At 41.7% G+C, this 72,089-nt stretch overlaps 1 protein-coding gene across 1 annotated transcript; it reads right to left on the reverse strand.

The window, feature by feature from the left end:
* Positions 1–5,297: 5,297 nt before the first annotated feature.
* Positions 5,298–56,710, reverse strand: DNAJC10 (DnaJ heat shock protein family (Hsp40) member C10). The gene is made up of 23 exons (XM_075608895.1): positions 56,541–56,710; positions 51,613–51,960; positions 40,949–41,114; positions 38,691–38,741; positions 36,934–37,016; positions 35,230–35,361; positions 33,819–33,912; positions 32,350–32,427; positions 31,865–31,908; positions 28,721–28,858; positions 27,534–27,623; positions 26,506–26,619; positions 25,215–25,329; positions 24,008–24,135; positions 21,575–21,691; positions 19,772–19,873; positions 18,334–18,489; positions 16,452–16,585; positions 15,572–15,625; positions 13,162–13,309; positions 10,445–10,567; positions 8,701–8,811; positions 5,298–7,987 (listed from the first exon to the last, which is right to left on the reverse strand). Exons 2-23 carry the CDS (start codon positions 51,814–51,816, stop codon positions 7,976–7,978), a joined length of 2,394 nt encoding a protein of 797 aa, XP_075465010.1. The 5' UTR covers positions 51,817–51,960; positions 56,541–56,710; the 3' UTR covers positions 5,298–7,975.
* Positions 56,711–72,089: the final 15,379 nt, after the last annotated feature.

Consider the following 72,089-nt stretch of genomic DNA (forward strand, 5'->3'; position numbering starts at 1 on the left):
TGGATGGGGTCCATGACATGCGGATAGACAAAACAGAGAAAATCATAGTGTATACTGGATAATGACACAAAGCTACAAAAATACAAAACATGAAACACAGAAGCTGATAATATTAAACTAATTTAATGTAAAACACAGAGGAGCCTGTTGCAGCGGATCGTCAAGGGGTTAAAACCCAAAACCCTACTTACAACAGGACCGGATATAAACCACGTTGAACACCAGACAGTGGCAGATGACTTTGAAGAGGGCGAGTCCTCCGTGGGCACTTGAATAGGCTGAAAAGGACCACAAGCTCGCTCCGATGTCCGGGGAGGCCCCAAGGTAGATGCGGGGATAAACAGATGCCACTCTCACACAGTCAGCTCGTCAGATGGGGGTGTACCAGAACGCCGCACAGATCCAACATCCTCCAAAGGCGTCGTGACTCCGACCCTACGCGTTTCGTGATACGTCACTTCACAGGGATGTATCACTAAAAATGTATGCAGCTAAATGACATATGTAAATGATAATTTATCCAGATCACAACAGATGTAGCTTTTTTTTTTGCAACCGCTGGTGCACTGTAGTGGGTCCGACACAATGCACCAGTGGGAGAAGCGGCAATTGTATTGAATCAGCCGGCATTAAAAAGAGGCTTCACTTTTTCACCAGCGCGCACAATAACGTTGGCTTCATCTATGTCTGACAAACGTATTATTTTACAATGGTCAGCTTAAATGTACTTAGACAGGGACCTTGGCAGAACTCAAGAACAAAAAAAAAAATAAATCACAATGATATTTTGACGTGAGCAACTTTCACTAACTCCCGCTGCTTCCCTGTGTAATCAAGTGCCAACTTCAAACGAAATTCTATTTTCCAGAACACTGTAGAACCCATGACGTGAATGGGCTGTAAGGTGTCTTCCATCATTGTCAGTTTATATACCTTACAATGGTAAGACAAGTGTCAACTATGTACATCTGTGACAAGTATTATAACAAAAGACAAAAAGCATCAGTGCAACATCCAATATGACACATTATATAGTTATATACATAGTTACATAGCAGATGAGGTTGAAAAATACATATCCATCAAGTTCAACCTATGCTAAATGTATCTGTTTTTCTTTTGGTTAGTGAGGGTAATTTAGTTAAATTCTATGGCCAAAGCATGTTAAGCTTGCAAACCACGCCACAGTATACCCTCTTTTGCAAGTCCTAACACTATTGCACCCACAGAATAACCTCTCTAAAAGGAGAGAAAACGGTTTTAATAGACCTGCCATTTAAAAGGTGGGATAAGTGAGCTTAATTTGTCATAATGGATGCAGCACTTAGGCAGTTTGTCTTTAGTTATTTACATGAGGTCAGTCTCAGTAGACACACACACACACACACGTTTGTGTGAGGAGTACACCACAGAGGGCTATTTATCAAAGGATGTAATTTATTTAGCTGGCGTTGGTATAGAATGGTTATGAATTCACGTTTATAACATTGTTTCACACACATTCTTTTTTTTGTCTTTATTCAGGTTTCTGTTCTATTACCAATTCTTTAATATTTTGAATGACTTGTTATACAGTTGTTGGTGCGCTGATGCTTTTAATTCCTAAAAGGTGAACAGTCTAAAATAGCTTTGGATACTTTTGATTGACATTTATCTAAATTTTCATTGATTATGCAAATGCAGTTACTTTAATGCTGTGGGCTTCTGGGCAGAAAATGTGCAGCAATAGCGCTGAATATTGGACCAGGGTTTTTATATTTATATTCCAAAAGCACTGTTGTACATTTACATCAATTGTAGTCCCTTTAGCTCTTTAAAATTCCCTCCAGCAGCTCATTCCTGCACTCCACTGGCTTTTCTATCACCAAAAGCATATAAATGTTTGATACACATTTTTAGCATTAGATCGAATATTTAAAACATCATACATATTTTATACTGTACATATATTTAAACATACTGTATTAATGAATGAAAATATCAAGCTATTATCAGTGGCTCCCTGCACATTATTTTTAACACTGAAGTGGTCTACAATAAAATGTTTAAGAACCCCTGATCTAAATCATGTTTTTTCACTTTAAAGAATACTTTATCTTCAGATGCAATAGCACTCCCTAGTGGTGTATGTGTATGTGTATGTTATGGTGGGTAAAAAAAGTGACAAAAACCCTCCACAGTAAAGCATAAAGCAACTGTAAATATTCCTGTATATTCATTTGCAAATCTTAGACAGGTCTGCAACCCAGTCTTTCACCATTATCACCCAGCACTTCCACTGCAGCAAGGGATTCTGGGAAATGACATGCAAATGAGCACACACTAACACACTAGGGGGGGGGCGCATGCGGATGTCCCGCGCAGGCCCCCACATAGCCCCGATGTCCCGCGCAGGCCCCCACATACCCCCCCAGGCTCCCACATACCCCCAATGTCCCCCCTAGGCCCCCACATACACCCGATGTCCCCCCCAGGCCCCCACATACCCCCACAGTCCCCCACAAACCAACGATATCTCGCACAAGCACGCGCAGGCCCACACATAGCCCCGATGTCCCGCACATGCCCGCACATAGCCCCGATGTCCCCCGCAGGCCCCCACATACCCTCGATGTCCCCCGCTGGCCCCCACATACCCCCGCTGGCCCCCACATACCCCCGATGTCCCCCGCATAGCCCCGATGTTCCCCGCAGGCCCACACATAGCCCCGATGTCCCCCGCAGGCCCACACATAGCCCCGATGTCCCGCGCAGGCCCACACATAGCCCTGATGTCCTCCGCAGGCCCCCAAATACCCCCGATGTCCCCCACATACCCCCGATGTCCCCCGCAGGCCCCCACATGGCCCCGATGTCCCCCACATACCCCCGATGTCCCCTGCAGGCCCACACATAGCCCCGATGTCCCCCGCAGGCCCCCACATACCCTCGATGTCCCCCGCTGGCCCCCACATACCCTCGATGTCCCCCGCTGGCCCCCACATACCCTCGATGTCCCCCGCTGGCCCCCACATACCCCCGATGTCCCCCGCAGGCCCCCACATACCCCCGATGTCCCCCGCAGGCCCCCACATACCCCCAATGTCCCGCACATGCCCGTGCAGGCCCCCACATAGCCCCGATGTCCCCCGCAGGCCCCCACATAGCCCCGATGTCCCCCGCAGGCCCCCACATAGCCCCGATGTCCTCCGCAGGCCCCCAGATACCAACATACCTCTGGTGAGTGGGACTCCCGGTTCCGTTTCTTGTAGTGTGTGTGAGAGGGTGTGTGTGAGTGAGAGGGTGTGTGTGTGAGTGGGTGTGTGAGTGAGAGGGTGTGTGTGTGAGTGAGAGGGTGTGTGTGAGTGAGGGTGTGTGTGAGTGAGAGGGTGTGAGTGTGTGCGCGAGAGTGAGTGTGAGTCTGTGTGTGTCTCCCTCACCCCGTGTCACCCTCTCCCTCACCCCGTGTCACCCTCTCCGTGTCGCACTCTCTCTCATTCTCTGTGTGACTCTCTCTTTCTCTGTGTGTCTCTCTCTTTCTCTGTGTCTCTCTCTTTCTCTGTGTGTCTCTTTTTCTCTGTGTGTGTCTCTTTCTTTCTCTGTGTGTCTCTCTCTCTTTCTCTTTGTCTCTCTCTTTCTCTGTGTGTCCCTCTGTGTGTGTGTGTTTCTGTCTCTCTCACACTCTGGATCTCTTATTTACCCTATATATCTTAACTGCCCTATACTACACCGAAATAATCTATACTGCTTTATTCCAAATCTGACTTATCCTTCAAAAAGCATATAATACACAGATGATTTGTTGATTTAGACTGCCATCCATGGCCTCAACTAGAACATCCTTCTTAAGGTCACTCAGACATGATCCTTGATGCCAGGCATAATGCATCGAAGAATGATTCTACCATGTAGTCTGTGGCTATTTCTAACTATTTTGGCTAATGCTTTTAAAAACGCTGTTCTTTTCACCCATTTTTGCAGCAGATCTTCAATATTCTTTGCATTGCTCTTGACTTGGCGCCGTGGCAACCGTCAGCTTGCACGCCACCACAAATTATTTCTTCGGGACATTTTCTAGTCTTCTCTCCATCGCATCTTTGAACGTGATTGCGTTATCTACTGGGATTGTTGTTCTCCTTGCTCTCCACTTATTTGCTGCATCTTCCTTGGGTGGTACCTCCCACGTCTTTACTTCATCAGAAAAAGGTACATCTTACAGAATTTCCAAGAAAACACCATTCCAACTATCATGCGCCCTTTAACACCGTGTGGAGGAGAAACACTTGTTTTCTTTTGTGACCCTTTGAAGAGTGTACGTATCTTGCCTCTGATTTCCTTCCACCAGATCCTCCATTTTCAAAGCCTCTCAAACCGCTTTGATTAGTGACGCTGCCTCTAGGTGTTTTAAATCACCCCATTAATTTTATTATGCATCAATAAATAGTTTTAAAAATCATAATTTCTCTGCCAAGTTCATTTGGGGTATCTAGTTACAATAGTTAACATTTTTGGCTCCTAATTATCACACCATCTGCAATTGTGCAGCTACACCTACTGCAGCGTGTGTGCGTGTTCAAGAGTGCATGCAATCTGGGGACTTGACTGAGCCACTGCTTCCAGGTGGAGGCAGTGGCCATCAGTTCTTCTGTTCCTACATTTAACCCCCTTCCCCTAATGCGCCAACCACACTTCATGTATCTAGGTGTGTTGGTATCCCCTTTGGTTTTGGTCATGTTACATAATAGGGCTGTTCACGATGGTGATTCTAAATAATGTCACATTATACATGTACTTTGCACAGGTCTTTCATGCACACGTGTGGTTTGCAGAGTATTTTTTGTTTCCTGCACTTTATTGTTCTGTATTTTTGAAAAAGGTCCAAGTGAGGGACTGAAATGTTGATCCTTTTAATGAAACCTGGGTGTAAAGGGACCGTGGCACCAGCCCAGCGCAGTCATGTGACCGCAGCAGCCCTTAAAGACGGAAAAGGAAGAGAGTCCTCTTCTATCTCCCTACACTTCAGATTTTTTTTAAAGACACTCCTTGGGCATGACTTAGCCACTAAGACATAGGGCCCCTGAAGTGCTAGACCCCATGACGTAGGTGACTATGTCGTGGGGCAATAAGAAGGTCAAATAATTATTAACTTGAAGTCAATGAGTTGCCTTTTTTGCTCCTCAACCCCTACTCTCCCCACAGTCTAGTGCACCAGTGTATGTTAATGTTAACTTTGCCATTCAGAATTGGGTAAATGTGCCACATGGATTTAATTGGGATAGAGTTTACTCTGAAGATAACGATGCATAAACTGAAACAAATTAGTTTTAATATTTTATTAAAAACTCAGAACAGATTTCCTTAAAATAGGAGAGAATGTAACACGGTTGATTTGTTGGTTTTCCTGCTATACAAAGTTTAACAATATTCAGTTTAAAGTTATTTGACAAGCAGGTAAAATGACAAGATAACAGTTTCTTTCCAGTTTTGTATCATGTTTTTGGGGAAACATTCCACTACAAGCAAAGGAATCTATGTTCCCTGGTACAAACAGGGAGAAAAACTTGGATAGATCATAGAACGTGAATGATTTGTTGAAAATGTCAGAGACGGAGTAGCGCTTCAGTAACATCTATTCAATAAGTGACAAACCATTGCTTCTTTTGGGGGTGGGGGGGGGGGGGGCAAAGTATTCAAATACCGTAAACACTAAATCGTCCAGAATCTGGACCAACAACTGAAAAGCCACCCAGATATTGCCAAAAGGGTCTTCAACAGCAAATTGCAATAGTTGGCCCATTGCATGGAAAGCCACTTGTACTGCTTGAGGTGTAAACCCAGTAACTGCAACTCCTATGGGTTTGGAAGTACGTCACAAATGTATACGTCTACTGCATTCTGAAACATTATTAATAGTGAGTACATTGCTATAACCGAGCTCTTGTTCTATTACATGTACCTCCTTTGTTTGTTCCCAGTTATGCATGTCTGATAAGAGCCTCTTTTGTTACCATGTTGAGATTCAGTTTTTCACATTTCTACCGTTAGTTTCTCCAAGCATGTTGTCTAGACCTTTAAAAAGGTTAGTTACTAATAACAAGTTTAGCAGGGGGTGATGTCTGTAGAAAAATAAGCAGAGAAACTGTAACTGAATATTTTATGCTATACTTAAGCAAACCAATGGTCTGAAGAAGTGAACAGATCACATGGTGGGGGGGAGGAGATGGGTGGGGGGAGGAGATGGGTGGGGGGTGGGGGGTGGGGGGTAGGAGGTGAGGGTGCCTGAACAATTTAAACAATACTTTTTAATGTACTGTTCTAAATGCAATACATTGTTAAAAAAATATAAAAAAATTGAAATGGAACATAAAACATTTTGACTAAAACTTATTGTAACACCCTAAAAAGCAAAAAAAAACACAAAACAATAAAACAGACAAACCAGAGTTCTGTATTAATCGAATGTTATCAGCAAATCAGTAGCAATAACACTTCATTATGACTGGTTGTTAAATTAAAGGTCATTAAAAAGATACCTGCTCTGCTTTGAAAATGTTTGCAAGTAAAACATTGTTTAGATCTCGCACTTTCTCCTCCTTCATGTGCATACATGTAACACCTACTACTTCATTTTGGCTAGTTAGACACCTGTAACAGTAAACAAAAGTAGAGAAAGGGCTGATATTTTACATTATATACACACCGATATGGAAATATCGCAAATTTAAGTGGGTCCACAGAGAAATAAACAATTGATATATACTCCGTACATCGGAAGAAACTCGGAACAACAGACTTGCTAAAAGTGCTTCTGCTTTGAATGATATTCAGACCAAGATATTTGACCTTAGCTATATCAACCGAAATTATTAAGCTCTAGTTATCAGACCAACATGTGCATTTGATAACGTTATCATTTTGCAGGTCAGACACCCATTTCTGTGATGACAGGTAATTGTGGATTCTGAATCGAACACACTGTTGGCGTTTTGCTAGCACCCTATTACTACTTTACTGGACATCACAAAGTAATCAAATTCCAGTATAAAAACATTTGAGCAAGTATGCAATGCCTTATGCTCCAACTCACTGTTTATATAATTATAGAATGTATAGTTACAGCAATGTAAAAAGGAGACTGTCAATGAGAATGCATCAAGCTGTAAAAAAACAACAAACAACTTTAAAGTACAGTTACTTTGGTTGTGAAAGATGTTCAATTTGCAAGCATGTCCAGAAAGTTCATTGCTGTGTATTCTTCCCAAAAAATTGAACTATTCAGCAGTCATTTCTGACAAGTGTCCCACTTACAAAAATGTGCTGGCATTTCTGAAATTCAGTAGGCACTTTTATTAAGGATATCAATGAGATACCAGAACTCGTGAGCAGTGAAAGTTGTGTTACATGACATGGTAGTAGTAAGAGGCAGTTCACTGTTTTTATATGCACTTGGTACGGACATTGTTGTTTACACCATAGTATATCCAACAGTCCCACTATGTGAATGGTCCACTTATATCAGCATACAGTGGTAAAACAGTCCGCCACCATCATATATTTATAGTAGTATTGGCTAGGATCACAACGCAAACAAATATAGTCAACAATCCATAACTTATTTAACAGTGTCATCTTGGGTGATCAACAGCTACAGTTTCCTATTCGGTTTTAAAATTCTGCCTTTATCAAATATATTGGAACTACTTGAACTGTTTTTTGGAAGGGAAACAATGATGTAATTTTAGGATTATTAAACATGTGTAAAATCTGAATCTGATGTGAAACACCACTAACAAGCATTGTCCATTCTGAGAAGTTTGATATCCACCAAGAGAAGCAATAAAGTCTTCAGATTAGGGCTGCTCCTTGGCGTTGTTATTGTCCATCATAGCCATATTAAAGTCCAGGGTTTTTTCCCCTCTCTCATATATGATCCAACAGAAATTCATGTTGATATGTCATTTATAGTTGCTTCTCAATTTGCTCTATTAATTTGTTATCACAGCTCATCCTACAAAAACAAACAAAAACAATTATGTCAGATATTGTGAAGGACCAAAATGCAGAAAAAACACGTTCTTCATTTAAAGGTGCATTGGGTTCTGACACACAAAATACCCTTTTTGCATCACAACCGGAGTACTGTGGAGATCCTTTTTTTATAGAGATCTATACACAATTTATCAGTTAAAGAAAGGGCCTTAGACTCCAAACTTAATTTGTGCCAATTTTGTTATGGTGCGTTAATAAAAGACCTTTTGTATAACAATCCTATGGAACGCGGTGGGGTTACTTCGGGGAAAAAAAGAAAACCCACCTCTTCCTGCTTAGCCATATGCTTGATATACAAATCTTAAGTATAGGATTTGCATTCCCTTTAAATTGAGAGTTCAACCACTTCAGTAATGGAGTAATCTACTCTAGTTTAAAATTGCTAATGAAAGAATTGCAAATTAAAAGTATAGAAGGGTTCAAATACACACTCACAAATCGTCCTTTCCACATTATCTCTTAGCATACAGTTCTACCACTGCAGCCAGAGATTCTGGGAAATGACATGCAATGGGGTTTTGTCACTTTTTTTACTCACCACGCGCAGACACAGGAATGCCGCAGAAAAGCAACAACGGCATTCCCTGGCATTGAGTATTAACACTGCATGGGGGTGTCAAAAACAATAATCACACACACACACACACACACGTTAAGATATTTCATGCTCACCTTCGATTTCTTTTTCTTGGGCTGCTTCTTGATCGTTTCTAGCCTCTCTGATAATAGGTCAGATATTTCTTTTGCATCTCTGGTGTCTATATGTTCACCATGAGCATTTTTCTGTACAGAAGGGAAAGAAATACAAGGACAGTAAAAAAAAAAAGGATGCACTGTCAAAAGTATCCACTTGAAAGTCTGAGTAGAAACGGCGACACTGGAAATGAAATCTCTCAATTGAAATATTTTAATGGTCCGTGCCACAGTGTGACGCACATATTGTTTATTTATTTATCCTCAGATTATCACTCCACCCAAACTATTCTTTGTCTCCTTTTTTTATCCCTTAAGGCGCGTTCTGTAGTAGGTGTGGGCGCCTGTGCATGTGACGCACACTGTGTGTGTATGGTGGTCCGTGCTGCCGGGAGCGACAGATTGTGTATGTATGTGTATATGTGAATGTGTATGTGTATATGTGTGTATGTGTATATGTGTGTATGTGTATATGTGTGTATGTGTGTGTCGTGTAATTATATATTTTTAAAATGTAAAAAAAAAAAAAAAAAGACGTTGGTAAAAGAATAAATATTTATTAACTGTGCACACACCGGCGGTAGCGGTGCGAAAACGTACTTTTTGAGTATTCCCAGCTACCGCCCGGCTCCACGTTCACTGCCATGCGCGCCCCTAGCATACAATGGCTGGCTAACCACAGCCAATTATAACTGCCGTGCAAGCAGCGCAGAAAGAGCGCCCACTATATTATGGGCCTTAGTTGAGGTCTATTTGGGGAAAGCCCTGTAAGGGTACTTGCAGTAATTGAGCCCGTACTATATATTTAAAAAAAAAAAAAATACCCAAAAGTTTTAAACTCCATCAATGAAGATAATACTGATTTTTATTGTATGCTTGACTATGCAATAATTCACATGCCTGAATACAACTGTGGGGTGTTCGAAAAGTTGTATTTTCTGTTGTGTTTTGAATACATTCTGTCCTATAGTCCCTGAACAGTGTAAATTAAGCAGCAGTCATTTTGTTGTGCATTTCATTTTACTGTAACCATCCGTTACTTCTCCCCCACCCACATCTTTCCAATGCAGTTTTTCATTTTGAAATCTAATGCTTTGTTCAGGAAATTAGCACCTGAGGTTTAACATTTCAAATGCTTGACATAAAAAAAAATTAAAAATCATGATTTTTAAAAATTAATAAAATACCCATGGGACAAGATACTAACATTATAGGAGTTAAACTCAGAGACTTCTTGGGGGGATTGCGACTTTAAGGAGTCGCCAAGCAGAGTTAATTGCCTTTTGTAGGGGTGAAGCAGACGACTAGGGACAGCAGAGGCTATGTAGGAGCTGCAAGCTGCTGAGCTCAGTTAGTCTGCTCATAGGTTGTGAGCTAGGCAAAGTTACACTGGCTGTTAGAATTGCAGAGCTGTAATTCCAGGTTACTTCTCATTAAGCCAGTGTCGTAAAACATTCATAGCCTGACTGGTCTTATGTCAAATACGGGTAGCTGTTCTTAATGGAAACCATGTCTGGTTGCCAGTGACTTGTGAGCCCCGAAAGATAAGAGTTTTTTCTCCCTTTGTTGTACAAAACGAGTGTGTACTCCTATTTCACTAAAATCACCCCAAAACCTGCAGTTTCATGTCAAGGATAGCCTGCTTTCTGACACAGTTTGTACAGTAAACTAGAGTTAAGGAAGCACAGAATCAGATAACTTACTCAGAGACAGAAAGAATTACCTTTTTTAATCCCTGGTATGGGTAGAATTTAACAGTAGGATAAGCTCTGATAGCTGCAGTTTGGCAGAGATGTCCATAAGCCTGACAGTCCACTTTTCCAGCCTTGATTTTACCTTTAACCATCTAAAAAACAAAAGCACAACAAAAAGTTACTCACAAACCAAAAATAGTACCAGCACTCTGTCTCTTAGCTAATGATACTGAAAAAACCCAATAGAGTGAATATGAATAATTTTAATAAACTGAAATTCTAACAGTAGCCAACGTGTCAATGAAAAAAATCAATATCACCATGGCAATAGTCAATATGTATGGGGTAAAGGGGAAAGAAGGAGAAGGGGAAAAAACCACATGAAGCAAAAGGAAAAAAACACAAAAATTGGAAAATAGGAAAGCAAAATCCTGTTTTGTAAACCAATGTCCAATTTAGAGAATCCTGTTTGTTTTAGCCGTACATGTCTTTACGATGCGGTTTCTATCCTGATCACAAACGTCATTGTGAAAGCACTCAGTTTTCAGTTTGAGAAATAATGCTTAAACATTTGGGTCCTCCCAAATTGTGATTTTCTATAAACAGTTTTAGAACAAAGTTGTTTATTTCAGTTGGCAATTGGCCCTCACCTTTACAGGGGAAGTCCAATTTAGCAGAACAATTCATTAGCAATTGGTTTACTGCAATTTAAATCGCTTTTTAATCAACATTCTTACTTATTTGCATGTTGTGAAAAATGTATACATATTACTTTCCTTCAGAACAAAAATGTAACGGTGGCTTTGATAGGCAAGAGACATTAAATATATTCTAAAAACCCGCCAAGCCAGCTGTTTATTATAGATCCGGTAAAAGTTGAGAATATTTTAAAATATCTCTACTTTATAGATATACTTTTTATTTTATTTAACCCACTGCCCCTTTAACCTCTCTATCATCATGTTAGTAGCCCTACACATTTCAACTCCGGGTGCGTGTTCGACCCTCAATTTCAGGAACGAAAGAGGCAGTCCTCTTTTCCTGTTACAATTGAGGCCGTGTCCCTCACACAGCTGCAGTCGTGATCATCTCTACACATGAGCAAGAGATGTATGACATTCACTGAATGTCGTCCGTGACCCCTGTGTGCAGCACACTATAGGGTAATAAACACAATTGATACTTGATATTCTGAGATTTGCATTATTACTTTTACAGTTACAAGCTTTGAACATTTAACACCCAAAACAAATAAAAGTTAAATAATGACCATAAAAAACATCAATAAACCGCTTTACTACCAAAATAGCATATTCTCGCCACTAGTAATAAACATGCAGCAATACAAAGTATTAAGGGTATAAGTTAACACAGCGCTGCGCAAACTTTCAGCTGCGGCCCATCTTCCTGGGAGCCGCAGCGTTTGCGCCCCCTTCCCCGAAGGCACGGCTTCAAATGACGTTGCGGGTCACGGCACGTGACCCCACCGTGTCATTTGGCACGTGTTACCATGGCGACGCGTGACGGCATTTGACACCGCGTTGCCATGGCGACGCATCGCCGAAGACCGGCTGCCAGTAGGTAAGTGAGGTTAGAGGCCTCACGCCTCCCCCGGCATTAAATTAAATGCCTGGGGGAAGAGCGCGGGGCCTCTAACAGCCCGCGCCCCCCCCCCCTTTGCGCACCGCTGAGCTAACACATTGTACAGTATGCAACAAACCTTAGATGATTCAATCAAGACTCAAAACAAAAATGTTACCAGACACACATTAAACTGATCACCCACACATGCCCTGCAAATGCTCTCCAACCCATTGACAAATTCAATGACAAAAATATATAACAAGGAAACTGTAGTATAGTTGCTTACACAAACACATTGAGGCTAAGACAATCTGACAAGTCAAAGCATACGGTGTCACACACACACACACACACACACACTGCACAAACAATAGAACCTGCACAAGCAAAGGAGACCATTGAGATTTTAGAGGAAGATAAGCAGCAGAGCGTGAGCTGGCTCTTTACTATTGTTAAACTCTGTAATGCATGTAACTGTTGGGAGCCAAGATGAACAGTCCTCCCTTTGTGGCCTAAAGTTGTTATACACCCATTATTCTTATCCATAAGAAATTTGCTAACAAAATAAATGAAACTGAAATGTGATGGGCATAGGGAACACAAAAGTATAAGAAGCTTAGATCAAATATGGTGTACACACACTTAAAATAATTTTCACTTTTATTACGTCTTCTGTATTTCCATTGAATTGAGATATAATCTTATTTCTTTTCCATGTTTACCAATTCATTGATAATTCCTAGTGTCTAATGTAGCTGAAAGGTTACAATAAAAATCAGCACATTTGGTAGAGCAAGTTTTTACAAATTTACTACTAATCTATAGTTACTTTTATTAGTGTGACAGAGGGGGCTTCCCAGAAAACCCTCCATGCCATCCAGAGCCTTTCCTCTATCCCCATTCTCCTTACTTGCTCTCCCCTCTGCTCTCCAGGCAGAGCTGGGGTAGGCATCTGGCCTCCCCTCGACATGCAGCGAGGAGACGGAATGGTGCACGCACAGAGGAAAGGAACAGGCCATGCAAGATGGCCAGAGAATTTTCCCGCAACCATCTGACAAAGTCCCCGCCAGCTATTTCACTCCCCTGTCGTCCTTCTACACTGTTCCACAAGGGGGATGGAGGGGCAGGGATCAATGTGTAAATGGAGTGTTCCAATACTTACCCTAGCTAGAAGTTCAAAATCTGGAGCAAAAGTTTTACATGGACCACACCATGGAGCATAGAAATCTAGGACCCAATGGTCTTTTCCATTGAGTACTTTTTCACTGAAACTTTCAGGTGTCAGGTCAACCGATACTTTAGGTAAATACCTGTGGGGGAAAATAAGTTCGGAGTAAATCTTTGAGTCAAATGAAAGTAAGGAAAGACAGATGACAGTGTGTTAAAGGACCTGTTATATACATTGCTGGTATAGGAAAGGTTAACCCCTTTGTGCCCTTTGAATGTCATTAGGTCTGGCATACTAGTGGCCCTGGACTATGCTAGTTTTTAGCGGTAGATCATGATCAGCACTCAGTTGGGGTACTACCGTTCTGTCGATGTAACCGCACAGGAGAGATCACACGATAAGGAAGCTCTGGAAGGATGGGGGGGGGGGGGGGGGGGGAGGCAGGCAGTGGCCACGGAGGTGGCAGGACACGGCGGCACTGAAGGGGTTAAAATATCACACTACAAACAAATGGACTTGGTATTAGACTATTGGGATTGCTTTCCTTCATCTATTTTTTTCTTCATTTCCCAAATTCTAAACACTAATTCTGCAGTTCTGGTGATCATTTATATTATTTTTATGCACAGTGGTAACATCATTTCTTATTTATTACTTTCTTACTTTTATGTTTTTACCCACATTTTATTATATTTAGAACAGTATCACTTATTGCATGTGTTCAAGGGTATAGCATGTATACATGATACAGTCACAATAATGACTGTTCGGTACAAAGTGATTTCATTGATTGACCACAGCCATAGTGATTGATGCATCTTTAAGCAAACAGAAGAATGCTGCCCAAATAAGTGTCATGTTCATTTCTATGTCTATGTATCTATTGAGTAACAATAACTGCAAGTGTCAAACAAGTGGGAAGACTACTATATACTAATCACGAATGATACATACAATAGTTTCGATACATCTACAAATACTCGGTATACATTTTATACAACTCCTAATTTTTGGATAACGCTAGGTCTATGAGATATAATACCTATATTTTAGGACAGACAGCATCATTATATCCTTACTGTAAGATATATATTTTATACCTTATTAAAAGTTATGCTTTAAATGTCTTTAGATTTGTAGTATTGAGTGCTGAAGATATAGATAGAGCTTTTCTTTGTCATTATCGGTTAAAATATCACCAGAGATAATGGGCTTTGTTCCAAAGACACTATGAATAGGTCCTAATGACCAATATTAAGGTTCTCCCAACATCCTTGGTTGCAAACACATACTCTTCAAAAAGCCATACATCGCCTACACCTTTACCAAGCACAGGCAGTCTGATTTACTGAAGGGAGAAGGATTAGGGAGTGAGGTGGGAATCATCTGAAACACCTGGCTATGTAGCAAGTGCAACGGCTCTGAGCCCTCAAACTGGAAACTAGATTCTCTGCCCATACAATGTTTTTCTGTCATTCTCAGCTCAGAGCTCCTAACAGAACTGCACTGTTAATGTGCAAGTAAGAGGATGTAGACAAATGATGTGACTGCCCCATGTCATGAAGTCACTTTTTTATTCCTTAGAAGATAATAAGGTTCTTAAATTACAGTAGCTATCAGACCTTGTCACATTCAACACCTTGTGCATTGGAGATGGGAGCTGCTAGTAGCAGCATGTACTGTAAGGGCAAAAGGTACATAGAGCATATAACCGGTTTCATTTTACTGCTGGTGGTGAAATAAAGACAAGCAGTTACTCTCAGTCCATAGACCAGGTATACTTACAGGTGCAGTTCCCCTAAAAAATGACCTGTCCTGCAAGTGAGCTCAATGTGATGCCCTTAAAAGCAGATCGGCAACTTTTCTGCCAACTTATTGTTTTTTTTTAAAATGGTGTAAAAAACAAAACGCGTGTTCACATGGCAAGTTGTGCGGTTTAAGCTCACCACCCCACCAGGAAACAGAGCTGGTTTCAATGTAGACTTCAAACAGTTGTCAAACAGATATATACCAATAGTCTCAGATAAGTTCAGCAAAGTCACAAAGTGAGAGGCCTTGCTGTATATTTCCTTTAGATTTACTTGAAAAGAACAAGTCTGCCCTTTCAGGGGATGCTTCGTTCAAAAGATATGAGCAGCTTTAATATTAATTGCGCAGGACCCCTATTGTATAGTATGGTAAGAAAAGACGAGGGGAACTTGCCTATTAACTAAACTGCCTTGGCTATGGCATTAAAGCCACAATGCACGCAAGAGATTTATAGAGCAGTTTACATTTGTAATACAAATAAAATGTAGTGATTGGGTCTAAAATAGTGTCTGTAAAGGCACTTCAAATACAAGAATAAAAGTACTATTAAGCCCACGCATATAAGCGAATTCAAATATCATATACAATAACTCACGTAAGTGCCCAGCTCCGAAGTGAATGAGAATCCCGGTGCCAGCCATTATACGGACTAAAAGACAAAAAAGCAAAGTAATTAGAAGAGAACAAGAAATACAGATAACTATTTATAAAAAGGTCCAGCTGCTGCAGCAGTTACAGTATTTAATTTATATGTGCACACATTATTTCCAATACTATTCTTTACTTTGCCAACATTTCCACCTGTTACTTAAGGATATGTTTCCTTACTGAAGCAGCAGAGACCAAAAGCTCACGGAGATCATCTTCCAAATGAGTTGCCTTGCGTACGAGACTGACTGCTGTACTATAAATAAGCGGCTGCTTTGGAGGAAAGGACTGTTCAAAGGATGCTTTGTGCCGTCAAGACCAAACATGTCAACTGAATAGAACCTCATAAAACAGTAAAACAGATTTGCCACAGAAAAAAGTGGTGACTGCTGGATATTAGCAGAGGTTGGGTCTTGGAAACACAATTATGCCAGGGAAATACAGTATTTAACCCCATGTGCTAGATCAGGGGAGTGCAAACTTCCTGTGCTGCGCTCCCCTGCCTGCTCTCCCTGTGTCGCGCCCCCTTACCTTTAATGTGGCGTCAAATGACCTTGCGGCGCCATTTGTCTCCACGTTCCCATGGCGACGGGCGTCAAATAATGCCGCGTGGTCATGTTACATGGCGCCGCGTTGCCATGGCGACGTGTGGCCTGAAGCCGGCTCAATTCAGGTGAGTTACAGAGGCCACGCGCTGAAAAGCACGGAGCCTCTGTAAACGTTGTGCCCCCCCGCCCCCCCTCAAAAAAATCTTGCGCATCCCTGTGCTAGATGACCGGAACTGTTGTAAATGTACATAAATATGCGTATAAAACCATCACACTCACAAGTAATGATTGGGAGAGTCCACATTTCCAGGGTAAAGTCGAATTTCTGGATATCCTTGTACATGTTCTTGGCTACACAATGAACTATACTTCTGACAGTCAACACTTCCAACATTAATTAATCCATTCAGAAGCTGGAAGAAAAAAAAAGTATAAACCATTATAAAAGAGGTGAAGTAGAAGTAGAAGATGCTTCATACATGTCTAAAGGGATAGACAAAAAAAAAAACACCAACAGATTACGTAAACAACTTAATTGAATATGCTTCTCAAAGAAATGTAATCATGATGAAAGAAACCCAAGTACATAGTTGTAAGGGATGCCTACATAATTCCCCCAAGAGCTCTATGCCAAATGTCGCTGCAACAGAAGCTGTGGTACCTGTGATCATAGCACGTTACTGAAGTGCAGCAGGAACCAGGAGGCTGCAGAGGAGAAGCCTCCCCATCCACTTAAAGTGCACACACATTTTACAAATTGGCTGTGCCAAATCATCAGCGGCTGCAGCAGTTATCAGTGGAGGGGCACATTGACTGTACAGAAGAGGGCAAAGTCACAGGAAAGAAAAGGAGTGGCACAGTAACAAGATGAGTGTCAAGGACAACAGAAATATAGAAGAGACAAGTGCACAGGGGTCACAGGGTGAAGAGATAGAATGGTGGTAAACTGGGCAAACAGGTAGAAGAGCGCATGGGGCAGACAGAAGAGGAAGGGCAATGAGTGCCAGAGAGATGAAGAAAAATACTCTGTATTGAAAGGACTTAAATCCTATTTGCAAGGCACAGGGAAACATTGCATTGCAAAATAATGCAAATGTAAAAAAAACCAAGCTATTTAGCACAAATAGTCACACGTGTATTTAAAATAAATTATTCTAATACTGCTATACAAGGCAAGTGGCAATCTAAATATCTACTGATGTGTAATTCTATCCCTATGCTATTTTGAACTGCTGCTGGTGAAGAAACGTTCAACAGTCCCACACAGAAATGTTCCATCTCACGGAAAATTTTCATCCGAACCTGTATCTGTTCTGCCAGCAAGCACATACAAATAGAAAAGACACGATAGTCTACTCAGATTTTAGTCATCACGAGGGCTCGAAAAACCTCCTCAACTGGGATGAGGGGAAAATTAGGGTGGCATGTTGTGCTGAAAGACTGCAGATGTTGCAGAACCTCTCCGGAAGCAGGGCTGTGAATCACCACTGTGCTTCCCAAAGTCACGACCAACAATGTCTTGCATAGCACTCTACAAGGCATTAAGAGTTGCGACTTTGGGAAGCAGAGCGGTGATGGACAGATCTGCTTCGCAAGACGTACTGCAGCAGCCGCAGTGTCTGCATAAGCAATATTTTTGGTTTATCTGCTACCCAAAGTACCAATTAAATTTTTTTTTTTAAATAAATAAAAATCACCCCCTCAAAAAGCAAATATTTTATTTTAGCTTGTATGAACTAGGGGGTCCTTCAGAGTTGTACCGCATAAGTCAAAGCTACAGAGACCCCCCCACCCTATTGCTGAGATTTGAAATGTTTAACTTTTGCCAGTACTTGAAAGGAAAAACCAAGATGGCTGCAGGGTCAACCAGTTGGAAACTGCAGTATCACGGCTTTCTATGGACTGCCAGAGGTGCTGATCCGAGCGGCCATATTGTCGGTCCTGGACAAAATTTCTTGCAAGGGAAATTCAAAATGAAATATACCAGGAACTGGGAGGGCTCTTTAACCAGTACCATGGATTGCGGCCTTAACTGGCTGATGCTTCTTTTATCGTCCCACTCTGATACCATTATGTTTTACGCCTGCCAATTGTAACCCAACCTTTTAACTTCAACGATAACACACAGATTATAAAAGGGCAAGAACAAGGATTTCTGTACCCTTGCCATACGTTTCCACTCAGGAACCAGAGATTGGCACGGTCCACACCAAGGAGCGTAATAATCAACCATCCAGTTTTCATCCCGTGTCCGTCGTTTAACTAGTTCATTGAAAGTCTCTGGTGTGAGTGTAATAACGGAGGGATTTCGGAGATCCTAAAGTGCAAACATTACGTCAAAAATATTAGTATTTAAACGAGCACGGTTCTTAGATTCATTAATAATTTTACAAACGTACAACATTTAAGATTAGCACTTGATTAATGGGGCAGTCCCACATAACAGATATATATATATATATATATATATATATATATATATATATAAAAAAAAAAAAAAAAATAGATCAGTGTCATTGGCTTCCTTAAAGCTACAGTTCAGTCAATATCCTGCATGTGTGTTTTTTTTAATAAATCAGTTCTGTAGTAAGAAAAAATACTTTTAGCATTTTCTGTTTTTAAAAAAACAACTTTGAAAGACCAATTTTCTTGTATTCTATTTTAACAGCCATTTGCTAAGGCACTGCCCCTTCATGTCCTGTCACAAGCCCTGGCACACCCCTTTGTCAGCCCTGCCCTGCCCTCCCTCTAGCACATGTCAGTGCAGGAGTGCTCATGAATATTCATGAGCTTCCACTGACTGACAGAAGCAAATAAAAACATATGCCAGCTCTAATTATGTCACCAAATTTCGCCTATCAATACATGGAGAACGAATTGAGCTGCAGCTATACAGTTCTTTAGGTAATTAGAGATTGCACACATGAAACTATTGAAGTAAAAAAATAAATTAAAAAAAAAAAAAAAAAGACTGAACTGCAGCTTTTAAGATTCAAATCCCCTTAAACAAATTACCTTTTCTTATGTGTCTTGTAAAAAAAATTAATAAAAATAATAATAAAAATAAATAAATATATATTTATATGCATATCAGTTACTTCGGTTTAATCACATACTTTGCAGAAAACAAATTAAAAACAACAAACTTACAGTACCTATGGCTTTGAGGAAAAGGTCTCATTACATAATGATTGCAAGAATTGTCCAAAGCATGGAAATAAAAAAAATAAAAAGTAATCATTTGTATACACTTCTATTTCTCCGTGTGTTTTTTTTTTTTTTTTTTTTTAAAGTGGTCAATCAGCTACATCTAGTTAAACATGATACTATATTTAGTACCTGTCCCATGGGGTGAGCACAAGGCGAGGTAGGTTAAGTACTATAGACCTCTGAAACAGACCTAGGAAGGAGAATCAACCCATATTAAATGTATGTCAACATCCATCAAAATGAATGTCCTTTGGCACCCATGCATTCTTTGTCATCATGGAAAGTTTGAAGAGTAAAACCACAACAGATGAAGCTGTAATTAGTGAAGGGATAAACAACCCAGGCATCAGTAGGATTAGCAGCACTGGTGAACACTTAAAAAAACTTACCTCTATGAACTCCAAAATCTCTTCAGCATTGTGGTGTCCTTCGTATTCATGAATATTAGACTGGTTGAATACTACGGTCGTTGGATAAGCTCTAATGTTATGCTGTAAACAAACATTCGACACATAACTAAAGGGGAAAACATGCAATTAAAAACGAATAATTAAAAACTTAATTTTAATGAAATCCAAATGTCTCAGTCATGGATCAATGCATCATCCCATTAAAATCACAATTTTAAACAATCATTTCATTTAAATACACAACTCTTTTCGTGTCTGAATGCCTGATTTTGGAGGCCATGTGATCACTAGTGTAACAATCACATGGTCCAGATCTACCCCGATTTTGGCAACGGAAGAAAGCTGTGGTTGCGATTACACCTAGAATCGAGCAAAAAGGTCATGATGCTAGGGCAACGTCACAAGGTCCCAGTAGTCCCAATGTCATGAGGCAATGAAATGGAAAACTACACGAAATCAACAAAAAACAGGCAACGTCCATGTTTTGCATATACAGGCATACCCCGCATTAACGTACGCAATGGGACCGGAGCATGTATGTAAAGCGAAAATGTACTTAAAGTGAAGCACTACCTTTTTTCCACTTATCGATGCACGTACTGTACTGCAATCGTCATATACGTGCATAACTGATGTAAATAACGCATGTGTAACAGGCTCTATAGTCTCCCCGCTTGCGCACAGCTTCGGTACAGGTAGGGAGACGGTATTGCTGTTCAGGACGTGCTGACTGGCGCATGCGTGAACTGCCGTTTGCCTATTGGGCGACATGTACTTACTCGCGAGTGTACTTAAAGTGAGTGTACTTAAACCGGGGTATGCCTGTATGATGTCTCCTCTTTCTGCTGCACTTAAGGGAGCAGGCTCTACAGATTTAGGCCTGGGACATAGTGCTTTGATCCGGGCTGAGGCGCGCTGAGGCTCAGGGAAAGCGATGCTTTCCCTGGCCTTACACAGCCTGCCGTCCGTGGGCGTGTCGGGGGCGGGTCTGGGGGCGGGCCAGTGACGTCACGGAGTTGGTTCGCCCTCATTGGGCGAACCACTCACGTGACCGGCCCTGCGCTCCGGCGAGCGCCAAATTTCAAACCTCCGTCAGACACACGCTTCCCCAAGCGTGCGGACGCGTGCGCGAGCCCCTGCTAAAGCCGCTCTCATTGCGGCTGCAGGGGCTCAGTGCCGAGCAGCAGCACGCCTCAGCACGGGTCAGCGCATAAGCGCTGACCATGCCCGAGGCCTAAGGCTATTATGGCTTCATTTTCAGGGACCTCTTTGTAACTGCAGAAAGAAAGGGGAAACAGTTTTTTTTTTTACTGCGGTTTCAGGAGCACTCAGATGTATCAATGAAACGGAAGTGCAAATAGAAGTTTGTTTTGCCGCATTGCTCCATTTTATGTTTGTGTCAAATGTAAGAAATCTTCATATTTGAAGCAAATTGGTAGCAAGAAAAGTTTATGCCACCTCAGACCTGGCCAATTTATTTGATGCAGATAAAATATAGTGACAGGGTCTGAGGCATCTAATCTGTGCGTCATGTTGCCCCTTCTCAACTTCTTCGCTTGACACTCCCCAAATCGCAAGCCAACACACCCAGCACAAAACGTGAAGTAATGACCAGGATACATGGACACAGAGAGATACAATACGTCAAGGTCGCAATTAGCATCAATTTTGCTCAAAATGTCCTTGATACATCACGCACTGTGTCTCTCTACATCTGTACTACAAGGGGAGCAATTTAATACAATGGGATTACCCTTGGAACAATTTTCTTATTCTACTTACCATATTGCAGAGTCCTTCATGGATTGTGCAATCTAATGTACCAAATTTGACCTGACCATTCAGATGTTTTGATGCTTTCCTTAGCTCAGGCAGTAAGGCGCGACATGGAGGACACCACTAAGAGAAATACATGGATATACCGGTTTACCTTTCGTTATCAGGAACAGATTGCAACACATTTTGTTCTGTGCTTAACGCATTGTTCCCCCAACCTAATGGGCCAAACACCCAGAGAAGTCAATGGACTTAGAAAGGGGGGCTCAGAATGATAGGAGGGACAGCGATACACAGAACATGGCAAAGAAAACAAAATGAGACCGACAGTGAGAGAGAGAAAAGGCAGTTTTCCTTGCATTAATAACCTATTTATTATATTCTACCAGTAAAAAAAAAAAAGTCAAGATGTGATTGTTTGCAGGGCTCATCCCCCAACGTTCAGAAGAGGGGGGATACGCAAAGAAAAATTGCATTTTGAAACAGGGTAGAAAGATTGGGGCAATACTGGCTTAACCCAACAAAATAGATGCTAAAAGATCACATATTCTCTAGGATTGTGTATTTAAATTTTAAAACATTATTTGAAAATGCAGCCATTTCAAGTCTCTGCAATATATACTATAAGTAGATATTTCAAGTAAAAATATTAATCATAAAAATTACTTTTAAAGTTGACTCACAACGACTGAGCTAAGGATTTGAGGTATGCTTAAATTGTGTATTTGTCCATTTAATGTTGTGTGGGATATTTTCACACTTGATATTTGATATGCAACTTAGAAATCATGTGAATGGATAGAAGTGTAGTCTAATAGTATTTGATTTAGCTTAAGTGGATGAATCCCTTTAAGGGCAATGTACTCTTTTGCTTGGCCACAGTCGATCGGTGCCTCAGACATTAGATTCTAATTCTTGCCTATAAAATGATATATTACAACACATCACTTTATCAAAAATATATTTCTGATATTCGGGTAATACAAAAAGCAGTGTGTAATGGAAGTCTATATAAATGATTAACGTACGCATGGTTTCATTTAAAGACCTATGCTCCTCTAATTACGTATTCACATTTTCCCAAAAATCAGAATGAAACCGCTTTGAAATCAGTAAAAAAAAATAAAATGAAAAAAATAAATAAATAAAAGACCGTTAAGAGATTACACTAACTAACGTAGTTTGTAATGTAACTAGGATGTACTGTAGTATATTCAGGGAACTGATCGATTTGTAAAGCATGAAAACATTGTTCTGGCTTTTGCACAAACCACTTCACAGGGTCTAAACCAGACCAGTGTTTCATCTCAACCAAGCAGTATCTATTCCAATGCGTATTAGGTGCATTCACCAGAATGCAAAATGAATTATTCATAGAACCACCAAGGTCTGCCTATTTTCACATCAGTTGTAAAACCTCACACTATTAGATCCATGACTTTCTTTCATATTTAACATAGCCTTGTGTCTATACCAATATTTTTTTAATTGCAAGGCCTTACCCATAATGCAAGATACGGGGCGAGCTACGTAGCTCACGCTACAAACAAACGTGTGTATTCCAATGTGCATGGCCATAGTGAGCGCAAGCTTGCACATGCACGTGAGATACAAGGATACCAAAAGTAGAGGAGACAAACATGTTTGCTTTTGTAGAGAGACAGTCGGATCATGTGAGCGGCTAACAGCCAATGAAAATGTAGTATGCTATTCTGTCTGGATACTGTACAAATTACTTTTTGTCAGTTGAGTTGTGCTTGCTGTGAGAATATGGACAACTCAACTATTGAAAATTTGATTTCCAAGGTTGAACCTTTAATTCATACCATGACAGAAATATCAATGATAAATTATAGAGATACATTTCAGATGTATTGTCCATTAAATGGACAATATAGCAAGTATAATTGTTAATTTTTTTTTTAGTGTACAATGCATCACGTTGTGTGTTTTTTTTTTTTTTTTTTTTTAACAAGGCATGTTTTTGTGAGTGTGTGAGTATATATATATATATATAATTTTTTTTTCTTTTTTTGCAGAATACTTCTGTAAGTTGCATGGCATTAAGCATTTTATTATTTGCTAAAGGCGTATTCTCATGCATGATACTTCCTTAACACACCCCCCTGCGTCATGACCTCGCCCACCCCCTCGCTCGCTTCCCAAAAACTTACAGTCCACACATCGCTGGAGAGGAAAGCTGTCGCGAGGCAAGTAGCGCTGTAGCACTCTTGCTAGCTTTCACTATGGACACTGCCCGACTATATTAGCTACTACGACCTCTGTAGGGAGGTTATTCCACATACCAACCACCTCATATTTCCCTTGCGCAGCCACCGCCCAACTTCAGAGCATGACCTCTTGTTCTAACATATTGATGTATGAGCACTGCATAAGCATTTGAAGTTCCTGAACTTTATCCCATTGCGATATACTCACAGGTGCAAAAAAGTCGATAAGCCATGGCTCCCGCTCAGTGCCAGGAAAGTTCTGAGGTCCGAGTGTAATGACATGAGAATTAACACTTTCCTTTGTGAAGGCAACCAAATCATAAAGGTTCATTTTTCCTTTTTAAAATGAAAGAAAATAGGCACATAAGAACTTAACAAGACAAAAACCTTTCCCCAACTGTACTGTAACACAACAGATAAACATCATTAACGCAGCAGTCGCCGCCAGAAGTGTAACTCATTCTTGGCATTTTGCCCCCTGACCATGTACTGCTTTTTAAAAGTTTTTGTTTTTAGTGTTAAAAACCTCAGGATTTTCTTTATATCTAGTATTTGAGGTTCTGGGGAGAGCTCTATTTTAAGGTCTCAGAAAGTCAACCTGTAAGAAGCTTGTATCTTCTGAACGGAGCATCAGATTTTAAAAAGAAAAACGGCGTTGGACTGGGGGGGGGGGGGGGGGGGGGAGGGGGGGAGGGAGTGCCAATCATCCCGTACTGCTACTTTAAATATTTATTTTATTATTAGGGACGGTGGCATTGCGCTGAATTAAATTGCGTCATACAAATTGTGCGTTGAAGTGAAAGAACTTTTCAAAGCCTATAAAATATGTTGGGAGATTTTGATACCAAACGATCCAAAAAATGCAAAAGAATGCACAAAGCAGCGCACTGTCCAGGGACACAGGTGTTTCAAAAATAAAAATGAATTTATTGTCAGACATAACAAACAAGGAGGTAAATACCCTCCAACGCGTTTCACACAACAAGGTACATATATTTTGGTTGGCAAAAATACGGCAGAGTGATACATTTAGTAGTCACCAAAAAGGGAGGGGGGGCTCTTGTTCAATATGATCCTGAGTCAACTGATATTTCACCCATTATTTGCGGAAACTTAGTGAAATCAAAACACCTTCTAAAAACAGAATTCCAAGTAAATAATCCGCAATGAATACACCTGGATCCCCAGTTTTCACGATGAGAAGTAATACTACGCCTGGAAGTTCACGTAACATTCATTATAGAAAGGTTGGGCAAAGGATTGTGCCTTTCATGCCTTTACTGGCAGAGGGTGAATACAGTGATGGTGGGAACAAGGAACCATATACATTTTGATGACCTCTTTTTTTCTTGAGTTCAGAGACTTTAGCATCACAATCTGAAATATACGTGAATTCTGTTTTCCCCATTGCTCACCATGATGAATTTCATAATCGCTGATGCCTTTCCCTTTAAATGCTGCCACACACGGCTTGTAAATATAAAGTTCAGTGCAGACTATAGGACTCGAATGACAGTCAAACCTTCCACCCTTAAAAAGGAAGGCAAGAACACATTTCAGAAGTTTTTTTTTTTCACGTGAACGTACATTCTTTAATTTAAATCTTTTTTTCTAGACTTGTAGAATTTGCACACTAATTTAGCAGTCGTTTAAAAAAATAAAAATCCCCAGTAATTTTAATTGTAAGAAAAGTAGCATTTTGTATTTCCTCCTGCTTCCCACACCACCAATTTTGTAATACATTGATTTTTACATTTGCCCTTAAGAGTTATACTGTACAAAGCCACAGTAAAAACACAGGACAAACTTTCAATGGCAGTTTAAAGAGGCAATACATGCCGGATTTATTTTTTCCTGCAGTATTTTTTTTTATAGGATTGAAGCAAGGGGTCTCCGGAGCTAAACACCATTCATTTAATCTCTGGGCACCCCCTGCTTCCGGATATGCCTCTGTAAGTAGGTGCCGCTTGTCACTCCAGGTTTCACATTATGGCAGACTTTCAATGCTCCAATGCCCTAAGGACCAATAGAAAGTCGTGACGTCACGTGGTGTGGCTTCCTATTGGCCCATGTGCCGCATGAGCATTAAACTGCAAAGAGAATCCAGCAATCCCTTTGGAGGCATCTCTGGAAGCAGGGGTTCCCCGGAGCTGAAAATCAATAGGGTTCAGCTCCAGAGACCCCCTGCTTCAAACCTGCATAAGAAAAAAAAAATGCACGATTGCTCCTTTAGTTGCAGACAAACTAAATTATCTAACCAGGGGAGAGAAAATAAAAATAAAAAAGGGACTGTGGGATTCGAACCAGATTCAAATGCTTCTGCAACATTACCACTCGGCCACTCGTGAAAAGTCAATGTTGGATATCTTTTGTAAAAGAAACGTTTACAGAGATATACCAAATAAACATGGAAAGAATGTTGATCCGGCGAGAAATCGGATTGCTATTGTCAGGAAGGAATTAATTTTTCCCCTTCTGAGACATCATTGGATGTTTCACTGGGGATTTTTTTGTTCGCCTTCTCCTGAATCAATATACTGTAAATACAAATATAGGATAAGTATGTCGTCAAAATTTAGCATAGGTTGTACGCGGTAGACATGTCTTTGTTCAACCTCATCAACTATATACAGTACCTATGGGTATGTTATAGATTACTGTAACTACTTAGATACTGTAAATCTATTTGGCAATAACGTTACTTACCTGAACATGTTCACCACGCAGTAAAACTTTTAGTTTCTTAAACTCCGGAAGATAGGATTGTTCATCCTTGCCAAACGTGAAGAAAATAAGCCAACGGTGATGTGCTAATCTGCCCTTAAAAGATAGACAATTTCCTGTCAAATTTTAAGGTACACAAAAGCCGATACACATTATGCAGAATTAAAATATATGTTCCTTATCCAGCTATCAGTGTAAGACTGTCTTTTGCCCAATAGTTCTATAAGACAAGTCATTATCTAGAATATTGAAGGCGACGTTTATAATTGCTTGTTGCCCAACAAGCATTCGCAAACATTTTATTTTCTTATTTAATTTGTATTATTTCTGTAATACTCCGGAGACATACTGTAGTACTTAGATTGTTTTGTATTTATGGGTAGTGTGGGGGGTGTATATGTGGAAACTGCTACAATTTCTTTCCACCAAAACCATTGTTTGTTTATTGCTGCTCTAGTGCATGTCTCTCTCTGCAAAGACACACTCTCCCCAAAGGGGCAAATTTTAAAGATCCGTATACACACAAGTGCAAAATAAAAGGTGGCTACTTTACAAGGTCTATCTTGGTGCATGATGCACAAATGCCAATTTCCAAGCAGCAATGACATTTCAGGGCCCCAAAAAATAATTTTGGAAATAAAACAGTGAAGTCCGAGACCATGAGTGCGACTGACTAAATGAATAACAATTGATATTGCTGCTACATTTTGTAGAACAATAATTTGCATTTCTTATAAAAAACAAAATAACAGATCAATACAGAGATCTAAACCAGACAATTAAGATACTGTTCATGGATTGTGCCTGAGCAAAAACACAGCGTTACACATTATGGTGTATGACTAAAAAATTGAATCATATAACGGGTTCAGTTTCATTTTTAAGATAATATAAACGTTAATGTAATAATGTGGTTATCCCAATTAATATCCACCGTGTTGTGTCTGTGTGCTAGGGAAACATACTAAACATTTTCTAAATGAGCCAATTAGCACATACACTTTTCTTACCTGTAAAGATTCTGGAGGAAGGTTTTCCAATTCAGGAAGAATCTGGATTATTTCTTTGTAGATTTCTTTGGCTTCCAATGTGTCAATAAACTACAAAAAAAAATAAAAAAAATTATACACTTTTACAACGTACAAATATAAATCATAAACCAAGCCCCAAAAATTTGAGAGTAGGCTAATAGTCTATGACAGGGGTGGCAACCCCCATCAAGGGCCACCAACAGGCCAGGTATTAGGGATATCCCTGTTTCAGCACAGTTGGCTCAATCAGTGGCTCAGTCATTCTGACTAAACCACCTGTGCTGAAGCAGGGATATCTTTAAAATCTGACCTGTTAGTGGCTCCCGAGGACTGGAGTTGGCCACCCCTGGTCTATGATTTCTATTAATATTCGCTGATTTATATATTTAATACTACAACTTATTTTTCATTTTTACGTGAAACAAAAATAAAGACTATGGCTTTCATTTATGTTTTGTACATAAAGAAAACGTTGCAAAATGCTGCACCATTCCCAGTGCAAATTCAATGCACACATTCGGTGTTGGAGTACTTTCGAGAATGCTCCCATCGTCTATACTGCAAAAAGAACTCTTTGGGTACCTTATATGTAATGGTTAACCCGTTGAGTGCCAGAGGGGCTACGGCACCAGAGTGCCAGAGCCACTCCAGTACTCGCGATCATGTGACCGCTCCAACACTGATGCCTCCTGCCGCTCCACTTTATTTTAAATCTCCCTTAGAAAAACCAGTAGAGACTTGAGGACGCAGCCACATTGGAGTGCCAGATCCCATGTCGTAGTAGCTACGTCTCACTGGGCACCCAAAGGGTTAAAGCTGCAGTCCACAGCAATTACCATTTTTGTTGCATTTTATTTGCTTATTTGAGATCGGCTTTTTAACACCACAAAAATTTTTTTTTTTTTTTTAAATGAAAGAGCAGGACATGCTCAAGGAGCAAAATAATAACATAGAATTTATTCATAGGCGAAGGCGATTTTTGGTTAAAAGATTTCCAATTATTCAAGTCTCAATGTCTGAGCAACAGAAAATGTGAAAACTCTCCCATAGGGTAAAATAGAAAGATGCAGTAATGTCTTCCCTACTGTTGTGTCTGGCTTTACAAAAGCTCACCGCCTTATACAACATCAGAGAATATAGATATAGCTAAAATGTACATGTATTACCAAAACACCTCCTTTTTCTTTGTTGGTTAACGTGGCTCCGGGTGGGAAGTAAGCTGTGGTGCTAGTTGTGATGTCCAAATTGTCACAAAGATCAGCTTGGGTAGAGCAATCCATCCATCCTACATTAACAAGCCCTTCCTACGGGAAGAAAACAGATTTTAAATCCGCAACCTATCCAGTAGTAACACAGCATTTGACGTCCGATAAAGAATCACTTTGCGCACCTGGTCTTTCCATTTTCCGCCCTATTATATTTATTATAAACCTTAGACCTATTTGATCCATAGCATTCTTTCATATTTAGAACAGTCTTGTATGTCTCCCAAGCATTTTTTTTAATTTCTTTTCTCAACCACTAGTCCCTCACCCATTCTGTGAAGCACTTCCTCACATTTTCCCTGAGCCTGCCACACTTCAGCTTCATGGCCTCTTTTTCTAGCATGCGCATGTCTCTCTAAGTTTTAGCCTATAGACCAGTCACTATTTTACTAGCCCTTCTTTGTACACACTCCAATGTATGTGTCTTTCTGCGGATATGGTCTACGGAATGGAACACTAGTGAGAGCTTAGAAATTGTCGATAAAGTGGCATCATTACCCCTCTATGCTTCAAACACCTCTCCCTACATAACATAAAATTCTACTGGCTCAGTTGCTTTGGTACATTTTGTTGTTGTTTTGTTTTAAGGCAAGACTTCGATGTCCCTTTCCTCTACAGTGGTTTATATTAGTTTCGCATGAATCCTGTATTTTGCGTTCTGATTTTTGTGCCCAAATGCATGCTATTGTGGTTGCCACACTCTTGACCATACCTGAGATCTTGTAAATTGCTTGACTTAAGATAGTCAGCAATTTCTCAAGTGTGATCAATTTTGCCACTACCGACGTAGGCTGACTGGGCCTATAGTAACCTGCCTTTACCCTACTCGCTTTTAATTGTGACTACGTTTGCACTTCTACAGTATTTTGGAACTACACCGGTCAATAGTAATGGGTAAATAGTTCTGTTAACTGTGTTCCCAACACATGCCCAAGCTCTTAATATCCTTGGATGTAGCCCATCTGGACCCATTCACTGGTCCACTTTCAGTGTTTAAAGTTGCAATTGGACCTTCCCCTCTGTAAAGGAATTGGCATCCACCTCCTTTCCAGTTATATTCTAGCTCCCCAACTGTGGTTTCTCCCCTTCATCTTTAGCTGTGAAGACTGAGCAACAATAATTAAGGCCGTCTCCCTCAACCTGGTCATATCCTCTCCTGCCCATAATCTTACTATTCCGTCTTATGTTTTTCTCTTAACTTCTATACATAAAAAAAAGTTGTCCCCCATCCTTACACATTTGGGCTATTTCCCTCTGCTTGGGCCCTTGCACATTAGATTCCTTGCATATCCCCTTTCTGCCGAACCCGATATAGTTCTCTAGCTTCCCTTTTCTGAGCCTGCTGACAGTTTATTTCCTAAAAGCTGTCAGTCTTTTTTGCATTTACAAAACTTGTCCCCTCCTTTGAAAACCAGGCAGGCTTTTTCTTGTACGTTTTACAAAAAAAAAATAAAAAACAATTCCGCAAAATGCCTGTTGACTTATTAAATATCTAAATTATTTAAATACGATCAATTACTATTCGGATATTCAGCACTCCTTTTTAAACTCAATATATTGTTTATATATAAAAAAGGAGGGATAGTTATATTATTGCTTATCTAAGCCCGTGTGGAATCATTGTCATCTCCTTATGACAAATCTCACTTTGAATCACAATGTATTTAATAGTTGTAAGCCTCTAAAGCAGGGGTTCTCAGCTCCAAAGCAACAGAAAAAAAGGAAAACAGCGCACTGCCAGGGAGTCAGGTGGTGAAAAGTAAAATCCTATTTATTCAGCACAAAAAGCAATAAAAACATCACCCCAGGAGGGGAACAAAATCCTCCTACGCGTTTCGGACGGGTAGGTCCTTTATCAAGGAGTATAAAGCCTGGAGCAACCTAGGTGGCTTATATACACACACCTCTCATAACCTTAAACAATCAAGGATAATTGGTAATCGACACACCCCTCTATTGCGCATGCGCATGACGTCATGTGGGGCGCCACTACGTCAGTCAGTATGCCGACGAGTGGAAACACCCCCCCTCTCTCAATGGAGCACCCATCTCCCCCTTACCTATACACTGTTCTCAGCTCCAAACCTCAAGACAACCCCAACAGGCCAGATTTTCAGGATATCTCTGCTTCAGTACAGGTAACTTAATCAGTGGCTCAGTCGAAGACTGCGCTACCCGTGCTGAAGCAGGGAATTCCTGAAAATCTGGCCTGTTGGGGGGGGTGTCTTCAGGACTGGGGTTGAGAACCCCTGCCCCAAATGCATTTATTGCCCCATCAAATGAATGGGCTAGGCAGTGTCTTATGGATTAGTATTGTAAGGTAAATATTGCCCCTTATTTTTCGGTGCCTCAGACATCCCCACACAAGATTGAAAATTCAACAGGGTTGGGACTTCTGTCTGGAAATATAAAAATGCACGTGCTGTGCACATTGTAGCACTATATAAGAAAACAATTGTATTTAGTGTCATGCCGAAGGGTAATGGGTTAACTGAATGAGCCGTATGTCACAATACAATGCTATAGTGCTAACAAAGTCTAAAGATGAAATGCAGTCAAGTCAAAAGTATTTATTAATTGCTTCAGTGACCCTCTGCTGCCAAGGGTGTCGTGGCCCAAGAGGGAAACTCTGCCAGCTGCTCAGCTGGAACACCCCACACTGTCTGGAGACACAGAGGCTGTGATCTGCGTCGCACATAGGAGAGACAGGAAAGGTGGATTGCAGCCTCCCCAGCGTCAATGTCGAGTGTGTGATAAATAGAAAATAGAGAAGGGGCAATTTGAGAAAAAAGGCAAAATGCTGTGACAAGGGAGGGCGAGTGTGGAGAGTATTAAGAATATGGGGGAGTATGCTCTGTGACAAGGGAGGGGCAGGGTGAATGTGAGAAGGGGCGAGTGTGGTGGGTTTGTGCGTGTGAGGGCGGGCAAGTGTGGTGTGTGTGTGACCGAGACCAGCTGCGTGTGGTCTGATGAGCAGGGGTGCCTTTGCTCAAAAAAAAGTGAAGAACCAGTGAATTTCTGAACCTTAAAACAAATGCCACTCACCAGCATGCCAGCAAGTTTTAGACGAGTCTGGGAAGATAAGCAATCTGCAATGCACAAAAGGCGGTAGTCATACATGATTTTTACATTAAAGGATAATAAAAACAAAATAAAAACCTCCATTTAAAATAATTTCTTCATCAGCTCAGAACAAAGTATGCTTCACTGATTAAATAGTATGAGAGCTAAAAAAGTGCACCCCACTCTGAATTTTAGGTTAGAAGGTTAACAGACATTATCAGGATAAACTTTATAAAGGATTTCAAAATAAAAAAGTATTTTCGTTTTTTTAAAAGGACTTTTACCTACTGAACCGATCATCATTCGTTCAATTTATGTGGCTGCACTATTGGGGTAATGACCTTGAAAGAGTAATTGCATGAACAAGAAATAGTTTGGGTATCAAAACACTACATGACACCGACTTGGGAAGCACGGACTGCTGCACTAGTTCTGTTAACAGAATATGATTAAAGTGATTAGGTTACCTCCGCTCTCAGCACAGAAAGTTATTAGCCAACCAACGCCAGAGGAAAAGGAATTTTCAATGGCACTTCTGAAATTTCCTGGAAAAAAAATAAAAATAATAAAAGAAAAAACCCCCACAAAAATATGAAGATTCTCAATAAAATGCAGTTTAAGGATAGGTTTCATTCTGCTGACAATACATGTTAGAAACATTTATCACATATAAAGGTGATATAATAAAGAATTGTACCAAATTATAACGTATCATACAAATAAAATCCATGCCAATTCGTTGAATTGAAGCTATCCAAAACGTTTTGTGAAATGAATTGCAAATGTATTTTAAATAGTTAAATAAAGAGGTCTTTGCGCTGACATTTGCCACTAGACAAGATTTTCAGATTGTCAACTTTATGCAAAAATACTGTATTTTAAAAGGTCCATGTGATCTGGTGCCAGTTTCTGCAATAAGCGAATTGAACCCTGTGGGTGCCCTTTAAACATAGCTACTACATCATGGGATCTGGCACTACAAGGGGTCCCATGATGTAATACAGCAGCTACGTCATTATCCTCCTGCTGGTTTTTCTAGGGGACATGATCCATGAGGAAGAGGAGCGGAAGGTGGACTCCTCCCGTTCAGTCATCGGTGATGGAGCAATCACAAGGGCCAGGGGCCGAGGCACTTTCTGGCAAGTTTCTAATGCAGAAGGTGTTGCCAGTGCGTGGGCATAAATGTGTGTATTTTGAGATTCGCAAAACATTGCAGCAAAAGCCCAACATTCACAAACTGCTACGAACATTTTGCCCACAGCTACTATGCACAGATCATGTATCCAAGTGTGCGATATGATCTCATTGTTCTGTGCCCCAAGCAGCAAAAATGATGCATGATTTAAGATAAATGGATTATGAAGAAAAGATTAATAAAAGGTAATATTCAGAATGGGAGCTGTTACTTGCACATGTAGAAACTTATTTACCAGATTTTTATTACTATGCCACACCAAGAAAATCACAAAATCCTACAAAAATACAGTTTAATATGGTTTTTTTTTTTTACAAAGTGCATCTGTCACTCAATACTACCAACTTTGTGGGAGTTACAAAGCAAGACTCGCTCTAAAGAGAGGGACAGATATGCAGAATCATCGTCCAAATTGGGGGAAAATGTCTAGCTTTCCAAATACACAAAAAGATGCTTCCAGCACAGAAAGGACCAACGTGGGCAGGTCTCAAATCTTGCAAAGGATTAAACCAAGTAGGAATAATCCATCAGAAGAAAGAACTCGTGACATCTTCAAAGTGCTGCACAAGTACATTTCTAACTCTCCGGCTGCTCTATTAAAACATGATTTACAGCCAGCAAAAAAAAAAAAAACATTTATAAGAAAAAGTTAGACATTTTAAACTGAACTTATCAACTAAAGAGGGATCAATTTGAAAAGTCAGATGCCCGCCGATGGGCTCCAAAGAAAGATTTTCTTACCTGCCCATAACTCTGTCACCGCGCTTGTTACATACTGCATTGCAAAATCAACCAGATCCTTCTTCAATCGATCCCCAAAGTACTTTACTGAATTCTATAAAGAACAGAAGCATATTATGTACATTGTATATGGTTGCCAAGTGTCTGCCGGAATAGATGGCACTCCACTGTTAACCCAATGTCTCACTTGGCAAAATAAATTACAATAGCAATAAAGTGAAGAATATGACGACATGTACTACATTGTAATTTAAAAAAAAAAAACAAAAAAAAAAAAACCTGTATGCTTTAATAGATCTAAAATACACCCCAAAAATATAACGGAGTACGATATTTAATGCTTTTTGAGGCTCAGTTTTTTTCCAGAGAAAAGAATGCAGCAGCAAAGTTACAATGATCAAGGTTGAGAATAAAACAGGTTTAGAAGATTTAAACTTAAAAACAGGCTCAATGTTTGTTAATCAAAATTTCTCAAAATAGAAATTTACTGTAGGATTTTACAATAAAGTGAAATGAAAAAGTAAAGGCAATTTGTAAAAATAAAATAATTTAGGGTGGATTTGCAATTGTGACTAAAAAAGGTTTAAATAGCCATTCATTAAAATCACATTATATTTGTCTGTGTACAGATTAACTCAAGCAATGAATGGCTGTATTATTGCTGCAGTTCTAGTTAAAACAGCAGTGCACTTTACATCAAAAAAGAAACCAATGGACTACTGATGCCATTTCACAGTCGTGCCATTTTAAATGAAATAAATAAATAATAATAATATGAGGCACCCATTTTAATTAAATTCTACTTATCCCAATACCAGCTGTTCCAGTCACCCCCGTCAGACACAATGAGCTTCACTTTCAATCTAAGCTCTGTTTTCATTTGTCGGGAGACAAACACGATACAGATACAGAACCATGTGATGTGCCTATGAATAATGGATTCTCACTCAGGCAATGCTGTACACAGGAGAACCAATTTCTTAAAATTATACTTTCATACTTAATCACAGAGAAAGAATTCTAGGTTTGATGTAAGTTAGGCAAATTATATTCAAATTTGCTGTTAAACCCAAATGATGCTTAAAACTTTTTCCTGCAAGGCATCACTATAGTAATGGGACATTCCTGCAAGGCTCACTGTAGTAATGACACACACACACACACACACACACACACACACACACACACACACACACACACACACACACACACACACACACACACACACACACACACACACACACACACACACACACACACACACACACACACACACACACACACACACACACACACACACACACACACAGTTTCGGTTCTGAAAAGTACAATTAAATACATTTCAGTTTACAGGCCATTTCCTACCATTATTTGTAAATATTTTGTTATAACCTAAAACATTTTTACCTACCATTCCAGTTTTGAAAACGTAGAGACTTGGGTAGCTATTTATTCCTTTGCTTCTACAAAGCATTCTGTCATCGCCACAGTTTACTGCTCCAATTCGAATTAGCCCATCCATTTCTTTAGCAAACTCTCGCCACTAAAATGAGACCAAATAAGATAGTATAACACAAAGAAAAGGATTCTGGGAAAGTGTCCCTCTCCACATTTTGATAGTCATTTGGAGATGTGCATTGGAGCAGCATCTTCCGGTTTCACATGAGCAAGCCCAATCATCTTCAGGAGTTGCGAGCCTCAGTGGCTATTTGCAGTATGGCCTTTCGATAGCCCCAAGGAGCAGCAACTCCTTGGAGTGCAGATGTCCAGGCTTCAGCGGGAGAGAGGCATAGACCACTCCTGTGAATTAACTACCAAGTAGTCACGTAAGCCACCTCTACATTACAGAAAAACACTAACCTCTACCTCAGCTAGGTAGGACAGGAAAAAAAAAAAAAAAAAAAGAAGGACTTCCTCGGGAGGGAAGGGGGGGGGGGGGGCATTTATAGGTCTTCCCACATGTAATTTTCTGTCTTCTCAGCTGGAGGGTGTAACTTAACCCATTGGTAACCACTGCCATGGGTGACAACCAGGAAAACACAATGTAGCCTCCCTTTGGGATTACTATTTCAGTTAAGGGGTTAACAGCCTAAATGGGATAACTGTATGGTCTCGTTCAGGTACTCCTCTTTCCATCATGTGATGTAAGATAACTATGAAGAAAGGTTTGCCACTCCCTTGTGTTTTGTGATGTCACTATATGGAGATAGAAGGATATATATATATATATATATATATATATATATATATATATATATATATATATATCCTTCTATCTCTTCAGTGTTCAGAGTGTGGCCCCACCGTGAGTCCTGTAAATAGGTTTGTGTGTATAGATTAATATATTTAGATCCGCCCCATCAGCCTTTTTTGTTTTCAGTTAAGGAACGAGCCCCTTTAAGTAAGAGCCAGTAGTTTTGGGGCTCCGAGATTGTTCTCACTACTGAATGGAAGGAAGCATGCTTTTAGTAAGGAGTTCTCTGTTAGTGTGTTTGGATCAGCCCAACTGTGAGGTCCGTAGTGCAATCCTGACCAAATAGGAATGGAAGAAGTATGCGGTACACAGTAGCAGGTTCCTAATTTAGCAACCTGAAGTGTATTCCACAGAGGTCTATTTAACATGGGGCATCATTAACTCTATGCAAGAGTCTACCAGTTTAACCCTTACTGCGGGTAACAAGCCAAGTACCTCCCCAGCATAAAAGAGTGAGAACCACAAAAGTGGATGAAGTCCTGGATATTTGTATTTGCCACAAGTTATCAGTCAAGTGTGAAGTATGTTAATGTCTGAAGCATTATTGACGGATGTCCAATGAAACCCTATGTTTTATAAAAGTTTGTGGCGCCCATCCTAGTTTCATTCAAGCACCCACACCCAGCCTGCACCCCGAGCAGGTATGAGAGACTGAGCACTGTCAAGTATCTAGTCAAATCTGATGTAAACTCCTTTGGAGCCAGGTAAGGAGGGTACAACAAAATAAAAAGAACTGGGGAGCAATGACTGTTGCTTTAAGTGGGGTTTAGGTGCTGCCAAGTACCTCAACCTGCAAAAACACTTTCTATTTAAACAGAAACTCACATAATATATTATACTACAGTATTTCTTTATACATACCGTAGGTGCTAGATCATGACAGTGTGAACATTGAGGTGAATAGAAATTAATGAACCACAACTCTCCAGAGTTAACCGCGCCATCTAGAAAAGAAAAAAAAAAACTACCAAAACCCAATCTTACCAAGTTGAAACGATGTAAACACACATTTTATAAATCAAGTTATAAAATCAAACATAATGACGTTGCCCCTTTCTATACAAGGCATAAACAGTCCTACAGTCTATGACTAAAGTTTCTGCTGTTGAACAGGAACTCTGCTAGACGTTCAAAAGCAGTGGACACTTACCCACAGATTAATGAAGCTCCCATATGGATTAACATGAAAGGATTAGTGTGACTGTCCCTTTAAGAATGAGTACAAAAATCTGTTTTGCAGCTTCTTTGTTAAATGTATTTTATTCTTGGACGTTAGTTCCATTTTTGCACCCGGACTTGGCATCAAAAGTGTTGTTCGCAGTATTTTTCTACAAAATGACCTTCACTTACCTCCTTTGGTGAATCAAATACTAGCAACAACAAATTGTCACATATAACTATTTATATTACAAGATGCTGAGACACTAGCTTGTGTCAGATGTGTTACCGTATCCAATCCAATGTTATCAATTTTTATTCTATGCCCCTGTAAGAGGCAGAATATATAGTTTTGCTATTCCTTTGTTAAGTTATGCGTGCATACCCCTAGGTATGGCTCGTATCTTACTATTGTAAAACCAGCTGAAGAATTACTCCGGTGTTTGTGTGCCAATATTTTTCTAAATATTCAACACACACACCAGAACGGGCATTAACTTGAGTTTCTGTTCAGGTGCTTAATCCAAAAACGGAGGTAACTCAATCACCCCCTTTAGAGGATTGGTTTTTAAAGTTGGGAAAACGCCCTACCATCCAATGTTGAGGATTGCTAAACAAGTTCAAGGATTTTAGAAACTGTCTGGAAGGACTTTCTTAAATATTTAAATCAACGCACAACTGGGTAAGAATCAGGATACGTTTCTACGAAAATACGTTACCAACTATTCTAAACATAGGCCAATTTGTTCTTCTAGAACAGTACTATAAATAGTATGATACATTGTTCCAATCTGTATGGGTAGCTTGTGAACAGTTTATTAAGATTTAAAGAAGCAGTTCAAGCAATATCTTACGTGTTTTTTTTGTTAAATAAATCAGTTCCGTTCTATGAGAAAATACTTGTAGCATTTAAAAAAAAAAAAAAATTAAAAAAAAAAAAAAAATTAAAAAAAAAAAAAAGGTTTTAAAGGCATTTTTTTTTTTCAATTTTTTTTATTGTTTTGGAGAAACATAACAAATATATAGTCTTGGAATACATGTGATGTTTTAAAGGCATTTTTAATGTTTCTAATGTAGGAAGCATTTCCAAAGTGACAGCCCCCTTCCCCTTCTGATAGGCTCTGGATCTTGAGCCCCGCCCTCTCTCTAGCAGTGCACCAATTGTATCTCGTAACTGCCCAGTCAATCATATTCTAGGAACTACATTGGCCAGAATGCTGTGCAACAACTGAATTAAATAACCCGGACGGAGCAAGCGATCGATAACAGGAGAATGGATCGATCTGCAGCTTGGCTTATCACTTGTCAGTGTGCAGATTGTATTGATGCACATATTGAATGGGAAATATATATAATTTTAAAAACAGCAGCTTGAAGTGCAGGTTTAACCCCCCCCCGAATGTTTATTCTTTAAAGATTTTGTCACAATACTGTATAAGAATGGGATTATTGTCACTTACCAAATTCTCCTCGGTCCAAGGTGACAATTTCAATGTCATCATCATAGATGCCTGTATTAAAAAAATAAAAATAAAAAAAATAAGACTAGAATGAGATTTTGCCACAAAACTATACAGATTTTTAAACAGTAATTTTAACAGCGAATACATACCAAGATTTTGTACGTAAAATTTACCAAATTTTCCAACTACATTTATGAACGTAGCAGAAAACAAGAAATGTTGGATAAACCTTTAAGTCTTTTTTCTTTATTTGTATTTGTGGTGACAGCAGTTTAAACGGCTCTTTCAATCTGATGAAAATGTACAAGTAGTAAAAAAAATAAACACACACACACACACACACACACACACACACACACACACACACACACACACACACACACACACACACACACACACACGTCAAAGCTTTGCCAACTTAAACTGTACTAAAGTTGTCATAACCCAGTGATCAAAATACAATGCAATTAATATGAAACCAGATACAAAGCATTGATTTATGTTCCGTTTCTTATTTCATCCAAACGTTGCAATAAATTCAACAGGAGTAAGAGCAGAGAGGCAATGGGCTGTGTATTGAACTGTAACAAAGTAAATCTAAACTCAGCAGCGATGAACTGAAAGTAAAACACACAGCCACATCCTGGTGTGTTGAGGTGCATGACTGCTTTCTAAAAGCAGTGAAAGCAGATTGTACCTGGTGTTCCAGACCACTGACTTGGTGAATAAATGTCAAGGATTAAATCATTTTTCAAAAAAAAAAAAAAAATTATCTAAAATAAAGTTTGTTTAGTAAAATTAAATTAGCATCGAGTGAAAAGCGTTCAAGCAGCAAAACCCCTTTGCACGACAATGTACTCTATTATTTTTAGTTCTAGGATTGAAGCAGGGGGTTCTCTAGAGCTCAACCATGTTAATTTCGGCTCCGGAGACCCCTGGTTCCCGAGACACGTACCTCAGTACGAGATGCCGGTATCGGTCTTCAGTTTAAAGCCCACAGTCACACAAGTACAACAGGAAGCCACAAGGGATGACATCATGGCTTCCCTTTGGCCCAGTGTTACAGGGCATTTAAGTGCCCCACAAGCTCCCTGCCTGCATAGATAACGTCACTCACTATGAAGGCAGGTATCGTGGGAAGCAGGGCCCTGGAGCAGAAATCAACAGTTCAGCTCCGTAGACCCAGCTTCAAACCTAGATTTAAATAAATAAAGGAGGGGAGGTTTTGCTAGCCCCAAAAGGTATAATACAGCTGTGTAACTTTAAAGCAACTATCTCCACACCTGGCTAAACCGCCATCTTTTTCAATTTTTACAGGATTGTAACCAGGGGTCCTCCCGAGTTGTACTGCGCCATTTTCAGTCCATGAGATACTTACCAGCATTAAAATCCAGGTTAAGGGGATTTAAACGTTCATCCAATAGGAAGCTGAAATCGATGTTGCAGCTTCCTATTGGCCAAGATTTGGAAGCCATTTACTTAACCGGAACTGAAAAAAGTAGCACTGGTAGATCCCTCATTCCCCCACCTACCCCTAAAAAAAAAAAAACTGCAGTATCAAATGTATGCAAGGTGCTAAAGGCTCCATTGTGAGAATATTATGATTGACTAGCTGTTCAGAAATGAAGGTTGGAAGAATGCAGTTACTGGAGACTGAATAAGCATTTTCTTCTCTATTAAGAAGTTTATTTTGCAGAGTTCCACAACCCTACGTGTAGCTCTAATCAGACAAACTGCTAAATATTATAGAGCCTTATTCTCTCTAGTCCAAAGTGGCTGTTTGGGCTGTTTTTAGCCGAAAATTCCCATTAAAGTGAATAGGGATTTTCATCCGACAAACAGTCCGAACAGCAGCTTTTGGACTTCATAGAACTTGCCCCTTAAAGTAGATCTTCTTTAATCCCACATAAAAGATCTACAGCAGTACACAGTAAACAAAACACTCACCCAAATAAACCTGAGCAATGTATAAAGAAAGACTGCACACCTTTTGAAACTTGTGCTGTAGGATATTATTCATCTGGTAAGAGTGATGACACGTAACTTTCTACTAGAAAAACTAAAATGATAACATTTTTTAAGTAGTTATAATACAAGGTCAACCTGTGTGAATATAGACAGCGCAGACAGGCATCCTAGACAGGCTTCTGGGCCGTAGGTTTCCCTTTACTACCATAGTACGACTTTAAATTAAAACTACTGCAACACTCCCAATTATGTTAAGTGGATTTTAATAAAACTTAAAACATACATACCAAAATCATAGCGATAAAAGTTCCAGCTTTCATATCTGCCTCCTTGTTGCTGGTCTTCTAGGCCCTTTTCTCCGTATTTATCATACTTCTTTCGAAGATCTTCGTCTTTTAAAACTTCATATGCTCTGTTTATTTTTAAAAACTTTTCATGTGCCTCGGGATCATTCTACAGACAATGTATACATAAACAGTTAGAGATTGGTAGAATTTGAAAGCTTCTACATCATGAATTCGTTCTTCAAGAAGAATGCAAATAGGAAATGGACATGGAGTAAACCCAATTGAATCTAGAATTAAATGGACTCTCGCTCGTGGTTTCCAACCTTTTTTGGTTAAGGAACCCCATGTGAAATGAGGAACCCCAACCCTCTAACAGCATGTCAATTTAAAAATTACAGGGAACCCTGGTTGAAAAACACTGTCCTAGCTACCAAGAAACACGTGATTGCATACTTCATAGTCCTTAACCATTTTGACACAAGGAGTGATCAACGATTAGTTTGTGTTGAATGGATGAAAAGAAAACGGATTAAAAAAAAAAAAGCAGAGAATTTGAACTGAAGCTGAAAAAAACACTCAAGCTTGCTCGAAATGCATGGAGGACACAACAAGTATGAAGAACTTGTGACGGTTGTTGTTGAAAGCACAGACAACATTGGAGAAATGACGAACAAAAAATAGAAGAAAATAATCATGAGACTAAGGAGACAAGAAATTAAGCAATCCCAAGACGCAAGAACAAGAATTGAATATACAGAGTTGTGCAAGACAATCCTTAAACATATAATTGAAAATGTAATAAAAATGGAACATCGGAGATAACAAAAACTTAATGACTATGAATCAGCGACTTATGATTGGGAAGAAGCAAATTATTGCACTCAAACAAGATGGAACAATACAAACAAAACAAAAGAAGAAGGACTGTGCACTTATATAGAGGAGTCGAGGACTTGTACAATTTCATGTAAAACACCACAGATGACAGGACTTAAGTGATTTCCCAGAGTAATTAATATGATCTACCGCTCCGATTCTAACTACACCTCTGCGGTTTTACATGCAATAAGACAAAAAGTGTTGAAGGAGTGTACATTGATATTATAAGGAACACTTATGAGAATGCTACATCACCCATTAGATTACATGAAGACCGAAGCAAGATAATGATCAGCAAGGGAGACACCATGTTACCAAAGCTTTTCACAGCAACACTTGAATTGTTCAAGACTTTGAATTGGTGAGGGGAAAAAAAAGGAATACAAATAAACGGTGAATACTTCAGTCAAGGCTGCGTCCAGAGATGGAGCAGTGCTGAACCGCGCTGACGCCAGCGGGCGCAATCAGGAGGCGGGGGAGGCTGGGCAGTGACGTCGCTGAGCCAATCGCCCGCGACGCACCGACATCAACGCACCATGACGTTGACGCTGCTTCGCGCTGATTGGATGTTTTCAGCCAACATCCTGCTGAAAAACAGCTTGGCTGCCGACTGAAAAATCCAACTCCTCAGCACGCCTGCGGACGCTCGCGTGAGCCCCCTCTAAAGACATCCTGATTGAGGATGCCGGGGCTCAGCGCGGAGCGTCCGCACGGCTCAGCGCTGCTTGTCCTATGGACGCAGCCTAACTTTAGCTTAAACATATCAAGAATTTATAGGACTTGAGACTTGCGTCTTTTTAACTCTATAATAAATTTGTTATTGCACCCAACTAAGTGATTGATTGTTAATGTTACCTATACAAAAGTATTTGTCGATTAAAAAAAACCCAAAAAAAACACATAAACATACATAACCTAACAACGGTACAGCTAATAGGGGATTCACAGACCTGGGAGCCATTCTCATCTCAGCAAAACACTGATACTCCTCTACAGGCTGATGCAATATTCAGCAGACTGCAAGACTAACCGCTGAACTAATTATTTACACGGTTAGGTACAGAATGCACAAAATCGGGGTCTTTCCAACCTACTCTCCTTTCTGGAGATATCTTCAGGTTTGGACCTCTTGCTTTGACAGCGTTCCAGGTCACATAATGCCTTCCACTAGCCTAAAGTATTCCCAAAATATCTTTCTCTTAACACCGGTGCATGTTTCAATGTAGCCAAAAATCATGGGATTAAGAAACCAGGGGAAATTATTTCAATATACCTCAATAGTACTGCATCAAAACAGTAGCAAGCATTTATATAAGAAACTCCAGACCAAAATGAGTCGTGTTTCCAAGGGTGGTAATATTTACATAAAATACTATTTACTCAGAGTAGTAGATGGGGTTTAGAATGTAACATATGGAAAGTAGTAAACTCACAAATGCTTGGGATATAAACAAATTTTACAGAGTTAGGGAATAGTTTATAATTATTCTAGGTCAGTAATTTTGTACAAAGTAGGGAAAATGAGCTAAAGTTTGTAACCGATATATGCATCAGAAGGTCAAGAATGCTATAATGTACCTCAGCATTTCCATGATTTGACTACAAAACTACTTAAGTTGATCCCCAATATCATTTTTCAAATCCTTCTTGGTTACAAGTTCAGCTAAAACACTGAAATATGGCATGAAAGGCCAAATGACCCGACAGTGTTTTAAGTGGCAGTGACCTTTATTGGGCAATCTTTTTTTACCATCAAACAAATATACCCCACAATACAGAATCAGTGCGAAATCCATCAATCACTAAATGGAGAGCCTAATAAGGACAAGATGTTACACAGACCACAATAAAGACCAGGGACAAGTCTGTTTCCTCAATGTTTGGTGTATAAAGCATAATTAAATGTAGAAATATTGGAAACACTGAGGCTACATTTTAAGAATGGTGTAACCTGCCTCTCAGAGCCTGTTAACAGAGATCATTCAACTCTGGACGGAGTAAAACATTATCGCAAAGGTTTTAGAGAGCTCATAACACTACATACATTTGGTAACTGAGAAACAGCAATATAGGATTTGTAATACATAATATAGGTAGGCATCGTTCAACGTTAAGCAGGACTACAGTAATATCCAATGAGCTATATTAAAAAATACTCGTGAAAATATTTAACTTTTGCATTAATTGTATTTTCAAAATGCTACATCGTTAATTATTCTAGAAATAAGAAAATGGACACAAGGTAGGTCTTTCAGTTATTAGTACAGTCCAAAGTGAAATGGTGCTCAGACCACACATGGGCTCTAGGAAGTCCTTCCAGAGTTAGACGTCAAGTGATGTCCGGATTGCCCTAAATTAGCCAAGTATAAAGTCCAGATATCAATGTGCTAGCGAGGAATAAGCGCCCAATGGTATCCCCAAAACTAGGTCCCCAGTATATGCTGCATCGCGCGCTATGGCGTGTGCCGCAGGAACAAAAAACGCCCCTCAATGGGGCCGGGCCCACTAGCTGCCTTGGCGCGCAATTTGCCGCCACGTTGCTCAAATAGATTTTCTGAAGACAAGAAAATATTCTTCAGAACTGGCGACGAAGCGCTGGCCACGCCCCCCAGCAGTTCAGCAAATTAGGGCGAACCAGCCAGGTGACGTCATGGCCGCGCCCCCGCCACAATCTCCTGCAGCTCAGCCACAGACCGCCGTTCACACAGCTGCACCCGAAACTGGGGCCATAGCCTAAGGCCTCGGCCAAGCTCCCCGCTGGCATGCTGAGGCTCAGGGAAAGCTGGTGCTTTCCCTGGCCTTGCGGGTGCTTTCCATGCGCACAGTCAGGGGGCGGGCCAGTGAAGTCACGGAGCTGGTTCGCCCTCATTGGGCGAACCGCTCACGTGACCGGCCCTGCGCTCCGGCAAGCGGGGAAATTTTAAATTTCCCCAAGACCTACGCTTCCGCGCGCTTGCGGAAGCGTAGGCGAGCCCCTACTAAAGCTGCTCTAATTGCGGCTGTAGGGGCTCAGTGCTGAGCGGAAGCGCGCCTCAGCGCCAGCAAGCAAGTACCTTGGCTGAGGCCTAAGGCTGCGCTTATAGTGCCGACGGCAGCGCATCAAAACACATGCATTACCGCCGTCACGTGCGCTTATAATAAGCGCAGCGACGGCTTGGTCGTGATCGTTGGAAGTCATCTCAATTTGATTTTTCCATCAACTGCAGCCTGACGTCACCATAAGCGTAGCCTAAAGGTGTCCAGATTACAACTGCAAACTATCCATGTGAGCTGAATAAATTATTTTTATGGCAGCTACCCGTTGATCATTATTTTTTCATCCAGTTCCGGTTCTGCTCTGTTTTCACACAGATGCTGTCAGTTATTAGCACTGACTTGTGCTTTTCTGATGAAATGGAGCCTGAAAAACTAGGTAAACCTGATTTTACCATAAAATGCTTTAAAAAAAAATTTAAAAAAAAAAAAAAAAAAAAAAAAGGGGGGGGAAGGGTCATGTGATTGCTAGTGTAGAAATCCCATTCTTTCGCCTAGAAACAAGCAAAAAGTCCATGATGTTGAAGAAACCATTATCAAGGTGCCACTCAATATTACATTGTCTCAAGGTCATCAGACTTTTAAATACAGTGTACATAAAGATGGCATCAAAAAAAACTGCCACTACAATGGTTATCTGGGTTTTGAATGGAACGTGATATTAATTAATACCAGGATTGTAACAGAACAAGGTTTTGAAAACAAACAGATGAAAATGAGTCCCAAATCCTCTTTTACCATAATTTAATTAAGTTTAGTACATTGTTCAATTAGCAGTATTGATCCTGAAAGTGTTGCTTCGTGGTTGGTTGTGACATACCTTAAAGCAGCAATTCAACCCAAAACGGTTATATATCATGAACACACACACACACACACACACACACACACACCTTTCTATTGGCTGCAAGAGTGAGGCCGACAATGGCAGCCATATTGTGCTCACCACAAGTATTCTTGTCCAGGCGATACATATAGCCACCTACAGCCATACTACCCGTAGGGGTTGAGAGTGGGGTAATTGATGGAGGTGATGGAGTGATGGAGGGGGGTAGAGAGAGGAGAGAAGGGGTAACAGTGACAGGGGAAAAAAAGTGGGGGCTCGCAAGACCTCCGACACAAGCGCTTCAACCTGGACCGGCAACGGCCAAAACAAACTTTGCGGAGCGTATACTTCAAAAAGGAACATGGTCAATTCCTGAGACCTTCTCAGGCCACTTAACCCAGATTTGATGAAAAGGGACACCCCATTCAGGATCATTGAAGATTAACATCATGTCTGATTATTACAATCTGGGTTGTTTCAGATATGAATTAAGTATAAATCTGTAATTACATAACTACTCGTGTGTAAGCATATTAAATGTGCAGAGATCTGTATTACAAATAGACAATTTGCTTCCCTCTCGTGATTAGAAGTGGGACTGCCACCAATATATCTATTAGTCAAACTTCTCTAATGGTTAGAGGGAGACTTGTGGGGTATTTTAAACGCTCAGATTAAAAACTATAATTAAAACAGATCCAGGCTTAAAAATGTCAGTGATAAATAGGAGAGAAGATACCCGCAGAAAGGAGAGACCAAGTTATCCGCTTTATCCCACAGAGAAAAAGTTTTAAAGTCCCAAAAAAAAAAAAATTTAAATTAAAAAAAAAAAAAAAAAAAAGAGTGCAATTGTGAATGTAGTCAGAATTCATCCAGAAGTGTTATATTTGTAAGGCCCTGCGACGCGACCGATGACGTCACCCGTGAAAGTTATAATTGGGTTTTCCGCAACTGTCGCCAGCGACATCATGAAAGGGGGCGGGCTGCGGTCTCTGATTGGTTTAGAGACAGTCACATGTGGCGACTGTCAAAAAAAAAAAAAAAATATCAAATAGACCCGGCTTCAAATTTTTTTGTTGCGCCGTCGATACTATAAGCGCTTGCGACGGAGTCAATGTATTTGATTTGGAGCGACGTCGCCAGGCACTATAAGTGTTTGTTTGCCTTCCTCTGGATCAATAAGTAAGTATAGCTATAGGATAAAGTATCTGTTGTCTAAATTTAGCATAGGTTGAACTTGATGGATGTACGTCTTTTTTCAACCTCATCTACTATGTAACTAAGTGCAGCCTAACATGTGAATTTTCATATTTTCTATCCTCACGGTCGAGGACAGCCTAGGCCAGGAGTTTGCAACATTTCAAGGAAGAAGATCCATTTTATATAAATAAAAAAAAGAATTGTCCAAAATATTCCAAAAGCTGCAACACATGCATGAATATTACAACTCCACAAACACATACATATACTGTACACACACACACACACACACACACACACACACACACACACACACACACACACACACACACACACACACACACACAAATAGATATATACTGTTTAAGCATTAACATACGACAAACTAATTCTAAACAGAACTAGGGAAAGGGAAAAAAATACGTGGGGGAATAAAATGCATCTCACAACAATAAGTCCCTTTATTTTGTTTTTTTCCCATTGTTTTTCTGTGCAAAACAGTCTGTCATTTAGAAATACACCATACATACCCTACCCCTCCCCCCACACACGCATACACTACACCCCCCTCCCCACCAACTACATGAGGGGCTATCTTCTGCAAAGCATATCAGTAATCTGTTTTACTTATTGTCCAAATAAACATCATCATGTTTTCTTGAAGGACCAAGTTTGGCCCACTTTCAGAAAAACAACTACGAGAAACCCAAAATAAAATTAAAAAAAAAGAAGAAGGAAGAGGAAGAAGAAGAAAGATTCACTAAAGAAAGTTCAAGAACGTTGGTTTGAAAGAAATGCTGCGGCTATAATGCACGCACGACAGAGCGCAAGTAGGCGCATGTGCCTCTCGCCTGAGCGATTTGTGGACTTCATTCAAGAGCACGACGGGGAGGCATGGCATCACCAGGCTGGTTCGCCCTCACTGGCTCAAATGGCAACGGGATGCGGTCGTCGCGCGAAACATCTAAATTTTTTGTCTCCACCAAATCCTGCTGCGCGCATCGCATAGTGCGCAGCATGGCTGGACTGGTGCACTTACATGAATTTGTTTGTGCCGCGTGCTATCGCATGCACTATGTCTGCAGCCTAAGAGATGCCACAAGGTTGAACCTTTGGTATGTGAAATATACACACACATACCACACACACCCCGGACCTCTCTCCTGCACTGTCCTGGGTTGCCACTCCCCAGCTGTTGCCTCTCTCCCGAAGGCTACGGTCCCGCTGTCTGCGCTGCACGCGCGCCTGCCAGGCTGGCGGCGCATGCAGTAGAGTTCCCCAGTCTGCAGTGAGCTGCAGAGGGAAAGACAGGGGCGCAGCCATGACATCACCTGGCAGGTTCGCCCTCTTTGGCTGAACTGCTGGGAGGGAGGTGTGGCCTTTTTCTTGTCTGCAGGAAAAAAACTGGCCGCACAGCGACCACCCCTTGCAGTGGGCCCGGCCCCATGGAGAGGCGGCTCTTGTTTCCGCTATAGCGGGAGATGAAGCAGGCACCTGGCATCGCTGTGGGATGACAGCATGTGCCGGAAGTGGCATCAGAGAGGCCTCGCGTAGGACCGTGCAGGAGGCAGGCCTGCAGCTGTAATGAAGCCCGGCGGCAACAAGGAGGCCCAACCAGCACCGGCCGGGCCCCTACCTCCCCCCCCACAGCAGCTACCAGCAGCACAGTGAGGGAGAGAGGCAGCAGCTGGGGAGCGGCAACCTGCGGACGGAGGAGAGCTGCATATAGGTGCGGAAAGAGCCGCAGGTGGCAGACCCCTGGTCTAGGCGTTCTGCAGCCAGGACACTTCACTGCAATGTCCGTGCCCGACAACTGCATTTTTAAATGTTCTGCGCAGGACATTTAAGCATACAGTTGTCAGAGCGGCAGACTTGGCTTGTTCAGTCGGGTGTGCAGTAGACGGCACTTTGCGGGAGAAGTGTTCCGCGGCAACGGGTCCCAGCAGCGTAATGCTGGCAGCATTCGTCATGGCCAAACATCCCATTCTGCTTGAGGAGCCTAGTAGTATTCGTTGGTAACCCATTAGTATTTATTTTATAAAAAACTGTCTGCATTTATATAGATTGTATGTTTTTGTGATTTCTGTAACAAGCGGTGCACTTTGTAATATTAAATCTGAAATTGACTAAGTACTGTCTTTGAGCTCTAGTTAAACCTATTGCCTTTATTGAAAAGATTAACTGCATTCAGACACATTTTGGCTTAATTGGATTAGAATTTTAATTACACATTTTGGTAGTATAATAAGGACCGAGGACTCCTGAGGTGGAAGCCCTTAAATTAATCCTGTGTGGCGGCGTAATTTGGGTGGAATGTGATGGTTTTGGGGGAGTAAGTGCTCATTTTTAGTGTCCTGCGCGGGAGGTGTCAGCTGTGTGTTATTACACACATACACGACAATGAGCAGCACAGATAACAGCTTTAATGAGTCAACTGGACAGTTCTTCATAAGCCCAACAGTGCTTACATATTACAATGAAACAGATTTATTTGCTGAACATGTACAGCAACTTTGTTTTTTTGCAGAGGAGGTGCACGCTACACAGGAAGAAGAGACCTGCAAGGTTCTGAAAGTTTTATACACAAAATTATATACAAGTAAAGTACTCTTCTTATTCCATTGAAAAGCATCATAATCTACAGCACATAACTTTGCCTCAGTTCGTTAAGCACAAGATGCACGCATTCAGTGAGCATTATTATCTGAACTTGTGTAGCTTTTGAAATAGGTATTGACTACAAGAGGAGCTCCTCAACAGCAGCGACACTGAATTTGCGCTTTCCTTAGAATAGGATACATTCACCTCCTTAATTACTTAGCTTACTGGTGCGCAAAGTTTTTTTTGCTGCGCCCCCGTTCCTGTGCTCGTACCCACCCTCGAGTGACCGGCGTCAAGTGACGCAGAGGGTCAACGTGACGTCACATGACATTGTCATGGCGACGTGACCAGAAGCCGGCTGAATCCCGGTAAATTGAGGTTGCAGAGGCTTCTCGCAAGGTCCCCCGGCATTTAAATGCTTCGGGAAGAGTGCAGGGCCTCTGCAACCGCCCACCCAGAAAAATCCCGCGCCCCCTAGTTAGCGCACCCCAGACATAACTGACCAGGTCATTAGAGACCTGCAAAATATTTCACAAGAGGGAGAGTAAACTCCAGATTACACCTCCAGTGTTATTTAGGTAGAGATCTCTTTTGTTCCTTGAAAATCTGTGTTATATGCAAATTTAGGATGGAAATTAGAAACAGCAAAAATACCAGAGAAAAGACTTGGTGGTAACAAAAACCTAGTGATCTTGCCATATCCAAACACAAATTTATGCACAAATGTGGCAACTAAAGTAACATGTGGTAGAAATCCCTGGATTCCAGCGGTGCACAGCTTGGTAGATATGAGACCAGCAAGGTGTAGGTTAAAAATTGAAATTTATTAATGGGACATGGTATGTATGGGGGATACACTCATACGCGTTTCGGACCAACAAAGTCCTTAATCATAGAGACTCTATGATTAAGGACTTTGTTGGTCCGAAACGCGTATGAGTGTATCCCCCATACCATGTCCCATTAATAAATTTCAATTTTTAACCTACACCTTGCTGGTCTCCTATATCTACCAAGCTGTGCACCGCTGGAATCCAGGGATTTCTACCACAACTTTGACTATGGAGCGTTGATGCACGCAATCAAGGAAGCAGACCTCAGTGAGTATTGTTTTTTCTCCCCAAGTGGAGACTTGATGACCGGCAACAGTGCTGCAGCCGCAGTGTCCTGCATGGCACTATTCCACACACCCATGGTATGTCATACCTTTATTTTGATACATGGATCATCTCACTTTGTTAGTGTTTGTGGTTTTGCTGCTTCAACTTAGCACTGGGTCCAATATCTCACTGTATGGTTAAACTGGCTTCACATGTATATGGACTGCAAATATTCATAAGACTGGAGTTCAGAATTGGATTGAGCACTGTTATTGGCACGCATGCCCCAAACCACCGATTAAAATAACATGTGCGTGCAGGTTCTGTGACAAAGGCAGTATGCTTGTGAGAGGACACTATTTGGTTCTCACCACATGCCGTGAACGTTACCCACAGTTGGTGGTACAAGAATGGAGGTCAGTGTAAAGATATGTTGTGAACCGAACTCAGACATTTACACTTCTAGTTACAATACAGGTTACTGAGTAAATAATACAGAGTAAGAGGACATAACCGATTATACACAATAAGAATGCTGCTGTGGCGAAAGGGTATTTTTCACTTAGTTATGTTAATTTTCCTCGATGCATACGGTTTAAATCAGCAATCTGTGCCGATCAACTTTTTAGGACATTTTATTTTTAGTATAAAAATAAACCAAAACGGTTTTTATATTTAAAATCTGATCCTTTGCTCATGAGATACAAGTGTTTGAAAAATGCCTGGGAGGTCAAAATTACTCTCCCCAGAGCTCAGTGCAGTCTAAAAGGTTACCATGGTCACATCGGAAGCTAGAGATTGAGAAAAGAACATTTTTGTTTTTTTTTAACACATGGATCAAGAGGCTAGCAATAGGGAAGGATTTCAGATTTAATTTGTGTTGTCATATTGATAGACTTGACAATGATGATCCCCATCACACAGCTGATCGCACACACTGAATAATGCACGTATGCCGCTTCCACTCGATCTCCTAGTAACATATCATTATGTTTAATAAGAAACATGAAAAATGTATCACTTACCTGATTTTTGTCAGGATGTAATCTTAGTGCCAGCTTCTTAAAAGCCTGTCTGATTTCTCTATTGCTTGCATCTTTCGACACAACAAGTAAATTATAGTAGTCCTGATCCGTACAAACAAGCGCAGCCAGATATATCAAAATTAAACAGAGAATTGTTCTCTTTAAAGCACCATTTCTGGTTTCCTTGTTGAAGAGGTGCTCCATTATTAATTCAAGCAAATGCCAGAAAAAAATTAAAATAAGTTAAGATGTTCCTTCAGGAGAGTCAGCTAGATCATTTTCTTATAAGCTTTCAAAGCACGTATATTGCATCTTTTTGAAATTCGTATTTTCTTTTCTGCAGTATGTCTGTAAATGGAAACAGAAGAAAAACAGGTTAAAATGTCCATATTTATGTTATAAGCTGTATTCTTCCTTCAGCGATCACTTTAATATAATCTAGTTCTTGGTAAAACTTATAAAATTGAGAGAATAAAATGTGTGATTATATATGGTAGAGAAGATCATAGTTGCACTGCACACTGAATCAGTGACTTGAAGCATTCAATTGCTGACCAATTTATTCAGTCCCAGAAACTCCTTTCCGCCTTCCGAAGTGAGTTAAATATATACACCCAAAAATATTAGGGGGACGTGGACCACAGCTGCTGCAGGACATCATCGGAAACAGAGCTGTCAATCAACTGCTATGCTTCCCGAAGTTGCACCCCATAAATCCTTGCACATCGCTACGTGACTGAAGCAGAGCAGTAAAATTGACAGCTTTGCTTCCGAAGACGATCTGCAGCGGCTTTGGTGGGCTGGACCGGTGCAGGTAGGTGCTATTTTTCCATCCCTGTAGGGATCGATCATATGGATGTGATTAATATATCGCTTATATTTCACATGGTGTCCAGCACTGGTTCTGACAGAGTTTTTCAGATATGCCAATACATGACTAACAACTATCGTTAACCATGCACGGACCAGTCTGAAAGACAAAATGTTGTTGTCCCTGGGTTTGCTGCCATCTTTGTGTGTACACTGTAAATAGAAATATATGCGTCTACATTTTTTGGACAATGCAAGTCATACATCGCCTTTAAACAAATATATCCAGAAACAATTACACATCTGTTCACCAAGCATTATTTGCAGTGTACTTTTCTGGAGGCTGTGCTGATCTCCAAAATCAGATTAATTACAGGTATTATCAACTGTTATTGGACAACACTGAAACTGATGACATGCCATGCTGGTCTTACCCGTGTATAATTACCATCAATCAAATCAATGGTATCAGTCTGAGAACTCCTTTCCAACCAAAAACAGCTAAATGTTGTTCTATAATTTTTTAAATTTAATTATTCTTTAGGATGGTCAAAACTATGTATATAAAGTGCAACATCATTAAAGATTGTGGTTTGGTTACCCAGTCCAACCGATTCAGAATATGGTTGGGATGGTAGTAACCAACCAGTATAATAGTGTCAGATATTCGAGAACATCATGAACGCACTCTACAGCAAATTTGTTTTACGTTTCAAAAAGTGTTCATTTTAATTGTATTTCTTTTTTTCTAACTGTTTGGTCTACACAGCTGTTAACATTTAAGATGCTAACCCAACTACAAAAAAAAAAAAATCGTAATCAAACTAGATTCACAAAATACAATTGAATATCATTTGACCTGTTATTGAAATGGCTTTTTGGCCGTGATAGGGTTAATGACTCCTCCCACATGGACGTAAGTGGAAAATATGGACGCGTGTGTTCCACCAGCAGTCAGCGAGAGCAGCACCAGTTTTTCCCCACCCCAGTAAAGTGGTGGGATTGTACATCTTTATACTTTCATACTTACAACTGTGAAGCTTCCATAGCTACGCTAATAGATAGGACAGCTTTGTCAATTGTTGTCTTAACTTATATACTCACCAAGTAAAAGATGCTTCTTTTGGCCTAAAAAGGAACATGCAGAACCTGTGGACATAGGGATAATCTTCTCATCCTTAAATATGAATTGCTGCGTTATAACGCACTACAATAAATCTTTCACATGCAGACTGTTTAGGCCATTTAGAGGTACAATCCCTACCACCAAAAAAAATTGAAAAAGAAGAAACTACACTCGATATTCCTAACTTCTAAACATTTTTGTAAACAGAAATCATAACATTACTCGTTAACATTAACACCAATTGTAACCGTGAAATATTTGGAAGTACCTGCATAAGGAGACACAGATAGACAAAACATCCTATTAATATGATCAGAGTGTAGATATTAACTGTGCAAGCAAAGATTTGGGGGGCGGGGGAGGGGGGGGGTTAAGTGGTGGTAGGAGTGAGAGTCTCACAAATGGTATAGATTTAAGCAGAGATCAAACGGTAAAGTTACAAACGGAGATGGGGGGGGGGGGGTAGGGAAGAGTTCATAACACCATTAGCTTTTAATTTCATTCCCAATTTTCCACTTTGTTTTAAGAAACTAACAGAATGTATATGTAGCCCCGGTCCCCTGCGGCTCCTAGAGACCCCCCTCCTTTGTGGCAGCGCGGTCACTGGTGTCGCCGGAGCCAGCGACGAACCCGCCGGCTGCTTCCAAAGGTGGGGGCCGGAGCAGGGAGCGTTCCGAGCCTTAGGAGGCTCTGCGGCGCACCTGGCCAGCGGGAGCCGCCATTGTGGTTGCGCGCGCATGCGCTGTGATGAAGGCTAGGGAGTTGCGGCGGGCCTTAGGAAGTCACGCATGCGCAGTAGAATCGCACAAGCGGCCCCAATATAGGAATAGCATCCACGGGACTACAATTCCCAGGAGGCTAAGGTTGGAAGGTACCAGGTGCCTCAGAGTGGCCAATAGGGCTGGAGGATTGCCCTGCAGGGGGAAGAGATACCTTTCGCGGGGTTTTGAGGAGAGGGTCAGTCGGCGCCAGGAGAAGCTAGGGGAAGGAGGTAGGGTGCGGGAGCCAGTGACTCCCTGCACTAGGCCAGCAGCCCCTGAGGCCCCAGATAGCCCTGAGCCACCCAGTAGTTGAGTTGTGTCAGGGACAGGCCCCAGGTTAGGGACCCTGCCCCTTACTACCCAGAGCCAGTTAGGGACCCAGCGGACGCCGCGCGTCCATCCAGAGGTTTGGGCTCAGACCTTCGCTGTTGCTGCAGCAGCCATCCGGGTGGGATCGCCCCGGACGGTAGTTCCTGTATTCAGCCGCCATCGGATCCTTTGCGAAGTTCCCTGGGCAGGCCCGGGCACTGGAGTGCTCGGCAGGTAACCCTCACCAAGTGCACCAACGATCCTATATTATATTCACACGGGACCAGTGGCTGCGCAGTCACACACATATTTCTCACTTGAAGGGTGGGGGACATATTGTGTGGGGTTACTGGACACGGGGTGGGATCACCCAGTGGAGGTGGGAGCGTCCTGCGAGACGCAGTAGTTAGTGTCTCCTCCAGGGAGGGACACCTGCTGTTCATATGCATAAGTACGTTTGCACTAGTAAAGTCATTGGTTGTTTTACATGCTGTGTGTGTATTAATATATTGTCCTGCGAGGAACCACTCCCCCTCTGGTGGGAGCCATCGCAGGTGGAGGCGCTGCACAGAGTACGAGGTTACTCATTATTATACGTGCCCCAGGTTCCCCGTGGCGGAAGCTCAGCCCTCCTGTGAGCCTAACAGGTAAAGCACCACACCTGGTAACATTAGGTTCCCCGCACATACACGCTATCTGCGATTGGGTGGGGGAATACCCGTTACATATATTTAAAAGGCTGTCAATTCAAGTTCTTAAAGCGCGTTTATTATTTAAACTTAAAAAAAAAAAAAAAAAAAACCCTGGGGCCCAAAAAGGTCTGTGTTCTACAAATGTCACATTACCACTATTTTTTTATTGGCACTTCAACCTGTGGATTTGGGAGTCATCGAGAAATGGCTGCATTCAGCAGCACTCCACATGTAAACTGTACAAATCAGGAATCTCAGTGCATATTCAGCCTGGAATTAAAGCTCAATCTACTGTGAAGTAATGAACTTCCAAATCTACCCCGGTGAGGCCAATGTTGAATGTTTTACTTTGATTTTTGTTCTGGATATGTTAATGCCAATGATTTACTATGCAGGCGCTGGTTTACTGAACTGCGGTAACAGATATTTTATACAGCTCTACAGGCTATTTTCCCATGTTATCCAATTGTATTATCCATCGCTGTGACACGTGCCAAATTTAGAATAACTGCCCTGGGAAAATTGAAATATCCATTGTTTACTCATCCCAGTGCGTTCCACACAAGATTCAGATTTACCAATATTTTTTACTATTTTAATAAATACATTGGTAATTTCTTTTTGCATTCATACTGCACCCTTCACTTCAAGAACAGGTTTTGTGTATTTCCTGACTTTAAGAACTCTAAACTATACGAATGTCTCTGGTCTGCCAATAACTAATCCAGTTTATTGCAGTGGTTTTTAGGGGGTTTGGATATATATTGAAACAGAAAGAAAGTATATACCCACTTATAAACCATGTTCAATTGTATTTACCTTTATACCACTGTGTAACATTACATTATATTTAGATATTTAATTATGGGTACATTACAGTAAAAATGAATCCCTTTTTAAATATTTAGAGTTCTGTCCTTGGTGCTTGCAGTATTCCATTTTTCAGTTAAATTAGCATTTTAGGAAAACCCCAAATGCTTTAACCTCCAACTTGTACATCTCATTATTATTTTGTAAAACACAACAAATGTAAATGACAACACAATGTTAATTACTAACTTAGCTAGTACTCGTTCTGTAAGTTTATGATCAGCAAAGTATCCCCAATGAGGTGTATGAGGGGCTGGGGGGGGAGCAGACTGGCAAAAACAGGACACAGCTCCCTTCCAATGTACTATATAAGCATTTACTATATACTGCATATATAAGACAGTGGTGTGGAATTCTTACCTATGCAAAGTGAGCACCCGGCACACTTGTGTGTTATAAAGCGGAAGAGCCCTGTGGGAGATCAGGATGTTGCTGAGACTGATGCCCTCCCCATTCCTCATCTGCGAAGCCGGGACACAGCAAACACTCAGGCACTCACTTCCTAGCAGCAGCCGGTCTGGGCGCAGGGGATTGTGGGGGAGATGGGCGGGCCATTATGTCTTGGCGCCGCCGGATTGGGTGAATCGGCTTTCTAAGGCTCCGCCCCTTCCATGCTGAGAAGCTGAATTCTTCAGCAAGAGTGATCAGTGCTACACAAATTCCCACACTTTATGGTTATTGTATACAGCATTCTATATATATACACGCACACGCACACGCACACGCACCAAAAGCCTGACCAGAGATGGATTTTAATGTATTTATTCAATTGTGCATGAGCTATTTACCAAGCTCTAAACCACTGGATGGATGAGTGCTGCATTCATGCTATAATCCTGTTTAATTTGCCAGTAGAACATGCAATATTATATATGTAATTATTTCCGTTTGCTTTCCCTTTAGTCTGTACATAAATCTATTCTGTATAGAAAAAAAGGGTTTCTATGACCCTTATGTTACTCTTCCTTGCTGCTTCCTCTAGTTTTTCTTTGCAATCAGAAGCCCCTTGTAACTTCATGTACATACAGTACACACCCTGATCCTCATCTCGTTCCAGCGTCTCTCCCTCTGATTCATTCTTTAGGCCAGTCCCTGGTCCCTGAGGCTGACGTGGCTCAGTCAGCAGGATCTCTCAGGTCTGTAAATCCGGGAGGTGGAGAAGCCAAGATACTAAAATGCAATGTCATTTGTAACTAGTGCTGATTAAACATTCCTCAGCAATCCATACAGCAAAACTGGGGAAAAAAGACACTACACCAGATGTAAATTAAAGCAACATTCTGTGCTGATTGGCATTTTATTTTTTTGCATTTAATTTTTTATGCATGTTTATTTTTTTAAACCTGATGCTCCATTCAGGAGATATTAGCGTTTAAAATATAAAGTGCCAGGGAGGTCAAAATGAGGCTGTCCCCAGAGTCCAGTGCTGTCTAATGGTTACCATGGTAACCTCTGGCTCGAGATTAAGAAAATCATGATTTTTAGCACTGAGATTTTATATATATATATATATATATAATACTGAGTTAAATTATGGTGAGTAAAAAAAGTGACAAAAACCCTCCAGAGGAAAGCAAATATGCAAATACAACTGTATGCTCATCTGCATGTCTTAGGCGGGTCTGAAACCCCGCCTTTCCCCATTATCACCCAGCATACAGCACTTCCACTGCAGCAAGGGATTCTGGGAAATGACATGCAAATGAGCACACAGTGTCACTTTTTGCCTCAAAAACCATTTTTAACATGGTTCCCTATATATATATATATATTCTATATATATATATATATATATATATAGCAACTGTAAATATTACTGTATGTTCCCCCACCCATGTATATATATATACATACAAACACATTAACCCTGGTACCTGTGCAGGCAGTGTTAGGGTTAAATCTATGCCCTGCTGTAGTAAGCAGTTTCTTTAAGTGACAGGGGGGTGACCTAGGTGCAGCCCACCCGGGTCTGAGACCCGAAGCCCCACTCCTGGTAACAGTGGGGAGTGGCATTTGGGAGTTGTCAGTTAGTCAGTTCTACCCTCTCCCCTCAAGGGAGTGGGTCGTGGTTGTATCCCCTCCTCCAGGGGAGTGGGAGCTGTACCCCTTACTCCACCAGGGAATAGGGGAGCAAAGGATAGACTTTTGGGGCCTCCACCCCTGAGGGTTGATTCCAGGGACCAGAGGAAATGCATTGTTGATTGTGTACGTCTGTACTGAATAGAAACCAGTTGCTGTTTTTATGCTCCTGCCTGTGACTGCAGTTTATCAGGGGGAGTGCAAGATGGTTTTCGTGCAGGACGTGCACCCAGCTCTGCTGGGGCCTGCTGGAAATGGAGGCGCTGCACCCAGAAAGAGCTGAGAATATCCTGAAAGCCTGTCCTGTCTTCCCCACTACCATCAGTGGACACTCAGCAATCCTATAAGCCTCACAGGTACAACACAGCGAGAGTACAGGTAACAGTGAAATCTCCCTTGGGGTGGGGGAACACCTGTTACATATATAGATATATCTATATATAGATATCTATATATCTATATATATCCCTACGACCTGGAAAACTGCCAGAGTTGTCCCAATCCTCAAAAGTGGGGACAAAAACACTGTCTCAAACTACATGCCAATCTCTCATCTCCCAATACTATCCAAAGTCTTGGAAAAATGTGTTCACTCCCAACTAAGCGATTACTATACCAAGACAAATTTCCCTAGCCAATTCCAAGCTGGCTATCACCCCAAACACTCCACGGTAACTAACCTGCTAAAAGTTTGCAATAAAATCCAGTGTGGAATGGAACGGGGACAACTCACTGCTGCAATATTCCTAGATTTTGCAAAGGCTTTTGATACTGTTGATCATGTTATCTTGCTTAACAAATTTCAGTGCTCTGGAATAGGGAAACATGCTTTAAACTGGTTTAATTCCTACCCATCAGGTAGATCCCAACATGTGTCTATCTCAGGCTTTAACTCCAACCCCTTGGATATCACTTGTGATGTCCCGCAAGGCTCTGTTCTGGGGCCCCTACTCTTCTCAGTGTTCATCAATGATCTTCCTACAGCTTGTAAGGTAGCTTCAATACACATGTATGCAGATGACACTATCTTGTATGCACACAGCCCTAGCCTCTCCGACCTTGAACATATACTTCAATCTGACTTTTTGAGACTTGAAAATTAGATTTCCCAAAACAAACTGTTTTTAACACTGACAAAAATGTAACAATGGTATTTGGGACCAAGGCTACATTTTTAAAGCTTCCAATGACTGAGCTCCAGATCAGAACCAACGCTAGCACCATCCTAACTCCTGTTACTAGTTTTAAATACTTGGGCATATGATTTGACTCCCATTTAACATTTGGGATGCACATTGATACCCTGACATCCAAAACCTATGCCAAACTAGGTGTACTGTACAGGAACAAATCCTCCCTAAGTCTGCTGGTCAGAAAGCGTATTGCACAGCAGATGCTAATGCAATTATCGACTATGGGGACACAGCACACCAAACCCACCTTAGCAAACTTGATACCCTCTACAATTCAATATGCCGTTTTGTTCTCCAATGCAACTACAACACACATCAATGCGAAATGCTCAAAGAACTAGATTGGTCATCACTTGAGTCTAGGCGCAAAGTTCATCTTTCCTGTCTTGCCTTCAAATACTTTCTAAGCAAGCTACCTGTCTATCTGAACAAGATGATGCGCAAGGCATCTAACAGCAGCTGCCATCTTGGTTATTGCTCCGCAGGGGAACTACAAGGTCCAGCAGCCCTTGGGGCTGCAGATCACATGGTGCAAACCAGCCAATAGGGCTGCAGCATCCCCTACTCAAGAGAAAGGATACATTTGGCGCGCTCAGACCTCGCACTTCAGTCGGAGCTGGGACAAGGAGAGGGTAGCGTGTGTGTGCAGGGTGTCTGTGACCCCTGCCCTAGCCCAGAGACCCCCTTAGGCCCCAGCTAGGCCCCGACTCCCCTAAGCCTGTGGTTGCTGCAGGGACAGGCCCAGTAGTTAGGGACACTGTCCCTGTAGTACAAGTGTGAGGGACGCAGCAGCGAACTGGCAATCCGGTGGTCTGGGACCAGATCACCCCACAGATAAGAGACTCTCTTCATGGTGGGACATTCTTGCTGGACACCATCCCACGTGAAGGCGGATTCATCGCTGATGACGACGGCGTGGGACCGGGCGGCCCCATTTTTCTTCAGTCGGAGCTATCGGGTGTTGGAACACCCGGCAGGTATCTTCAAGTGCACCAACAAATCACACTTTAGTTGTCCTTAGGGTCTGGGGGAACATCTGATTGGTACAGATCACCCCATACTACCGGCGGCCCCATTTTTCTTCAGTCATACCTGCCGGGTGTTGGAACACCCGGCAGGTATCTACAAGTGCACCAACAAATCACACTTTAGTTGTGGGCAGCACTGTCGCACACATTGGGTGGGTTGACTCTTGTGGACACTAAGGTGGTTGGGTGCCCAGGTGCACCTCAATAATTTGGGGACAAATTCCATCCAAGTGTGGACATTGTGTTGGAGAGCACTGCAGGGTTACGGCCGTGCGTGGCCTTATTGGTGTGGGTAGTGTATTGTTATCCCTTTTTCGTATGCATGCAGTAAACTGTTATCTATATCATTGTGTGTGTTATTGCATTGGGTCCTGTGACGGGATTATCCAACATTGTAGGATCCCGCACAAGTGGAGGCGCTGTCACCAAATGGATCAGGCACACCCCAGGTTCCCAGGAGCGGAGGTTCAGGCCTCCTTTGAGACACAGGTAACGCCCACACACACAGTAGCCGCCATATCTCCCATAGGGTGGGGGAAACTGTGCTACATATATGTAACATGGTAAGTCCATTCTACCTGTCTTTCCTCCATGTCACGTTAGTCCTAAGCAGTTTGGGCAGTGACAGTTTAATCCATGGGCTTTTGACCCCCCTACATGCTCCTCTCTGATGGACAGGAGTGTGGTGGTGACTCATGGCCTGTGTAATAATAGTAATTACTTGTTTTTTTAGTTAAACCCTTTGGCCAAAGTGTCGTAAGCCTGCATACCAAACGTCAAGGTAAACCAAAAATGCAGGTCCTAACACTAAAACGGTGAACCCTTCCTGTTACCTCTGTATGAGGGGAAGGAACTGCAGTGAGTCCTGTCCATTCAGCAAGTTGCCAGAACCTCCCAAGTTAAAAAGGTGGGGAGGGGCGAGTCTGGGGGGAGGTGCCACCTAACCTCCATAGACTGTTACCAGTCAGAAATTGATTAACACACATATTCCCAGATAGCTCAAACTCCTACATCCACCACATCATGAATATATATTTATGCCAAAATGAGTGCTACTGAGCGTGGCAAATGTATACAACAGAAGACAGGGGTGCCCAATGCTACATCAAATTGACAAAACATATATGGTAATGAGTATAAAGTTTAAATACTTGAATAATAATAGTAATTATTTGTTTTTTTAGTTAAACCCTTTGGCCAAAGCGTCGTAAGCCTGCATACCAAACGTCAAGGTAAACCAAAAATGCAGGTCCTAACAGTCTATGGAGGTTAGGTGGCAGCTCGTCCCTCCCCAACTTTTTAACTTGGGAGGTTCTGGCAACTTGCTGAATGGACAGGACTCACTGCAGTTCCTTCCCCTCATACAGAGGTAACAGGAAGGGTTCACAGTTTTAGTGTTAGGACCTGCATTTTTGGTTTACCTTGACGTTTGGTATGCAGTCTTACGACGCTTTGGCCAAAGGGTTTAACTAAAAAAACAAGTAATTACTATTATTATTCAAGTATTTAAACTTTATACTCATTACCATATATGTTTTGTCAATTTGATGTAGCATTGGGCACCCCTGTCTTCTGTTGAATACATTTGCCACGCTCTGTAGCACTCATTTTGGCATAAATATATATTTATGATGTGGTGGATGTAGGAGTTTGAGCTATCTGGGAATATGCATGGCATGTGTAAGCCTATCAGGGATAGGTAAATACCATGGACCCGGCTCTTCTGTTTCCTGATGGGAGGCAGTGCCAAATTTAGTCAATCCTGGTCTGGAGGAGAAAGAGACCAGTAGGGATGTGAGCCTCTCCCATCGGGGATGAGCGTGCCCACCCCCAGTCCTTAGGGTCTGGGGGAACATCTGATTGGTACAGATCACCCCATACTACCGGGGTCCAGTACCATTCATAGGACTGGAGCCTCTAAGACTCTGCACAGCTGTCCATGAAACATTTAATGCAGTGACTGCAATAAAGACCCCTTGTTCATCATACCACTGCCTGCGTGTCAGTCCCTGGGCAGGGGGGAAAAGAAGTGTGCAATAGTGGGGACTGATCTCCGGACACCTGGAGCCCACTACGGCTGGAGGCGCTAAGCACTCTGAGAAGCAGCTGAGAGGAAGAACCTAAGCCTGTCCTGATCTCCATATCACCGCAGATCAGCTCAGCTCTCCTGACCCTAACAGGTATGCGCACCACACCCTAGGTAGCAGAAGCTCTATCTCCCACTGGGGGGAGGGAAACAGTGCTATATATATATATATATATATATATATATATATATATATATATATATACACAGAGGTATGATATATATTAAAGAGCAGAACATGTTCAGAGATCAAGATACTAACATTATTGTCTTCATTTTATATTGTGCATAGTGGCCATTGGGGACATTTTAGGCCCAAAATTCAAATTGAAGTGAATGAGGATTTTGGGCTGAAAACGACCCGAACTGCGACTTCAGACTATATAGAATTACCCCCCAATATGAGTTAATCTAATATAGGCTTCTGGGGGGGTTGCTGCATTGAGCAAAAACATTCCCTTTTAAACCAATGTGATTTTCTTGTTTGATAAATCAGTATTTTTTGTACCCAGGGAAATTACCCCCACATGTCTGAAACTAACCACTTCATTTATTCCTATTGGATCTTCATAGTTGATTTTAAAGGGAAAAAAATAAAATGGAGAAATAGACCTGTCTCTTTTTAGAATTAGGTTAGCAGTGCGGCTGAGATTGACATAACTGTATTTATTGATTTCATGCTAGGAAATGATGCATTATATTGTTTGCTGTTAGACTGTACTGTAAAAGGGACGATTTGTGATCAATTCTATTTTCAGATATTCACTGCAGCACGTTAGCAGTTTTGATGATCTGACATTCTAAACATATTTTTGTACCCTGTAATGTGGAAGCGTTATTAAAGTAGTATCTATTGGGCCCTTTTGTTAAAAGGCGTTGCTACCGTTAGAGCAGGAAAAGATGTATAATTTATTTTAATATAAATAATTAGTTCTTTGGAAATGTAGTTTTGCAGCCTTCAGTGAGGCTCAGTACAGCTATTTTAAATAGCAATTCCACCGCTGAAACTATTTTAAAGTAGATTTTTTTTTATCTTCAATTGCTTCACTGGTAAACAGATGCTTAAAGCAGTTCAAGCTACCATTCCCCCCTCCCCCCTTTAATATGTGCATTAATACAATCCACACAATGATAGGTAATGTGTGATCAATCGGTGAAGATTTGGCTCGGGGGTTCACTAAATGGCTGTCAGTGCAACAGAAGAGGAACAAAGATGCAAAGTTGTGTTGGGAAGATCATGTGATCAGGCAGTCACTAGATGCTTCTACAAGAATATAACTCACATTTGTGAGTTCTATTCTTGTAGAAGTATAAGGAACAGTAGCAGTGATTACAGTCTGCACTATATATATTTTATTTCTTTCACATATACCACGGTATCTTCCTGCGCTCCTCCTCACCTCCAAGCAAAGAAAACTCCATATCCTGGGACTTGGAACTGTCCCACCAGAGGAAGTTGAGCTGCTATATACACTTTTATTTACTTATTCACTTTTTTGGTGTAAGGTGTATTTGTGTATTATTGTGTTTCACTTATAACACTATTTATTACTAATCACTTGGGAAGCGCCCAGTCCATCCCTCACCCCCCCTCACCCTTTTTTCACAGTCACTAGATACAACTGGTGCACTGCTAGAGAGAAGACAGGGCTCAAAACAGGTGTGCCAGAGCCTGTTTCAGAAGAGGAAGGGAATGTGACTTTGTAAATGGTTGCTATAGAAACAAAAAATGTTTGTAATATGATACCCCCGAGGAAGTGACGTTTCACGAAACATGTAGGGTCAGAGGTCACGGCTACCACGAGGAAGTGTTTGTACAGCAGCTGAAGCCCCTGTGTATCCAGGAGCAGCCCCTCCCCCCAGCGTTTGCCTTCACAGAACACACAAACAGCATTGGGACGGAGCTGCAGACGTCTGTGCTGTGGAGGAGAATAGGAGCTGCCTCCTAAAGATTTGGACACACATGCAAGCTTTACCTTGCCCTGTTGTACTGTAAGTAGGATTCTGGTTTTAACCACCAGATCGCCTTCAACAGAGAACCTTCTTTTTATGGGTATTTTGTGTCCATTTTACATTTTAATTAATTAGTTTAAATTGTGTTTATAGCGTTGTGTTTGTATGTTAAATTTGTTTGTTTGCTGTCTTTTGTCAGTCAGTGTTGTTCATTAGTGTTATATTTTAGTTTGTCCTATATCTACAGCAGTATAGACTATGTAATATCTTTGTGCTTTATTCCATATATCTTGAATGCCTTCCACAAAGTTACAAGGTTGATCTGGATGAACAGGACTGTCCCACAAGGAGCATACTGTAGCTCTTGCCAGTGTATCTGGATATTTGTTGGACTTTATTTTCCAAGGCGCCGGTCTGTATTTATGTTTTCCTTGTTACATTATAACACATTAAAAATGTCATTTCAGAGTGGTTTCAAAAAAATGCTACAAGTATTTTTTCATTGTATAGAACTGATTTATTTAAAAAAAACGAACATATAGGATATTGCTTAGTCTGCAGCTTTAAAAGGTTATTGTCTAATCTCTTTTCATGATAAGACCGTGGAACAAGGAAATGGTCACTTTAAGGCTGATATATTTTTAAGGACGCCAGCTACACTGATAAGTAGTTTAGTATTTTTTGCTGATTGAAGAAATGAAGTTAAAATATTATGTACAGGTGTAGCCAGTTTAGTTTAACTGCTGGCGTGTTTTATAGTGGGATATTCTGTGATATTCTGCATTTTCACTGCCATTGCATCCTTTAGAAACGTTGTGATAGTCTGCATTATAACACAACATTTTGCGTTATCTGCAAGAAAAAGCTGGCTATATCCATACATATTGCTTTGAATAATTGAATTAAAATCTAGCAAATATAGTTATGGGGTCATAAACAGTAACGTTTTATTTTCACTAAAATACAAGTGGAAAAATACTGTGTTTTTGGAGAAGGAAGGATTTATATAAGAAGAGGTGAAGACTTGTAAATGTATGGCCTTTAAAAAAGGGTGCTGCTTATGGTTCGAATTCCAGTGTCAATTCATTGTAACAATTGGACAAGTCTTTATTTCTGCATAACCCTAATCTTATTGATCTAATTTAAAGACAAATGCCGTTGGTGGAGCTGCGTATATATTCATGTGTAGGTCAACAGTTTACATGACTGGGAGGCTGAGAATATTATTATTTTGGAACTTCCTTTCAAAAATGTGTTCATTAGGTTTTATTATCTGTATTAAATATTAATGTGGATATTCCCTGTTAATTACCATGGCAAAGCTTTTTGTCCTTCTGTACAAATATAACATGTTTTTACTATGTTAATGTCTTGCAAATTAGTATTCATTTAAGTGTGTCTGATGTGCCAAAGTTACTAGCAAAAGGCTGATTAAATCCAGTTATCAGTATCGGTATATCATCCGTGAGAGCAACAAAAATCAATTTCTAGTGTCAATCTGTAAACTTCTACTCACGGAACTCCCCACATGTCTTCCTATATCTACACGTAGTAGTGCAGCAAGAATCATGTGTAACAGGGTATGTCTATTCTGTCTGTCCCCCTCCCTGGCTGTAAGAGGTTAATTCTGTGGGCTTGTGACCCTTCCCTGCATACTCCTCTCTGATGGACTGAAGTAAGGTGTGACACATGGCCTGTGTAAGCCTATCAGGGATAGGTATAGACCATGAGTCCCCGTCCCCCCTTCTGCTTCCTGATGAGAGGCAGTGCCAAATTTAGTCAGTCCTGCTCTGGATGAGGAAGAGAGCAGTAGGGCTATGAGCCTCTTCCCATCGCGGGATGAGCGTGCTAACCTCCAGCCCATGGGGCTGGGGGGGGAACATCTGATTAGACCAACATATGCCCTGTAATATCAGTGCTACACATGTTATAAGCTTTTAAATGTAATACAGTTAACCATACAACTCATATCCCTTTGCTGGTATTCAATACAATTGTGTTCTTCGAGGTCTAACTTTAATATTTTCCATTTTTCTATCTCTCAAACAGCCATAAATATTTAGCAGTCTGAATGGGCACAAATACAATTGTTAAAAACAACACCTGTAACTTTGATCAATAGATACCACTAGCTGATAAACCCGGCGTTGCCCGTGATTGCTGGGGCGGGGGGCGTGGAGTGGCAGGGAGGGGGGCGAGGGGGCGAAGGGCAGGGAGGGTGGCGAGGGGGCAAAGGGCAGGGAGGGTGGGGATGGGGGCAAAGGGCAGGGAGGGTGGGGATGGGGGCGAAGGGCAGGGCCGGAGGGGTTGAAGGGCAGGGCCGGAGGGGTTGAAGGGCAGGGCCGGAGGGGGTGAAGGGCAGAGCCGGAGGGGGTGAAGGGCTGGGCCGGGGGGGGTGAAGGGCCGGGCCAGGCCGGGTGATAGATCCCTTCCCCTGCGTTTACTTACCTCGCACCGGGCCGCGCTCTTCTTCCTCGGGTTCCTCGGCGGTCTCCGTTCCCCCTGGCGAGGCGGAGCTGAGATGCTCAGGTGAGGAGGTGGTGTGGGCAGCCGGCCCGTACAGCTAGTGGTGATAGGGGGTTGTTCCGTTGTTGCGGGCCAGCCGCCGGAAAGGGCGGGGGGGGGGGTGGGTGGTCAAGGCCGGGCAGCCGTTGAGGAGGGGGGGGGGGGCAGGGGGGGGGACGGGGGGACACAGGCAACGACACATAGGACACTTTGAGAAATATATAGATATAGATATAGATAGGAAACATAGGGGTAGATTCACTTACAGTGGCTCTGATTAGAGGTATTGCAGCTCAATCCAGTGTTATCTTTTACAGTAAATCCGTGGCAATTTATGAATGCAGACACTGTGATACCCCATATTGGATCTTAGTGAATCCAGGTTTTGCTTAGCAGATCATCCAGTGTACAGTATTGTAGATTAATAATCCAATATTTTCCATTGACCTCAGTCCTTGGATAAAAATAAACTATTTATTGTTACATAGTTAAAAACCTCAGGATGCAATACAATAATAAAACAATTAAAAAACAGTTTTGGCACAAATCTACATTAGGTTTGGTGTATCTGTAAAGCTTCTGGTTACCCTATAAAGTAGATATACTTACAGAACTAGATACAGAACATTATATACTTTATTATATATCAGTACAGTAATTTAATTGTATATTATAATTGGTGTTAATATGCATGTTCAGTGTATAATAAGCATGTTCAGTGTATAATAAGCACTATCTCCAATCCAAAAGTTGAACTGAATTTCCTGCATGGCTTTCGTAGGCAGAGAGGTACAGTAGTATTCCGCTGTCACTGAAAATCCATCCAAGGATTTGTAATTCGAATCTGCAAATGGAATCCAAATCCGTAAACTGAATTATTATGAAAGGAGGAGTATATAAATAGGGGAGCAGCCTCAAGTTTAATCCACTGTGTTGTAGGTAGGGTTTGACTGTGGGTTGATTAGGGATGCTGCTACTGTAGTAGTATAAGTAAAACATGTATACATTATTTACTTAATAAAACATGCAGTTTAACCATAACCTTTGACTGGACTGACCCCTGTCTCTGTGTGTCCAGTCCACTCTCTGGGCTGGTGTGGTGCCTGCCTGGCCTCGGGGACCTGGGCTCTTCTCCTGTTCTGTTTCTATGTCTATGTCTATTATATAGCAGTTTATGCATATGTTATAATAATCATATTATACTATTAATAACCAAAATACTGTCAATTAAGGTTATACACATTTTTGTTTCTCTCATTCTCTGCATCTAGTGTGCACGTAACCATATACACTTAACTTATAGATACGAGACTGAATGAGAGAGGACAACAGGAGATTATTCTGATTTATTATACTTTTACTATATCACAGTTTACTATTATATTAATAGTTATCTAGTTTGTTAATGTTATCTGTTAATTAATATTACACATGTAACCCCCTTGATACAATACAGCTATGTATGCATGCTGCCCTCCTACTGTGTTCCTCTCTGGTGTGTACTGCTGGTAATGAGACAATGACTGAGTAAAACAGCAGGGGCTTCTAGGAGTTGTCTGAAATAGGGACACATGACATTACAACCAATGAGTGCAAAGGTTCAGAGGGGAGTGAACCGGGAACTGCAGGGAGAGACACAGGGAAGAGCATGAGAAGACCAGAGCTGGATAGACAGAGGAGAGCAGTCCCTGTCTCAGAAGGGTGCACAAGCCTGAATGCTTTCAGGCTTGAGCTGGTCTGAGTTCCTCTGAGATAGAGCGGAGATCCGCTGAGGGAGAACAGTTCCATGTAACAGCATCAATAACATCCTGATGAGCAATGAGGCACAGAGAGATGTGAGTGCAGTGTATTCTAACAAGGCCAATTGGGACACGTGATGGAACACCAGTCCACATGTTGCATTTGAGATTATTGTTATTGAATTGGCTGAATATTCTCCTTAAAGCAACAATTTCCATGTGAGAGAGTCAAGAGTTAACTCTCTCTGTTCAGACAAAGAGACAACACCCTAGTGTCAGGTCTCTAAAGTCAGCGGTGCGCAAACTGGGGGGCACAAAATTATTTAAGGGTGGCGCGGGCTGCGTGCGTGGAAACCTGGGGACGGGCAGCCAGAAGCTCGCTGCTGCTGGTTCTCTGCTCTGTGTCTTGCAGAGGCTGCGAGGCCTTCCCTGCACACAGACAAGCCCTCCTCCTCCTCCTGTCTGTTACCCGCCTGTTTTCAGCAGCACATGGGGGGACCTGAGCAGGCTTAGTTACAACCAGGTGTGTGTGTGTGTGTTGTGATTAAATGTAGCGGTGCACAAACTGGGGGGGCGCCTTGGGCGCAAGATTATTTAGGCGGGACGCGGGCAGGCAGCCGAAGATGTGCGCAAGCGACCGAACAGGATAGTGCAGGTGGCGGCCACGTGATTCGGAGGTATGGGGCAGGAGCACGCCCCAGCGCTGTGATGTCAAACGCTCCTCCCTCCGGTGTTTGCCCTGCAATAGCGCTGTGTTCCTGCTCTCCTCCGCTGGCAACCTGCTTCACTGCTATCCTCTGCAAGTGAACGGGTAGGCTGCCACTATATCAACCATATTATGAATGTACAGAAATAATTAAAAAAAAGTGTAAACACTTCCCCGCTCGTGCTTGCAAAATTATGCAGGACACCCTGCGCTCATGCTTGGAGAGTTGGTGATGTCACCGCTCTCAGCAGCAGCGTGGACGCAGCCTAATTTTGCAAGAGCGAGCTGTTGAAGTATGTAAGTATTTAGACTGCGCTAAATGTGCCGGCGACGCGACGTCGCCGAAAACAGACCATTGTCGCCACCGCCGCGTGCTTATAGTAAGCGTGACGTGGCGACGTGATTTTTTTGAAGCCCGCAATATTTAATTTTTCAGGGGCTGTCGCCCCATGTGACAGCCCCTGAACCAATAATTGGCCTGGTCGCCCACGCCGACAAAAAGCGAAATACAACTTTCGCTAGCGGTGACGGGTGACGTCACGCGTCTCCGTCGCGGGCACTATACGCGCGGCCTTAGACATATTTGTATTTACATTGTATACCGTTTAATAAAGGGGTTTTTTTTCATGTGATTTTGATTACATCAGGCAAGGGGGGCCCGAGAAATTTCATGGATAAAAAGGGGGGCTCGGCATAAAAAGTTTGCTCACCCCTGTTCTAAGTTATTTCAAGTAATCTCCTGATTGCAAGGGTTTTAAAAGGCAGTCAGAAGCTTGGCAGAACTGAGTCTTTCCCTAACTTGCAAGGATGCGGGTTGGAACAGTTCCCCGGGCTTGACCGTTCACACACCCAGCAACGGAAGTTGAACAAGGTTGCAGGGACACATGGTTTGTCTACTAAGGAAGCAGGGCTGACCTATCTGCAATGTGTAACAGTTCCCAGAGGGATTACCTGGAAACTCTTGAGATGGATTCCCAGCACTTCCGATAAGAACTTATGTTGATTACAGATGTACTGTATTATACTGTGACCTGTTTGAACTGGTAATTAGCTTAGCTAACCAGTCGGTTAGTCAGGGCCTGTTCTGTTTAGTCAGTCTCCCTAACATGGAGTAGGCTTTTCTTTCTATGGATTTGTTTTGCCTTAAAGGGACAGTGTACCTTACATTTTGTCGTCTTGTGTGGAAAATAAACCACCAAAATGATTGTTACAGCACAAGTGCAGTTGTGTGGACTCTACTGACTTCGCCCACAAAGCCGCTCTGTCACATTCCCCCACAAACAAATGGGTTTGTTTTTGGACTCCAGCCATCTTCCTCCACACAGTTCAAAGACCCCCCCCCCACCTCACACCTGCATCCTCCCTGAAGATATCCCTGACTGGGGCCTGCGAGAGTGCTGGCTGAAAACACAGGGCCTGTGAGAGAGTGCCCGGCCGAAAACACATCGCATGCGAGAGAGTGCCCGTCCGAAAACAACCTGTGTGTCAGAAATGCTCCCGGACGATGTCACAGATCCTTATAAAGTGTATATGTGGATAAAACCGGACATCTGGTAACTACTCAGGTGCAGCAAGCGCTCGAGAAAGCAGGTGGGGAAGGAGAAGATACCAGAACAGGCAGAATCTTGTCAGGAATCTGCGTTCTCCGCGCTCCCCACACAGAGCACTCTCTCCCCTCAGGGAGTCACTGGACACACAAAACAATCCTGCCTTACCGGCCTCCGCGGCTCCCCGCACCTGCCGCTGTCGCGGGATCAACCCCCTCGGCGATTCCTCTGCTCAGCGCCGGACGCGCCCACGCCCTCCCGCGCGCACACCTGCACCATCCACTGGCTCGGTCCACACGCGTACACGTGTTACGGAGCACGCACATTCTGCACACGCTTCTTCCCGTCCCCCGGACCTCAGGCTCCGCCCCCGCACACCGCACGGGCATACTCAGGTTACCAACAAGACTCACCTGGCCTGTTATGCCTGCACCAATCTGCAGTGTCTCCCTGTAGCTCTTCCTGTCCCGCCTCCGTTCCTAATTGGACCTTCCTGCTTTATCTAGCTCCTCTCTGCTCTCAGTCTTTGCTCGACATAGTCTCTGTATGGAAGTACTTCTGGATTCTCTCAGTGTTTTCACAGGTTCTGACGCGGCTTGTACGACTACCCCCTCTGGCTCTCGATCTCGGCACTCCTTGGACAACGCTCACTCTGGTAACCCCTTGAACACGGCTTGGACTTGGATGACCTATCTCCGCTCTCCACTCCCTGACCTCGGCAAGGCATTCTTCACTCTATCTCTACAACCGGTTCCGGCAAGTATTGTCTACCTTACTACACCTGGCCTGGCAACACTTTATACCACACTCCGGACACGCTCCCTTTGCTGCGGGTTCGTGTATTACCACTTCCTCCTTCAGCTCAGGGGACGGGTCTGGTCTGCGGGCAGCACCGGCGTAACATTATGTCGAGCCCACAAGACGCAGACCAGACCGAACTTCAACAGTTTCTCTCCAATCTGCTTCAGCAAAACCAGGCCATGGCGGATCAAATTGTGGCACTTACACGCCAGGTCGCAGTACTCTCAGACCGAGTACCGACCGCGACCTCGCCAGATGTAAGCCCCCACTCC

This window comes from Ascaphus truei, chromosome 7 (assembly GCF_040206685.1).
Source record: "Ascaphus truei isolate aAscTru1 chromosome 7, aAscTru1.hap1, whole genome shotgun sequence".
NCBI lineage: Eukaryota > Metazoa > Chordata > Amphibia > Anura > Ascaphidae > Ascaphus > Ascaphus truei.

Coding starts and splice junctions, on each gene's coding strand:
- DNAJC10 (XM_075608895.1), bottom strand. CDS start 51,816: ATGGAGCACCTCTTCAACAAGGAAACCAGAAATGGTGCTTTAAAGAGA. Junction 18,490..19,771: donor AGATTTTGGAGTTCATAGAG/GTAAGTTTTTTT, acceptor TTTGCACTTTAG/GATCTCCGAAATCCCTCCGT. Junction 16,586..18,333: donor AGTGGAAACGTATGGCAAGG/GTACAGAAATCC, acceptor TTTTTCTTCCAG/CTTCTGAATGGATTAATTAA.